At 44.5% G+C, this 72,089-nt stretch overlaps 2 protein-coding genes across 2 annotated transcripts; both read right to left on the reverse strand.

Moving 5' to 3' along the window:
- Nucleotides 1–17,244: 17,244 nt before the first annotated feature.
- Nucleotides 17,245–53,914, reverse strand: LOC120850755 (4-coumarate--CoA ligase 1-like). Its single transcript, XM_042287675.1, has 9 exons — nt 53,801–53,914; nt 41,561–41,762; nt 41,362–41,465; nt 34,068–34,270; nt 30,042–30,210; nt 29,167–29,439; nt 25,015–25,159; nt 23,255–23,515; nt 17,245–17,369 (listed from the first exon to the last, which is right to left on the reverse strand). Exons 1-9 carry the CDS (start codon nt 53,912–53,914, stop codon nt 17,245–17,247), a joined length of 1,596 nt encoding a protein of 531 aa, XP_042143609.1.
- A 14,216-nt stretch (nt 53,915–68,130) lies between these two features.
- Nucleotides 68,131–69,000, reverse strand: LOC115322476 (omega-amidase NIT2-like). Its single transcript, XM_040223386.3, has one exon. The coding sequence runs from the start codon at nt 68,998–69,000 to the stop codon at nt 68,131–68,133; it is 870 nt and encodes a 289-aa protein (XP_040079320.1).
- Between the last annotated feature and the right edge of the window lie 3,089 nt (nt 69,001–72,089).

Raw genomic sequence — 72,089 nt, forward strand, 5'->3', positions numbered from 1 at the left:
AGGGGGGATGTGAGCGAACATAATACCATATTTTGAACACAAAAAGAAAAAAGTAAAACAAAAGTAGAAACAACAGTAATAAAAACAACATACAGTGGCATACTGGTAGGACAGGGGGGGGGGGGGGGTGTAGCAGAAATGTTAAGTGACTGGCTGGAGGAAAATGTATGGTTCTGAAATACGTACTATTTCCAAGGGATAGTTATACCCTGTGGAAAAAAATGAGGTATCAAAGGCTAGTGTTTTCACTGTTATATACATTTGATACAGACACTGTGGTTGAGGCGAGGGGAAAGAAGTGTGTCATATATCGACGTGATTTGTTGTGAAATGTATGTATGAGACACACTCGAGACGTTACTTGGCGGTCAGATAATAATGAAAGTTCTAGGGTTTGTTTAAGTTGTGTGATACTGACGTCGTAGGACTATGTTGATCTAATAAATAGAGGTGCAAGGTTTTGGATTGCATCAAGATTATCGGCGAGGAAGGTTTCTGAAGTATAGCAGATGGACGATGTAACTTCGAGTTTCGGGCTGACATACGTTATGTACGGAAGTTTTTTCAGGTGAGAAGGTGCTGATTTCAGGTGGCGTTTTAAGTATCTGAGGGTGCATGGTGCTTTGGTGGTCATATTGTCGATATGCTGAACCCATGAAAGCGAAAGAACCAAATGAACACCAATGTACTTATATAATGATGTAGTGCCAAATACAACGTCGCTCGAAGAGTTTGGATAAAGCATAGCAGATTTTTTCGTGTGAATGATATAAGTTTGCTTTTGTCACGCTGAAGAGTCATAAGCCATTTATCGCACCAAGCGCCGATTCGTGTTCGGTCATTTTGTAGAGTAAGATGATCAGAGAGGTTTGAGATCGGGTAGAAAATGACGCAGTCGTCCGAGAACAGTCTGAATATTTAATTGATGCCACACGCAAGGTCGTTTATGTGTCCAAAAAATAAAAGCGGGGAAAGTCCTGCGCCTTGGGGAACACCAGAAGTTACGTTTATCAAGGGTAATTTATGATTATTAGCTATTGTGAACTTTACTCAGGAAGTAAGAAAATCATGAATCCAAGAGACGATGGCTGCGTCAAGGCCAAGTACCGAAAGCTTAGAGAAAAGACGATTATGAGGCACTCGATCGAAAGCATTGGAAAATCCAGGAATATGGCATCTGTTTGGTAGAATTGTCTTTCATGTTAACAAGCAGGTCATCAGTAAATTCGGCAAGTTGGGTTTCGCAAGAAATATATTTAAGAAAGCCAAGTTGATGAGGGTAAGCAAATTAATCGCGTTAAGGTGATTGATTATGCTGGAGCGGAGTGTATTGTCACCGAGGATAAACGGCAAGGCAGGGGTGAAATAAAGAAACTAAAGGTTTAAAGGGGCGAACTTGTTGTAAACAAAATATGACATACCTAGGCGTCGCGGGCGTCGATGTCGGCATAGGAGGAGGATCGAGCGCTGGCGAAAGACTGACTCCGGCTCGCCACGCGAGCCGGAGTCAGTCGGCGTCGAAGATTCGGCGCGTATAACATTCGAACATCAAAGAAGCAAGAGGTGTTTTTTTCTTTTTTTTTAATTTACCGGAACGCGACATTTTCAGAAATACCAAAAAGGTGCATCCGCTCCCAGGTTTCGAACCTCGGCCCTCTGCGTGGAAGACAAGATTGATAGCCATCCGGCCATGGGCGCGCTTGCTTGGAGACGCGCGTGGCACTACTCCCCCCTGTAAAAAGCGCATAGTCTCGATCAGACTTGTACGTAATCCGTTAAAAGTAACGAAATTACTTGTAATCCCTTAGGCCCGCTTCAGACAGAGCAATTTCGCACAGCAACTTGACGTCGCAACACCAGCAACATGGGCTGCCCGCGTTTACACGCAGCAACCGAATTGTCCCGACTTGCCATCATCATCATTAAATTAGATTTTTCTTTCACTATCTAGACGCCCAGCTACGCGCTAAAAACGCGTTCTTATATCTTTGAACGGCGTTGAGAATACTAATTCATTTTTTTGAAACTGTTTATTTCCGAAAACTATCCATTTCAAACCAGAACTAAGTCTTTAGCTGTCATCAACACAACCACAGGAGTGTCACGTGAAAATATCGCGTCCCTGATTGGCTGCAGCCGTTTCAAACGTCTTCGAATTGCTCCGAGTTGCTCGCTCGTTCGAGCCGGACCCGTTCTCAGCAATTCGTGCAGATCTAGGGAAAGCTAGGGAACAACCCACCAGCAACCTCGAAATTGCTGTAAAAGTTGCCCCGTCTGAAACGGGCCTTACATTTATCGGTAATTTAATAACGGATTAATTACATCTTTTCTAGAGTAAGTTTAAAGTAATTCCTTTACATTTTTTACGTAACGAATTCCTTGTAATCCGTTACATTTTTTTTCAGGACCAGCCCCCCCCCCCCTCCCCCTTCTAAAGAAAAGGTCGTTTTTATTTTGGTGAAGTTGAGCGCAGTGGACACTGTCACGCGCATTGGCCAGCGCAAAGGGAGGCTGGCACTCTTCAGTTCTGTAAAGCCTTTTTTTTTTTTGCAACACCAAGCCCCTGAACCTATTTTCTTTTTACACCCTAACAACAATGTCAAAAAATCCAAATAAACATTTCTACAAAAAAAAAGGGGGTGGGGGCAAGTTATATCCGCTTTTTTAGTCTTTTTTTTTTTGCGATCGAAGGCGGGGAGAGGAGGACACCAAGTGATTGTATGCCTCTTCCAGAAGCTTGAGGCGGTAAGTGCACAGACAAGAATTAACAATGTCCTTCTTGGTTACAGTGACTACGACCATTTTCATAATGTCACAACACGAGACAACGCTCCATCTGCCATAAAATCCACTAAAAGGGATGTAACAATATGTGAAGGCGTCATTGCCACAAGCATCCTCGTTGGTTGCTGCACACTTATCATCTTCTCTTGGAAGACAGGATGTATCTTTTTCTGCTTCTTTCACATTATTTGAACCTGTTTTGAAAGCTACTTACTTTTTTGTGGTTCAATTTCTAGGGCTGGCCAACTTTATTTGTCAATTTCAGCCAGGTTATCCGCATCTCAGTCACTTTTTTGTGAGTCAGCTTTTTGCGATCACTCTGAAATCAATAATTGTCTTCCTTTTTTTTTTTTCGCTGTTTGTATCCCAGCACGACGCATCTTACCTCAAGCAGAGATCTTTAAAAATAAAACATAATGGTGACTGACGTAGTCTTGAGATTCTGGGCTTGAGGAGAGAGTGAAACTCATGAGTGGGACCATAGTGAGGCTCAGTTCTCTGCCCTTCGCTGCCCGTGGCAGCAGCGGAAGTCTATCTGTAGATAACCGGAGTAAACTGCAATCGGTCCGTGCTCCGTGCTTTTTTGAACGGCATCAAGAAACGTACACACGAGGTACACTCGGCAAACGCGCGTTTACATTTCCTTGTTTTAACCGACGTTCTGATTATTTTTTTCTATTACTTATATTTATATCCTAAAAACGTTTTCTTATTCTCCAATGCGCACCAACCGAGGCTTGACCTGCTCAGAACCAAAGAAAGAAGGATATCGAGACAAACCTTTTTTTATTATTTAATTATCGCCTTACTGTTACCAACTCTACTAAGACTCGAATATCAGGCAACGGCTGCAACGATAAAGCTTTGCCCTATCTTCGAGCTAAATAGTACTTACATTTCTTGGCTGAAAAAGCTCAATATTAAATATTCGTTAGGCACAATACAGCAATCCCATCCAGTGCCTAAGTTCAAATGGTGCTCAGCGTAGCAGTTGACATCTTCAGTAAGAAATAACGCAATATATGTCTGACGAGACTTTCGAGAGCCAGCTGTTGCCCAAAATACTGAAGGTCAATAAATGGGACAGGCGGCAACAGTAAGAACTTGAATAACCTTCTTCCTTTTTGTTTCTTAATTGAGGAAAATAGTGTTGAAAGTAACGCCACGAAAGTAACGGATTACTTTTGGGAGTAACGGTCACTTACTTTCATGAGAGAGTAATTATAATTGTAAAAAATCACAATTTAGCCTTGAGTAATTGTAAATGTAATTCCTTACAGTTTTGCAGTAACGTGTACAGGTCTGGTCTCGATGGAAAAAAAAAAGAAGTGGGGAGACAAGAAAAAAGCAAGATTTACAACTACATTCGACGGAAGCGCCGAATACACAAGGACGAAGAAGTAGACAAAGACGTGGAGCACTCACAACTGAAAGTTTATTGAAAAAAGCATAGTTTTAATTCCGCCTAACTGGCTCCTCGCACAGAAAAAAAAGCTCTTTACCAGTCAGGTGCAGTGACGGAGCAGTGTCACATGTGCTCTCTCCTTGCTAATACGAAATGCCTCGTAAATTTATCAAGCCGTTTTGTCTGCGTAATTCCCGAGAATTGTTATTCTTTCCAATGCCGGGTACCTATCGCAGTGCTCTGTCAGATAGCCCAACGGGGACTGTCTTAATGACCATGCATGTTCTCTTGCCCTTTCGTTAGTACATCTACCCGTCTGTATCGATGTTTATTATTGCGACATCATTACCAGTTCGATGTTATGTCCCACAGTGTCCAGCGTGTGTCCATTCAGCCCAAAAGCTCCGAACGATGTCCCGGGCGCTCGCGTTGGTAGAGCGAGCACTTCATCGCTTCGTCACGTGGCTATCTTGTATAGCGCAATACGATACATCCCCCCCTGTTTTTTTCTTTTTTTTTTCTTTTTTTTTATAAAAATGTCTTGCGATCACGTTAGTTAAAAAAAAAATAAAAAAAAGAGAGAACACATTAAGGCACTTGATTAAAGTTAGTCATAGTGTAGTCGCATAGGAGGCCTTGTTTGCCGCTGGTGGCCTGTGATGCCACGGACGGTAAGTCTGTATGAGTTTCCTCGTCCGGGGTGTCATCTTGCAGTGTGTTCGGTCCAAAAGGCTCGCTTGTCGGTAGCAGATGTTGCCTGTTCCTCCGAATAACCCTGCCGTCCTCGGTTAAAACTTGGTACGACCTCGGGCGTGTCTTGGCGACGACTTTTGCCTTCTTAAACCACCATCTCTTTCGGACTCTGACGACCTGGCCCTTTTCCGATTGCGGAAGTGGACCTCTGGAATACTCGGTCTGGACGTGCATCTGCACCTTCAAACCTGGCTGGTCACCGAATTCGTTAGTACATCTACCCGTCTATACCACATATGATTTTCCACAACTCACGGGAATGTTTTACTCCACCAATAAGGCACAGTCCACGAACTGATTTGCGTGCTTCTTGTGGCATACGTTTGCATCTTCCGTTTCTTGATTTATTCTAGAGTGCGGCTCTTAGGCGCCCGTTTTCTTTTTCCTGATTTTTTTAAATACGCTTTATTTTAATTCTTTTTTTTTTTTGGGGGGGGGGGGGGAGGGGAGACGTAAATGCAGAAAGTGCTTTTTTTTTTTTGTCGATATCCAGGGAGATAAAAAAAAAGATGCCCGAAAAGCCAAAAAGGACTGCCCTGCAGAAAGAATAACACAAACTCGAGACAAAGGACGGCGAACATTTCTTCTGAAAGAAATGTTTGTCGTCCTTCGTCCCGAGTTTGCTTTATTCTTTCTGTGGTCAGTCAATTTTACCAACACGCTCTTCAGTTCATGTGAACCAAAAAAGGAATTGCGGATTTATTTACTATTAACGCCACCAGGGTAATCCATTACATTACTAAATTAACTGCATCAAAAGGTAATGGGATACATTAGAAATTACTCTCAAAAACGTACACTACTGAGAGTTTCCGACTGCTGGATCGGGGTCATGCGGTATTATGGGCAGCGTTTGCAATACGGACTGCGAAGAGGTGACGAACGTGTTGGTCGTCTGCGAGCTTCTGAGCCTTTCCGCCTGCTTTCCTCCGTGTGTAGCACGATTGTTCCGAGTGCAGAATCCCTGTCGCAAAAGCCCCGCGTCATTAGCCCCACGTTTCGAAAACCCCGCGTTCATTTACCCCGTCCTCGCTTTCCCCGTTCCACCCTCTTCGCGCTTCGACCAGCAATGTTCAAGGTTAACCTAATGTGTTGAGGGCCCACAAATGGTGTTTTCAGTAAAAGGAATAACAAAATAAGGTTAACTTCAGCCGCAAAAAAACTTACATGTCTGCTGGCAGCCCGCCACCACATATGAAATAACAAAACAGAAATAAATGTACAGAATATACACACTACAGAAAGTACGTAAAAAGGAAAGAAAAGAAAGGAGAAAACATGTACAGTGCAGTCCACTTATAACGATATTGAGAAAACCGCAAAATCCAATCGTTATAGCCGATTATCGTTATATCTGGACCGACAAAAAAAAAACACAAAGAGAAGTTACTTACGGGCGATGAGTGAATCAGGTCGTACAACGCGAGCCGAGGCAAAGAAAACCGAAGGCTTTATTAAAAGCCTTCGGTTTTCTTACGTCCAGCGAGGCAGCCTCCCCGACGACGTTTTTATAAACGATGCCGTGGCGATCCTTGAACCGCTGAATCCATCCTCCGCCGGGTTCGAAGTTTTCCCGTCCCAGAAGGGAAGCAAATTTCTTCGCCTTTGCGGCAAGAATAGGTCCAGTTATGGGCACGTTCCGGTTGCGAGTGGTCAAGAACCACTGGTACAGGGAGTCTTCAACGTCGCCGTACAAAGGATCCCTAACCCGCTTTCGCTGGTCGTCGTGACCGCTGGTGCCAGCCTTCTTCAAGACATCTCCAGCCTTGATGATTGTAGAAATCGTTGATTGAGACAGCTCGTATCTTTTTGCGAGGCTACCAACCTTGAATCCTTGTCGGAAATCCCGGTGAATTCGCTGCTTCACCTCCAGAGATATCGCTTTGCGCTTAGTCGGCGCCATTTTTACCTCACGAACGTACGAACGTGCGGAAACGGGGGAAAACTAGGAAGCGTTGCGCGGCGGCGGCCAAGCAAGCTCTTTCTCTCCTCCCTTCAGCGATTGCGATGACGATAGCACTTAGTTCCGAAGGATGAGGCTGAACTTTTTAAATCGGGCGGCGCCTCGCGTCACCTAGCGGATCTTTCCACGCCGACCGGTTTTTGATATTTTTACTAGTTTTCATGTCGTTCGCTTCAAGTATTTTAATTTTTCTCAAATTTCCAGGCAAATTTTTCGTGATAAGCACCTTCCGGGCGGCCAGAATTCTATCGTTGTATCCGATATGTCGCCGATAATTCTATCGTTATATATGGTTTATTTTTACATAGGGGCGATGGGAGAATTGACAAATCTAAAAAATTTGATCGCTATAAGCGATATATCGTTATATCTGGTATCGTTATAAGTGGATTACACTGTATCACATTATGACGAGGATGCACGCAGCATCCCATACATTCTGGCAACCTCTCGTGACTGTGCCCCGTTTGACGGCAGTGGGCTGCGCACACTGATCGTAATTGTCAGTTGTCAGTCAATGTTTCAACTACCTCGTTGGATCTATGGAAAGGTAAAATGAAAATCACACTATCCAGAATGCACCGTATCCTTTGTCGCTTGCGCAGTGGACTCCGTAAATTACAGGTCGATCTTCTGTTCTTGAGGCAGAACATACTAAAGAGAACCACACTCGCAAAAGCTCACACACGCAAAGTTACCATGTCGCCTACTCCACACCTCGCCGTAACCGCTGGTTGTACTAAACTGCGCGATGGTAACCGCGCGACTGCGCGGCGTTCATTCGTGATCCATGGCAAATGTCTGCGCACGCGTTCGTGCGCGTGCGCAGACATTTGCCCAATTTTTGCCGAATCTTTGCCAAACTTTCTTTCAAAATTTCGGCATGTGCGGAACTTTGCCAAATCTGAAGCTCGGATGATTCGGTCCATCACAAACTTTTACGGCGTGTGTGTGTTTGTGTAGGCGTTGTAAAAGAGGGGGGGGGGAGGGAGAGGGCCAATTGTGTATGTGCACCGGGCGCTTTGGTGACTGGCGCCTTTTACGGCACAGGCGATAGACTCCCTAGCAAAGACGCTTACGCCGTATTGGCTGCTCGCAACGCGTGGGAACTTAAATTTCGGATTCGGACGGCGCGTGTATCACTCGAAGCGCGTTAACCCGCGCGTTAACCCAACCCCGCGCCTGCGTTCTCGCCGCTTCGCGGCGACAGTCCGCGGCTGCTAATTACAAAACGATTAACCCATACGATTTAGTTCAGCAATGTTTCGTCAACAACATTGTTTTTTGTTGTTGTTGTTGTTTTGTTTTTTTTCAGTGTTAATCGTAAAAAAGAAATGTCGTAAATATCGCCAAATGCCTCGATAAAACAAAATGCTCGAGGAAAAAACATAAAAGAAGTAAGCCCACACTATGGATAGAACCCGGGTCTGATACGTATGAGGCAGGCATCGTACCACTAAGTTATGCTTCCGCTTCGGAAACTGGCATTGTGACCGCTGCCTATGTTGACGGCGGCAGCGCCAATCTCCACGAACCAGCCAATCCGGCATGAGCACCGTTGCTAGGGTTTGTATCGCCTGCGAGTTAAAAATATGCCCCCGCGGGTCGGGGGGCGGTGTCCTTGGTATTCCTTGGGCGCCACCGGCCAGTGTTTGCCCGGCCCAGCGGCGGCTGTTTCCAGGGGGGGGCAAAACAATGGTGACTGTGGACTGCCGAGGCACTGAGAAGAATGGTGCGGCAAACACACCGGATGGCTAGCTACGCCTAAAACCCCTTGATGAGTTTGTGCTAGTTTCGTAAGTGGCATCAAAGCGCCTGAGCAGGAAGCACGTGCAGCACTTGGAAGCAAATGGCAGTGTAGCCCTGAAATGAGAGGCACTTGGAGGTGAGTGGCAGCCACGGTGGTGGCTGCACAGCCACTCACCCCCAAGTGCCTCCAAGTGCCACGAGAGACACGTGCATCTCGTGGCACGTGTCTCTCGCCTTCAGACAAATAAGGCGCTGGACCGCATGTAAGCGATTTAGTGAGCAACGAGACGAGCATCTGCGACAGCGACGGAGATTTCTCACTGTCGCCTGTAACGCTGCTCGGTTCTTGAATTACTAGAAAACGTCGCTCATCGCATTGATCGGTTCCTCCTGTCGCTTTCATGCAGTGTGCCTCGTCGTGCGGCTGAGCAATAGCAAAAAGGGTCGCCATCGCTTTCCTCTTCGCCCCCTTCATGGTTCTCGGCGCTTGCAAAAATGTGAAGTGTGAATTTTATGTAGGGCTTTGTCCATGCCGGCTCTCAGACTGCTGGCAGAATTTTCAGTGAAATACGACCACATGATTTCTCACTTTGCTTATGTATATACTGAGGAGAAAGTAGTTGAAAAATCCGTTCATGATCTCTTCAAGAAAGTTGTTCGAAACACCTCGTTTTTTGTTGTTTTTTGGCTGTCTACAGTGCCGTCCGACGGCACTCCACCGCGCCTACAAGTGCCGTCCGAAAGAAAGTCGAACAGCACGTGTATCCCTGGGGAGCTCGTTAACCAACCCCCCATCTGCATTCATGCCGCCTCGCGGCGACAGTATGCGGCTGCTAACTATAAAACTATTAACTTGCTTGGCCCCGTTGCACATGCCGCTTCGCAGCGTCCAGCCCCTCTGTCCCATACCAAGCCCCGCTGTCCCCCATGTACCTCCGCAAACGGATGCCCATACCATTTTGTTAAGCAAAGTTTCGTTGACAACATCCTTTTTTTCCCAATGTTAATGGTAAAAAAGAAATGTCGTAAATATCGCCAAATGCCTCGACAAAACAAAATGTTTGAGAAAAATATTAAAAAAGTAGGCCCACTCTGTGGATCGAACCCGGGTCCACTGCCTATAAGGTGAGCTACGCTACAATTTCCACTAAGCTACGCTACAACTTCGAAAAACTCGTTTTGACAATTCGCTTTACAGAAGACATTCGGACAGCACCTGAAGGCGTGAGTGGAGTGCCATTGCATGGCACGTGAACGTTCTGCAAGAGTGCCGTTGGACGGTACTCAACATTACATTATATATATATACTTTTTTTTGTAACTAGTCAATGCGCATTTTTTTCCACAACCTTCACAATAAACTGCAGCCAGAGAGCTAGCAAATAAGTGCAACATATACAGCACTTTGTATAAAAAGTCCGTGCCCTAGTCAAAATAGAACTCTTTATACTCTTCGCAAGCAACATCATCAAAACAGAGATTCGAACACGAATTCGAACACCCGCAGTGAAAGCAAACGGGGCGCAAATACGAGCGCCAGCACGTAATGGGTACCTTTAGCAGTCACGGGTTCCGCGAAACACACCGCCTAGTTAGGTGGTACAAAGCCGCCACCCGATTTGTAGAACTCGTCTTGTCCACCGATCCACGAGATAAAGCTCCCCGATACACTTACGAAGTCCCGTCCACCCCTCCGACTTCGGTGGGACCTCCGCCTCTGTGTGCGTTCCCGCAATCTGACGGCTCGCTCAGTGACAGGTCAGATTCGGGTTTTCCTTGGGAAAAGCTCGAAGGTCATCCAATGCGCAAAGCACGTGTGCGACAAGGAGCCGCACACGTTCGCCTTCACGCTTCCTGCACACACGCACAAGGACAAGTCACAAACGCTCCGAAAAGAAAGCACGTAAAAAGTAAAACGAAAGGGCGAGTACTCACGGAGTAGACTCAAACCCACAGCTGGTTCCATGGGCACGCCGGCACCTGGGACACTTTTTGTTTTTCGAAGAACGTTCTTTGATGTTTTTTATGAAAGCCTAAAGGCCTGAAACCGCACGAAAGTTTGCAGCTTGCTTTGTTTTTTACTTTGGTTCAGTGTTGCCAACCTATTTTTCGAAAATACCCCACGGCAGCGTCCAGAAAACCCTCCATTACCCTACGAATGTTTCTTATTACCCTACATTTTACCCTACGAGGCACATTTTTGCTCAAATAATACTGTTGCATGAATTATGATGATACAGGGTAATATTAATACAGTACAAAGCGACAGGGCACGCATGCACGCGCATACCTGCGTTATTCTAGAACACCATGCCTGTATCTTGCATGTGCGCTGTGTAGAGCACAACAGTGATGTAGCGAGCGCAGACATCCCAAACCAACATGTTTAGTCGATTTGTCGTGAAATTAAAAACTGAGCTACGTGGAACCAGCACTCGCGGCGTCAGACAAGGCGGCTCATTACAAAAGGAAGCTAATCCGAACGGTATATTAGCTTCTTTGAGTGTATCGCCTAGGGATTCGTCAAACTAAGGTACTATTTCGACAAACATAGGCTTTTACACCAGGGGAGGATAGGAAACCGGCGGCTCTCCGTATTCGCTAAAATGTCATTCGATGAAACGTCATGGTTTCGGCTTCGTTCGCTAAAACGTTGTACGCTTAAGTGAACGCCTCCAGTCCCCGGGATGCACTCACTTGACCGAATGATGTTTTAGCGAACGCCCACGTTTCATCGAATGACACTTTAGCGAATAGTCGGACGCCGCGAAGCGGCGTTTTCGGGTGGGCCAAATGGGTTCACATTTTTGTAATGAGCCGCCGCAGACTGTCGCCGCGAAACGGCGTAAGCGCAGCGCGGTCCCCGGTATTCGCTACAACGTCGATTCGCTCAAATGTCGCTGTTCGCTAAAACATCATTCGCTCATGCGATATAAACCCGTCCTGGTGGGCTCGGGATGGTTCCGCCCGCGGTGCCACGTGCTTCGCAGGTGTAACAAGGACCGCCGGATGGACCAGTCATCAGAAAAAAATTGGCGGGACCATTTCCCTTTCCCAGATACCTCTTCTGGCTCCAAACTTCCTAAGCGCAACTCCACCTCCTCCCACCTCTCCCACTTGCTCCAGCTCTCCAATACTCTCCAACTTCGGGAGCCTACATACTCCACCTTGGTGTGTGGTGCTCTCTCTGTTAGCACGTCTTGCAACTTGAATTCTTTCGTTTTGCACGATGTTGTGGTGCGGCAGCACACGGGTTGTAAAGCTATGCAAAACTTGCGCAACAGCTTCTTTTTTTTTTTTTTGTAATGCTTGCCGTGTAAGAAGCAACGTCTGAAAATACCCTACTTTTAGTGGGAAAAGGGCCTGACGGCCCTACAGCCGTACAATATACCAAAAATGCCTAAAATACCCTACAAGTAGGGTAATTACCCTACGGTTGGCAACACTGCTTTGGTTACAGTGGCAATGGCGATGCGGCGACGTTCGCTGGTTCCGACGAGAGTGGTTACGACAAAACTCATTTGACGCAAAGTGAATGTTCCTGTTTTATTCGACATACATTAGAACATTTAAACGTAAAAAATTTTGTTTTAACATTTATCTAATTCTTTGTAATGAAGTATGTTGGTTGTGTACTAAAACTGAAGCTTGGCCTGTTTCAGCTTCGTTGTGTACTAAACTGTAGCTTGGCCTGGTTCAGTTTCCTTTTATTTCAACATGGCGGCGACAATCGTTCTCTGTGCGTGCTCTGTGTCGTGCTCAACCTATTTTCTGTGCATTGGTTGTCCTGTTATTCTCCTCCTGCAATCCACATCAGCCGCAAGCATGCTGTCTAAGTATTGTGTGCCCACCAGAAAGAATATCCAGTCTTCTCGGAAGCAAGGCTGCAACTAGGGCTGCTCGGATCGTGGCTTGGACGTCGTCGGCTCCCACGAACCGCGTCCGCGAGCCCCACGTCGTTTGCTTGGTTCCTTTACCTTTCCGGCGATGAATCCCCCAGCCTTGGCCTCATCCCTACAGGACCTAGCTGGTGAAAAACAATCTACAACAACGCGGCGTCTTTGGAATGCGATTACTATGATCAGTGGCTCTTAAAACCTCAGTGGCCCCCCTTCAATCGTGAGCTCTCTCTGTGTGTGTAGGCGTTGTAAAGAGAGCTCTTCGGTGTGAACGCTCTTACCCTCACAGTGTGCAACCTCTTCAAATGGTTATTCAACAGGCGGCGCTGCGAGACGCGAGCCTTCGGCGTTGCTTCAAATCGCAGTGTGGTTCTCAAAGTGGGCACTTACACTCATTTTCATACATAGCGTGCAAAACTGTCAAAGGTACTGAAATGGTGCTCAAGAAAATACAGAGAAAAAAATGTGTTCTTCCGCGCGTTTCGTGGACGGGTGGTACAAGGCGCTGCCCTGGCGATACCGACGTCTCGGCGGCACCGGTTCAAACCCCACTAGACGCGCAAAGTTCTTTGCTTTCCTTTTTTTTAGACATACTTTTTGTGCAAGATTGTGCGCATTGCCCGAACCGTATATTTAAATTCCTCCTTCTTGCTTTTTATTTATAAGCCTCCGAGAGACCACATTTCTACCATCTGCTCTGCCGCTTTGCAAGTGTTATTTGCCTCATGCATCGAGTTATATTTTTCTTTCGTGCAGCATGGAATGAGGAATCGCACTGATAGCAGCCTTGAACCAAAATTTATAATAGGACGTTAATCGACGGTAGTTGTGGCCTGTACAGTTTATTTTGAAATAGCTGTCAAGGGTAGGAATCCTCCTCTCGGGGCACTTGAGATGCACCATCAGGCGAATGGTGTTGTGTGTGAATTCGGCATGCTTGACGGTCCCCGTGCTCGAAACTTCTACATTGCGAGGTCTTCGCTTCGAGGACGCCACCTTGCCAGATAGACACTGCGCCTTGTACTTCGCGACAGTACGGGCGCACACTCCGGTGTCGTTACTGACTGTCTCCAGGACCTCATGACCGACTTCTCCGGGAAACATGTTCTTGTACTCGCGTACACGTTGGCGACCACCTGCTTGCACTCTTTCAAGGTCTTCGCACAACGAATCTTAGAAAATATCCGAGAAGGAGAGGTACTTGAGCTTTCTGCGTAAGACGCAATCTTCTCAAAACCACCCAGTGCCACACAACCCGAAAACCAGGAGTGGCTGCCGCACGGACGAAAACGCAAACAATTAAAATGTTTTTGCAGGGGACGCACTATTTTATGGGGTGAGCATAGACATGGTCGGCGATGCAAACCGGAGCGCTAGAAAAGTCAAGGAATTTGAAATCAGTAATTTGGTAGATACCCTGATGCACTGGTTCTACCGTACGAAACACTTCACAATCAAGTGAGAATTGGGGAAAGCGAAATATAGAAAGGCAGCAATGGACGTCTGCCTCATTTGCCTTCACTATGCTGCATGGACTTTCCATCTATGACACTGTGGGCACTTAACATGTCCTCGACAATTTTACTTTGCTCACCTACAACTTCGTCTGACTCCAAGAACTTATTTCTTATCATTGGCTTTTTTTTTCCCAGGACCCAGTTAAGACTTTCGGGAACCCGGCGTCACTTTTCACTGGAAAGCACCCATGGACATCTGGCAGCATGTGCGTTGTCTGCGAGGACCTATGAATCGACGTCCTGGAATTTTCAGCCAGAATCTCTCGGGTATTAGCCATGTACTGAGCATAGAAAGGTCAGTATGTGGGGGGAAATCGACGAAGCACACTTCTTGTGCTTGAGCACCCTCATGGGTAAAAAAATACAAAGATTTCGGTAAGAGCTGTGAAAGTTGTGACAGCACTTGGAGCACATTCCTAGAACAGGGAAAAATAATTACCAATAACGGTTACTGTTTTAATGTTTTCCATATATATTTGGTGAATATTCCAGCTATAATACAAAGGTTTGTGTGTTCCATTGTGTATCCAAACTTCTGTTAGATTTCTTCTTTTTTTTTTGTGCATCTGTTGATCTGAGGATCCAAACCATAAACGAAGAAACTGCAAAAAGAAAAACAAAGCTTCGAAAAAACAGCAAGTAGGCAAACCAAGCTTTTAGGAAACTTGTCATTTTTTTATTCTAATTTAATCCTCAACGCCAAGCAGGCAAAGCAAGCCTTCACAAAACTTGTCATTGTAATTTATTTTCGTTCTTGGTCTAATAGTTTCCAGTTTTGTGTATTAATATTATTTCTTATGATATTTGTTTGGTTATTGTGATAAAACGCCTATGATAAGCCAAAGCAGGCTTTTGAGCCAATATGTATCACATTAGTTTCTAATAAAGTAATTGTTTTAAATACTTGTGGTTTGTTTTGCAGTACCTGCATAGTACGACTCATGAAGTTGCATTTGCACAAATGGCAGGGATATGAGCTGAGACAAAACAGCTATCTTTATTGTTAAATTTGAAGATTCCTGCAATTTATTGCCACCCATCTGTCCACTCAAAGCAGGCATGAAGCAACAGAACATGCTCGTTCACACCAGCTCTTTCCAATAGTCCAGGCATGTGACAAAAAAGATATACAACCTATTGTAAATGACAAGTATAATCAAACTAATAGAAAGTTAAGCTGCCGATTAAAAAAAACTTTTACTTTTTTTTTGTTGTGTGTAAATTTCAATGTAACAAAAAAATGCTGTCCTGAAAGCTTCTGTTGTGTTTCATGATAAATTTTAGAGCAGCATTCAGTTAAGCATGGTTAAGACCATCATCGTTCATTTTTCCATGTTTCATTACAGAAAATTGTAAGCTATCAGTTCTGCATTTCGACGTTTACACTTGCAGACAAGTGATGGTACCGCTTCTTTTAGGTGGAATCGAAGTTTCCATTTCAACTTTTATACTTTCACACAGTTGATGTTACTACTCTTTTTTTTAGCGAAATTCAGGTTGAACCTCGCAGGCGGCAAGAAGTCTCCTAACGATCACAATGCCTTCCTTTGTTCAACAAACTGATACTTGACTAGGGCTGCTATACTCCAGACAAAGTGAGGGTCAGCACTGGCTATCTTTAGGAGAGTCGCTCGTACACTCCCATGTCTCTTTTGCGATAGGAGTCGGGGGACTCTTCATAAAAGGAGGGTCCTCACAACTCTTGTTACAGAGTCACAGGGATTACCAGGAAGGAGTCGTGTGACTCTTTTTCTCCGTTGGATAAGAGTCGTTAAAGAGTCGCAGTTGACTACGTCACCTGGAGTCGCTCATACACTACCATGCCTCCAGTGTGATGAGAGTCGCAGGAATCTTTTTTAAATAAGAGTCTAGGGACTCTACAAACTGGAGTCGTGGAGGAGTCAAATCTGCGGCGCGCCAATACCCCTCAAGGAGAGTAATAGCAACTCTTTTTTTTAAGAGTGTAGCACAAAATACTATCTACCGCCGTACCCATTCAAGACGGAGCGGCAGGTCTGGTGCAAAGCAATCCAAAGAGGAGGCTGTTCAAGACCACCGGTCGCGCATCGGACGGTAGTTCCAGCTCTGGAGATCTCTAGACAGTCAAGCCACCTACTAAATGCAAGGCACATGAATTGAATTGATATTCTGTTGAGTTCCTGTTTATATGGCACCTTATTTCTCGCAATAATGGGTGCACTTCCTGTTTTGCTTGGTTAAAATTTACGAAACAATGTAATAGTAAAATTCACGCATCATGAACTGAGGTCATTATTGGGTTCGATGGGACCAAGCGTGTTAGAGCACCGGACGTCGGAGCATTTGCAGCGAAAGTTCGGGCTGCAGAACCTAGATATCCTGGGTTTCATTTCCACCCATATTTGATTAGATCTGGATTAGAAGCATGTAGGCCTGCTTTTGTGTGGCAGTACTGTGGGTCAGGGAAACAATTTAAATTTTAGAGCATAAAGTATTGTCACCATACCTCACGGTACACCGTTTTTTATGCTGTCTAAACATTAATGTTTATTTCCTTTGCCTTCGAGATCAGCGTTTTATAGGTGTAGGCTTCTTCCCCATTGTAGGATGCAAGTTTGGAAGCAAGTTTAAAATGTTAAACAGGTATCTTTATTGGCCATTCTTGGTTACATTCATTTGTTGTGTATGAACTGAATTGATCTTTTTTTGTGTGACAATTTTCTGGGAATTACGCATGTCCATTGTACACTCTATTTTGAAGTCACTTGTTAAGGAACCTTCTAAGCACCGCCATGTGTCAGACCGTAATAATGCTGTCAAAATACAGTAAACTATATTATATTTTGTTGTTTTATTACCTATTTTATCATTTTCTGGTATTCTTCATATAACATTTAGAAACGAAAATACCGACGTATCGGGGCCAACACGGTCTCTTTGTCACGACTGACTGTGAAGGAGACGGTGTCTGTACAAATTCCAGCCCGTCGGTTCGTGTGAAAATGAGGCCGCTATTTGAACATAATATGCTTATTATTTAAATAAAAAAAATCTGCATTGTTCTTTCAGAGGTTTCATACCTTGTACGTGAAGTTGACTGGGCTCGAGAGGAAGAATATTTTATTTTCCTTTATTTTCTCTGGGATATTATGTCAAACTTTGATGAACAACGTGCTGGCTTTTCGGTCAATAACACTAGACATTTCCGGACAATATCCTTGACTTCAACTCCTGCCTCATAATTTTCCCGTTTTCTGACTTTGGTAGAGATTTCATAAAAACCACGCCGCCGTATAGATACTTGAAGGTCGATGTTTGTCCTGCAAACAACACAGCAACATTTCTCCAACAAAAATACTGAAACAGCGTTCGGCTGAAAATATGTGCAGCTACCAAACGGGTACAAAGTGTTAATCAATAACTTCCCTTTCCGCATATCGTTTGTCTCACAGTAGTTTACTCGTACGTCTCATGCTATACAAACACAAAATCGACCCCTATAAAAGAGGCTCTTCTCAAAGGAGTCAAATCTTGAGTGAACTTTGCCGCCCTCCTAGGCACCGCTAAAGTAAGGGACGACGTCTAATTCCCGTTGAAACTAGGAATACGAGGCCGATAGCTTACTTATTCTCGTAGTTTATAGATTGGGGATGGGGAGGGAAGGGAACGTTTGGTGGGATTTTAGCGTTAGCGTTCTGGCATATCTTTTATTTATACGGACGTACAAGCGAACCTTTTTTATTATGTTGGCCCGGTGGGGGAGGGGCGGTAAAGCGGTGCTCTCTTACGTGTTAGCTCGTTATGACATTATATTCTGACCTTTACATCCACCACTGCAAATTGAAGATTCTTAAATTAAAAGTCTGCATTTCTCTGCCCGCCCTTTATATATATGGGCGGTTTCATTTGGATTCAGGCAACAAGGTGCAGCCGTTTTTTTTTTCTTCGAATTTTATATTTTTATATTACGTGGGGCATGCTCCATGAAGAACAATTCTTTTTTTTTAATGTCCTGACATGTTTAGTTTCTGAGAAAACAAATCTCAAAGGAGCAGGAAAGAATGACGAGGTTTCGGCCATTGTCGTGTGTGGCGTTTTTGAATCACTCTCAATATTAAATTATTCAAAGGTGAGCTTCTATATTTTTATTGTGATATAAATGCAAGTAGGTAAAAGGAAATTATAACTAATATTCATTATTCGTCGCTCCAATCTTTGTAAAAATCCCCAAACATGCCTCAACGAACAACTGTGCCCTAAACTGCGTTTTTTTTTTCTTTAGTCGACTATGCTTAGTGTCGCTTTTAAAATAATACCACGTGTAGGCTGTCTTTCATTACCTTCCACATTATGCAAAGTTTGTGTCTTCATCATGCATGAGTACTGAGAAATAACTTATGAAATTGAAGGGGTTTTCACCTTTTGGTTTAATTTCAGCACCTGTATAAAACAAAAAGCATTTTTATTTTATTTTTTTTGCGTCACGTTTTATTTACATTTTTTTTTACCCAGCATACATTTCGTTAGAGGTATATGCACTAGTTTTCAGTTTTAAGCCTCTAAATATGCTAAAAAAATAGCAAACGCCGTTGGTGAGTTCATGGGTTATCTTGAGGATTGTCGTGTGTGGCGTTTTTGATCAATCTCAGAGTATTCAAAAGAGAGATTCTAAATTTTTTTCTTGTTGTGATGTATATATGCAAGTAGGTAAAATGAAATTTTAACTATTATTTATAATTCGTCGCTCAAAGTTTTGTAAAAGGCCCAAACCTGCCTCCGCAAACAACTGTGACCTAAATTGTTTTTTTAGTCGACTATGCTTAGTATTGCTTTTAAATTAATTACACGTGTAGAACCTTTCATTGCCGTCTACATTATGCAAAGTTGGTGACTTAATCATGTACCAGTATTGAGAAATACATTATGAAATTGAGGTTTTTACTTTTTGTTAAATTTCAGCACGCTGTATAAAACATAAAAAAAAACATTTTGCGTCGCGCTCTCTTACATTTCTTTTTTTTTTAGCCAGCATACATTCCGTTAGGTGTATATGCACTAGTTTTGAGTTTTAAGCCTCTAATTATGCTAAAGAAGAGCAAATGCCGATGGTGAGTTTATGGGTTAACTGTATATTTTATTTTTTATTATAAGAATCTAAGGGACGTTTCTTAGATAATCATATAAACGACATTGATGTCGTTAGGTGTATAATAAAAAGTTTGCAATTCCAAACGACTGAGCACACTATAAAATTGACACTGCCAAAAGCGGGGTTTCAGACAATTTCCGCCTGTGCCATGATTGGAAAGGCCTCAAGCCTAAACCCTATGTGCTACATAATCTATACTATGTTAGAAATGTCTTTTTATATTGTAAAACATTAGAGTAAAATGCACGTTCTATTCATTCATTCATTCATTCATTTGTTTATTTTTTGTGCTCATGAACAGCTTGAAGCCTTGGTAATGATGCACAGTTTACATACAGCAAAAATAAGTATAATTCTACAAATTGACAATAGAAAACTTGAACGCTACAAAGATGGTTATAGATTTGTAAGAGAAAACTTGAACGCTGCAAAAGATGGGTTAAAAATGTCAATGCAAGAATCATTGAAAGTATTATACAAGGTCTGAATACGTGTCATGGGGCAGGATCGGAAGAAGTCATTAACATAAAATGGAAGAGAAATTCGCAGAAACCTTCAAGAAACATAAATATTTATCGATGAAGTTAGGTCAGGGCAATCAATGACTATGTGAAGGCATTTGAACAAAAATATAAGATCTCTGTCGCGTCGTCTGGCACCCAAAGTAGAACAATTGTATCGCTCTAAAAGTCTTCTATATTCAAAGTAAACAGTCTTGGTGCGTACGCCCAATAGAATTCCACACAACTGAGGAAAACTCTAGCTTAGACCTAAATAACGAAAAGTATAACTGCATAATACAGGCCAACATGGAAAACTCGCGTGTATATCTCAATATGACACCTAACGTACGAAAAGACGTGTTGACAATGTTATTGACATGTGTATTAAATGACAGAGAAAAGTCTATATAAACTCCAAGATCACGAGTGCAATCCACCCTTTGCAATGGGGCATTGCCGAGTTGGTAACAAAAATGAAAAGGCCTTAGCTTCTTAGCAAATGACATAACAACAGTCTTAGTGGGATTATAAGTGTCAGCCTGTTGAGACTACTCCAATTGCTCACTGATTTTACATCATCCATTAGTTTCACACAGTCCTCTACAGATACTATCTGCCTAAATAACTTGATGTCATCGGCGTATTGCAGGATGTCTGAATGCAGAACACATGAGCGAAGGTCGTTTATGAAAATATTAAAAAGAATCGGTCCAAGAATGGACCCCTGGGGAACACCAGACAGGCTGACAAAGGGCCGGGAGAGATGACCGAGGATATATACGTACAAAATTCTATCGGACAAAGAATTGTGAAGCAATGTGCATAATGTAGTCCTCATACCGTACGATTTCAGCTTTTGTAAAAGTAGCGAGTGGTCGACCAAATTAAATGCCTTAGACATGTCAAAATATACAGTGTCAACCTGACCCCGCTGACACACAATAGGCGAAACGAAATTAAGAAAAAACACCAAGTTTGATTCCACTGATCTTCCGCGCACAAAACCGTGTTGTGAGGGCAGGATCTTATGTTTAAAAAAGCTCGAAATATGTCCCGAAAGTACTATTTCGTAAACCTTTGCAAATGGACATAATAATAAAATGGGTCTATCGTTTTTTGGATCATCTGTTCTTCCTTTCTTATGAATCGGCACGGCTATCGCGTTTTTCCAAACCGAAGGAAAATCTAGGCTTCCTATGGGAAGCCTAGATTTTTAAAGGCGACATTTTATATTTTTAGTGCGAAATTCATGTAGATAACAAAAAAAACATTTTTATTTATTTTTGTCACTTTGTTTTTTACGTTTTTATTTCACTCTGCAAACATCTGGTGGTTTGTTTTTAAACATTAAAAATGTTTTTTATCCCGTGAGCTGAAATGGAACAAAAAGTGAAAACCTTCTCTGTTTTACAATCAATTTCTCAATACTCGTATATGACCAAGACATAGACTTTGCATAATCTGGAAGGCAATGACAGGTTCTACTCGTGGTATTATTTTGAAAGCGATATTAAACATAGTCGACTAAAAGAAATCCGCAGTTTAGGTCACAGTTGTTCGCGAAAGCATCTTTGGGTGCTTTCGCGATTGAGGCGACGAATAATATATAGCAGTTGGGATGTCGTTTGACCTACTTGAATATATGCAAAAATAAAAAAAAGCTCTCTTTTGAATATTTTGAGACTGAGAGTGATTCAAAAACGTCACACACGACAATCGTCAATAGAACTCGTGAACCCACCACCGGCATTTGCTCTTTTTTTAGCGTATTTAGAGGCTTAAAACCTCAAAACTTAAGGATATACCTTTAACGGAATGTATTCTGGCTAAAAAAAAGGTTTGAAGAGAACGTGACGAAAGAAAAAAAAAATAACAGTTTTTTTTTATATATATACGCGTGCTGAAATTGAACAAAAAGTGAAAACGTTCTTTGTCTCATAATTTATTTCTCAGTATTCGTATATCATTAAGACACAAACTTTCCATAATGTGGAAGGCAATGAAGGGATCTACACGTGATATTATTTTAAAAGTAATACTAAACACAGTCGAATCAAGAAAAAAAAACAAAATCCGGAGTTTAGGTTACGGTTGTTCGCAAAGATATATTTCGAGGTTTTTTTAAAAAAAAAAAGATTGTAGCGACGAATAATAAATAGTAGTCATAATGTCGTTTTACCTACTTGCATACTTATTACAATAAAACAATATAGAGGCTCTCTTTTGAATACTTTCAAATTGAGAGTGATTCAAATACGCCACACACGACAATCGTCTAAACCTAGTCGTTCTTTCCTGCTTCTTTGAGATTTTTTTTTTTCAGAAACCAAACATGTCAGGACAATAAAATAAAAAGTATTGTTCTTTTTGGAACATGCGACACAAAATATTAAAAAAAAATTGAAGCAAAATAAAAAAAGCTCCGACTGCACCTCGTTGGCTGAATCCAAATGAAACCGCCCATATATATACAGGGAGTTTTAAACTTACAAATTCGTTTTAAAAAACCCGTGAAAGCTGCACTTATACGGTTTGTACAGGTCAGTTATACGGCCAGGCGGACATTATGTGAGTGGCTATTTTTGGTGATAAGTCGGCTATTTAATTAAGATATGTTAATTAACTTTTTAGTTAGTGAAAATAGACGTATGTTTCTAATTAGAAGCTTCCTGAGCGTCATCGGAAACCACTACATCAACTCTTTTTAGAAAGATATAACGCCGGAACAGCATTTTACGGCGTTCTGTAAAAACGCTTCATTTGGACGCGTTTCTAGATTTTGGTTTCTTATCGGAGCGCATCTTTGCGCCCGCAATGCTGCTCCCCGGTGATCTCAGCGCGAAGCCACCCCCTCGCCTCCCTCGTAGAATGGACTTAAGTAGGGCGCACGTGTGTTGCGCGTCTCAGCCACTGGGGAGCAGGACCGTGAGCGCGTAAATGAGCTCCGATAAGAACCCGAAATCTAGAAACACGTTCAAATAAAGCGTTTTTACAGAATGCCACAAAATGCTGCTCCGGCATTATACCCTTTTAAAAAGAGTTGATTTAGTGGTTTTTGATTACGCTCAGTAAGATTCTAATTGAATTCATATCTCTATTTTACTAATTAAAAAGTTAATTAACAAATTTTAATTAATTAGCCGACTTATCGGAAAGATTAGCCACCCACATATCGTCCCCCTGGCCGTATAACCCAACTGCACAAACCGATCAAGTGTAACTTTCACGGCTTTTTTAAAACAAATCTGTAAATCTTGAAGAAGCCATCCTGTATATAGTTTTCGCATATAATTCGAACAGCGCTCTGATTTAAGCGTTTAACTTAAAACTATGTCGTTCTATTTGCAGTCTAGCTTGAAAGCTTTTTTTTTTAGTTTTTACCGAAGATATAACATTTACAATCAATTCGTGTTTATGATAATCTGATCTATTATTTGTCAACCTCCGTGTCCAATTAGCTCAAAATAACGGTTTCTTTCGGATACAAATGCGTATTATTATACACAAATAAGTATTGGGTGGATCGGCTACATGAAGAAAGTCGACAACCTACCTGCTACGAGTTCTTTAAGTTCTTGTTCCAAATTTTCTAAGCCTTCTTCCTGGGATCCCTTGACAACTACACAAGCGACCGGAGCCTCCCCGTACTTCGAACTGGGTATGCCGACCACAGCGGCTTCCAGAACCGCCTCGTGCGAGGTCAAGATTTCTTCCAACTCGGCAGGAGTTACAATGTTCCCCATACATTTTATCATCTGCTTGATCCGATCCACGATGTAGATCTGTCCATTATTGTCATAGTAACCGAGATCCCCTGGAAAGAGGTGCATATGTTGCACCAATTATTTGAAGTACAATGATTGCTTTGGTTCACGCCAGACACATCAGAAACGTAATCACAAGTTTCAATGCAGAGACTTTTTTTCAGATATAACTTTGTTCCTTGCTGCGTCCTACAATGGAATTCATTGCATCGTAGAGGTGGAGGATTTCCTCTTTAAAATTGTTTTTCTAACACTTTTTTATTTTTTGTATTACGTATTACTATTTGTGATTTTAAGAGATATTTTTTGAAATATTGAACATCTGCTTTGTCTACTTGGTATTTCTGTATATATCCTGCTTTGATGTTTTATACTCCTCCACGCATTGACTCAAAAGCAGTCGGCCTGCAGTATTCTTCCAATAACAAAATAAAAAAAGAAATTAAGTTTTTTTTATATTAACAAATTAACAATGTTGAAGAACTTCGCTCGCTTTATTTCAAGTTTATTCTGCAAATTAAAAAAAAAGGATTGATCGGATTATATATTCTACTATTTTTCCCTTTATTGTTTGGCCACTGCGTAAATAATATTGTTGGAAAGATGGCAATGCTTCCTCTCGGGCATGCTATTCAAAATGATCAATCCTCGACCGTTTCTTTACAGGTTATATTGTCAAATAACATTCGAACATTTTACATTTGACCGCAAATTTTTCTGCAATCGGTCTCACACACATCGAGTACGAACGACAAGGTTCCGGGGAGCAAAAATAAAATAATTATGTTGTAACCTCACACTACGATTTTTTTTCTTTATCATTACTTGTCTTGAAATGTTTGGCTCGACGTTTAAAGTTTCAACGCATTCTGTTTCCTGGAATTTGTGAGTTCGTATCGATTTTCATTAACATTTCTCAGACGTCCCTGTTTGTCATCTTCAACCCATATCTCTTCACTTTTTAAATTATCCAACATAACATATTAATTCAATAACGAATTTAATTTCCGAGTATATTTGCCTAACAAACTCCGCGTTCTAGATGGGTTCAATTCTATGTAAGGAAATATATGCTCCTTCCATTTACCCGGCCCTCCTGCCTCCGTGCAGTAAAGTGTAGGGCGGTGTGTTTCCTGTAGTATGTCAATACGCATACCCGAAGTACAATGCCCAAGGCTTTTCTCCAACTGGGCAGGAGGTTCAGGCTAATGGAAAAAGCATTTGATGCAGAACTCCGTTCAAACGGCAGATATGCTGCTGAATTATAAGGCCTCCTTGTAAATTGGTTGAGGGAAAATAGACGATTACTACATTTTGTATGGCTTCCGAGCCTATCAATATAGCACGAACTCTTACAAAAGTTTCAAAAATAGAAACGAATATCTGTAAGCGCACTACTCAAGTAATGTATAATTAATGGAGGAGACTGATCCTACAAATACTAGACCTCGACGCACACACGCAGGTCCCACCTGCGAGTGTGCGTTGAGGTCTAGTATTTGTACTTGAATTTAAAATTGACAATCCCAAAGAGCATCCTCAATCTCACCCGTGCGAAGCCATCCATCACTGCTCAGGACTTCTTGAGTGGCTTCCGGACGACCGTAGTAGCCCTTCATAAGAGTTCTGCTTTGAACCACGATCTCGCCTTTTTCATAGGGGCCGAGAGAATCACCGCTGAAGAGGTCGAGGATCTAGGTAGTGATTTTGATTATACTGATTATTCGTTCAGGCGACACATCATTAAATGTATAAACGAATGAACAACGCAAAAGACTCAATTTTTTTTTAAAATGTAGTTTCTATGCAGTGGATACGGTATGTGTTTCCAGTTGGATGCTTAACAAAGCATTGCAGAAATATGGATGCCTTTTTTTAACACATTATCGAAGAAAAAGATCGTCTTTATCAGATGCGCTGGTGAGGACCAGAAAAGTACGCTGTCATAATCTGCAAGAAATATTGTTTAATACTTCCTGTTAACTGGAATGTTTAGGTAATTCCATAGTGGCTCACGTTTTACGATCGGGAGCCACTTCAAACTCGGATACAAGAAGGGAAATGTCAAAGCCCGCATTTTCATTTTTTTAGTTAGGTGCCAACAGAAGAGTAAAAATAGGAATTTTACATGGAATTATATATTAATGGCTGCATAAAAGAACACCGCTTAGCTTGAAATAAACTCTTATATTATCCTTGCCAAGAAGACGTGTGGCACCATGCGACACCTCTTTGTCAGTGCAGATCGCTGTTCGTCGTGGAAGGTGCAATACCTAACAAGATAAACAATTAACCTAATGGAAGAGGCACAGTCAGTTCCTTTATCTTGTGTCGCTGAGCGTAAAAATTTGTTTTGAATATGCTGAATTGTCGTCGGTCCTCATGGTAAAGGCCTGTTCTTCACTTTACCACCACAGCACATCTGTGCTGTTAGTCAGCGCTGGAAATAGTACTTAACTTGTTGACACAGCGCTGACTGCGTAAAATATTAATGATACATCACTGAGAATGGGCTGCATCAATACTAGTTTAAGTTCAAGTGAAGTCTGCAATGGCAAAATTTCCAATAGTGATAGAGCACTGCGATGTTGCCTGAACCGGCTTTAAGCACTAACCAATCGTTCGCCTTAATGAGAAGGGCCTCCAATAATGACATTTAATAAACTCTTAAATACTAAAACAATAATGTTTTGGAAGTATCTAGATTGAACACGTGTTTCACAAGATTATTTGGCAATAAGAAACTTTGTGGTGCAATATTTATGCCGCGAGACGCAATTTAGTTGAAGGCAGCCGCGCTCTAGGCCCACCCATAATCGAAAGCTGCTATGCTAGCCATTCTTCGCCTCCCCGTAGGTTCGGACGCGGCCGACGCTAGGAGCTGGTGGGACCAATCAGAAAGCCTCTCGGATGCCGCGTGTGCAAAAATGTAGGGCGGCCGAAACATGAGGGTAGGGGAGGGGGAAGGGGGTGCTTTCCCAAACGCCTGGCACGCTGCCCCTTCCCCCTCCACTTTCCTCGTACATGAAATACTTACATCCGTCCCTTATGATCGTCAGTGTTCAGTACAGGTTATAAACGATGAACCAAACATTAAAAAATGGCCTAGTGACTTGCGCTTTTAACGCTGCATTATTGGTTTCGTTACATTGTAGCGTCGGCTACGTCTAGACCCAAGCTGACACGAAGTGTAAGCACCGCTTCTCAGCTCCCATACGCTACGGAGATTATTAGAGAGTTTTAGTAGATAGTTCCCATGACTCCGATAACGATACCCGATACTCCGCCACCGCCTCCCTTGCGCATGCATAGTATCGTTATCTGGGCTATCGGAGGTATCGGAACGATCTACTAAAACTCTCTAATGACGTGTGAAAAGTGTAAAATCGTTTCTTCATGCCGTTATAATTTGACATATTTTTATGCCTAAAAACGAACGAGCTAGACAAAGTACTTATTAGTTTCATCTAATATTACGAGATTGTCACGTTCGCTTTAATTTCAAACGATAAAAAAAAATGTCTACCGTCGTTTGCAGCAGGTCTGTTCCATACAGCGGATAGCTTAAGGATCTCTCATCTTTGTTTTACTGCGAGTCGTATCGCCTTCACCGAAACGTTTGCAGGAAGTTCTCGACTAAAGTGCATTGTAGGAAGCGACCATCGCAAACACAAGCCTTCGGAAGCGTTTCGCGCGTGCTTGTTTTTATAGTGGCACTAGCGTGAGCCTAGCGTGCTACGGGGAGCTCCCTTTAGCGGTGCTTGTAACGCATTGGGCCATCTTCCGATAGGCGGAACAAGCATATAACGCTCGCTCTTGTCGTCTGCTCGCTGCGCTATCGGGAAATGGCGCTACGCGTTACTTGTGTCGTTTGGACACGCTACGTTTGAAAGAGGGAGGAGCGCAAACCATGGAGAACGTTTGCAATATAATGGCGCAGGCCTTCTGCGCAGATGGATTGTAAGTGATTACGCGTTAATGGTCTTCGTTTCAGAATAACGCTACTTAAGCCATCTTGTTACTAAAATCATTGTTGCCAGTTATCTGAAGTTTTCGTTGAAAGAGCGGGTAACGCTTTTGCTCGACCCAAGTTAAAACGGTCCGCGAAAGAGTAAAACAAAACCGCTGAAAATTCCTAATTCTTATCTCAAGATCAGCTGGTGTGATCTTGGAATCGTTACAATTGGCAATGATCAAAATAAAAAAAGAGCAGCACCCTTAGATATTAGGCTACTCTGGGGCCGTGTTCCAAAATTTACTCGAGCTTACTCCAGGGTAAGGGTTTTGTACCTTGGCGTTCCATAGCCTACCCTCGTCCAACGTTTTTCAACCTGTGTTGTCACGTGACACGACCCGTCACAGTCATTTGGATCCATTTGAGTAAGATTTGGAACACTGCCTGGAAGTCGGAGACGGTCAACAAGCAGTTTCGGTTTCGGTTTCGCCGGGTTTCGCATCTGTCGTCTGCTGTTGCCTACGCACCGTCATTTGCGTCGTACACTGCGCCACATATACGCGGGATGCTGTAAGTACCATTTTCTTCTCGTCAGTGCATATCATACAGAGTAAATAACAAAACAATTACGATTTTGATGGCACAAGGAGCGCACAGAAAGACCGCAGCGGCGAAGTCACTTGAACGCAGATCGACGTACGCCGAATGCGTGCATCTGTTTGCAACCTCGAGAACAGCCACTGAGACTAGTACTCCAGCTTTATACCCCCTTGCTTAGCCGATAGCTATTTTCAGGTTTTAATTGAGTTAGTTGGTACATACTGTTGGCAATCAGGTCAGCTGAACACACACACACAAAAAAAAACACGTGAGAACACAGAAAAAATAACTGGACTGAAGAAAAGGCCGAGAAAAAATCGGATATGCGCAAACTTTGTAAAGCAAAAAGTGTTAGGGCTGAGAGATGTATGAATAAAAAATCTGCACATTGAGCGATACGGGGACACCAACGCAGGTATTGTGTTTTGATGATTCGCGTGGCCTATTGTCTCACAGTGACGTTGAAAGAAGGGCAAGCTTCCGCTTGAACACATTCTTGTACAGCGAGGTTCGTCATGTACCACGTTGGCCTGATTAAAAATAGCGATTGGGGAAGCAAGGGTGCTATAAAACTGGAGTACTGGTCTAAGTGGCTGTTCTCAAAGTTGAATACAAATGCACGCGGCGAGCTGATGTCGCGTTTGGCAAACGTCGATCTGCGTTTACATCACGTTTCCGTTGTGGCGTTTTTTCCCTGCCTTCCAATACGTGGGTTCAGTAACGCCTTATGCGGAGATAAACCCTAACCTTTTATTAAATGTTTGAAGAATAAAAAATGTTTTAGCTTTTTAATAGGATAATGTTAACATTTTATTATGACGAATTTGTTATCGATCGTTAACGCCACATTCAGGCGAATGCTCGGCTTTCAGCTGTGGGTAATATTTTTCTTACGATGGGAAAATTACGTGTTTGTTGTGGCAGATGCCCTACATTGTTTTTTGTATTTTGTTATCAATATTGCACGTTTTCTGATTGTATGGTGGCGCATGGTTATAAGGGTGCTCACATTTGTTACTAGAAACTAAGACGATTTACTACTAAAGGCTGTTGGCCTGACTGTTTGCTTAAAAAGGACAAACAAATTGCGTGATAAGAAATGCTTAGGGTATAGAAGTTCGAGATAGTTGTTTTTATCAGACATACTTTGACTTTGGTGCCAGCACAAGGAACGCCGACGTTGTCCGTGCAGATTTTTCCGGGTTGAGTGCCGCTTACAAGAGGAAATGTTTCAGTCAATCCGTAGCAATTTACCAACGAGTTCGCACCAAAGAACTCGCATAGCTCTGTTCCTAAAGATTCGGTGATCATCGTCCCTCCAACTACGATCTTCTTCAGACACACCGATGGATGGTTGTTCGTTCTCGCTTCGTTGACGATCTCCCGTAGCCTTTCAGAAGTGGAGATAATCGTGGATATCTGTGGGATAAGACGGGTATTTAACTATCAATTTATTTTGTAGGGATGCCGCGTATATATATGGGTGTTTGTTTTCTTGCTTGTGAACGCTGCCGGACATTTTAGAATGACCTAGCGCAGATACGTCGCCCTGACACAAACAAGGACCAAACGTTTTCTCCAGCAGGATGTTTCAATAAAATTTGAAAGATACATGAAGATATAAGTAGAGAGAATGTTATGTAATCAAGATGTTCTTGCAAAAGCCAATAAGAATATTAGTTTTACTATTGAAAGAGATAAATTTATATGCGTTATCGTTGCGAACATTTGTGGGGCTAGAAGTGCTGCACTGGAAGACCCGTGGCAATCAAGTTTCGCGGAGAAAAAAATGTATGTCATAATTTCTTTTTTTTTTGGGGGGGGAGGGGGGGGCGGCGAGAGGGGAGGGAATTGGAACTAATTCTGGCAGCATTCGCTCATTAAGGAAATCGCGTTAATATTTGCTAACTTCTTTGCTTCCATCTTCAAAGACGATACCGGTGTGAGTGCCCTTGAATTTCCAGTTACCGTTTCTTCCCCTTCCCAGCTGTGTCAAATGTGCTTGACCTAGGTTGTCTTACTTGATGTGTAGAGAGAGTCTCCAAGAAATCTTTGCACGATAGGGAAGGCTCCGTAATTATCAGCGTTACTCCCAGGCACACGTAGATGGTGTGGACCACAAACCCAGAGGCGTGAGTGAAGGGATTCCAGGCAAGAATGATGTCATCTTCAGCATAAAGGCCTAAAGCCCTGTAACATGGCCCAATGAGAGCAAATCAAATTCTTAAAGAGGTACTCAGATTAAATAATCCCTGTTCATTTAATCAAAACATTTACATTTTTATTACGTTGTCAAATAGAAGTGACGGACAGTGCCGATTCCTAAGAAAAAGGCCAATTAAAATATGCGAATCAAGGCAATAGAAAAAAAAATATTATATGCCTGACAATTCTAAATTTTGACACGCATCAGCCAGCCTCACGATGCTATGAACGACTAGGAGTACTCGGTCAATGCAGGCGATTTTTTTATAGAAATAAATAGACGTTTCACACAAAACAGCCTTGGTATTTTGCATGCCTGAATATCTTTCCTCCTTCCGTAAATATAGGGCCCAGTTGTCTCGGTCTGTTATATGACTTCATTTTATGCTCATTCAACGGTCCTGTCTTGCGACGGGATGGCCCAATTTGACGTTTCAGGTTATCAAAAGACGGAGGCACCGTTAGTCGCGGTGTCCCGTCAGCCAACTTCGATGTGCATGTCATTCATAATTTGAACTACTAAAAACTATATTTGAAAGTATCAGAGTTCAACATACTTTTTATAATAACATTCGTACGACTAATATTCCGATTGTGTATTGATATATGAGTGAACTGATGTGCAAGTGGCGAGTTAGAAAGGCTGAATTTTTAAAAGTTGCGTGCATCGTTATTTGCTCTACAGTTTAATGAACGATTCGAGTGAAACGTCGAATGTATCTTTCACAACCAACTGAAAATAACACTTCAGCCATGGTGTGTTATGGGACCCTCTCAACGCGTTAAACCATTCAGCCCATCGAACCCCTGAGCCGTACAATCCCCTTCAAACTGTCAGACCTTCAAAACCCATTCGGCACGTCAGAACATTCAGCCTTTCAGACCCCCGCAGCACTTCAACACTTTTGACGGCAAAATAACTCTGAAGCACTCACGAAACACACAGGTTAAACGTTATTGGAAAGAGTGATGCAATACGCAGGAAGTCGTGCTCCTCGACTAGAAATGGCTATACGCGCGACGGGGAGGGATTATGCCATCTGGGTCATTAGTTTTGGAGGCGCTGTGAGGGCGGCGCGTGTTAAACACCCCCCCCCCCCTATTTACACCGCTTGGCGCCAAGTCTGCGGATGGCTCAATAAAATAAATATTTACCCCACCTGGCCCACTCGTACACGCCGCTCCGCGGCGCTCCGTGGCGCCCCGCTGTCCGCCGGATCCACACTCTCCTCTATTGCACCTCCGGAAAGGAAGTCCCATACTGGCTAGTTTAGGGACGTTTCGTTGACATCTGTTCTTTATTGAGATAATTATTAAAAATAACGTTAATATCACCAATTGTTTGACAAAAACATTATGCCCGTTGTCTCCCGATTTCGATCCTGGGTCCGCCGAGTGTAAAGTGGCCTCCTTACCACAATCTTAGGATACACCTTTAGCAATCCGCTTTGACAATTCGTTTTATACGACACAAAAAATTTCGCGTCGTGCGTATTGCCATTTCCGATTGACGTGCACGACCTCGTGCGTACAGACTTACTCTATTGGAACTTTATTTCATACATTCAGTTTTACATGCACGTTTTAACTCAAACAGGAGATAAGTACCAATGTTTGCTCAAACCCGGGCGCAAGCAGCTGTAGACGAAAGCGATCAGACCAAATGGAGACTACCGAGTTATTTTTCGTAAAAATATCTTTCAAGGTAGTCACAATGCTGCTGGCTAAATTCCTGAGATGTACGGTAGTTCAACTTATAAAACCGAGCAGGAGCGCCACATGGACACATAAACAATCTAAGTAACACCTTTAGCGAAAACCATGGTGGAGCAAACAACATCCGCCGCAGTCTATACCCCGTTTCACCTAATGTCCATACGCAGCGGATGCTACGAGCCATCTTAGCCAATCTCGTTCTGTGGACGCGGCCCGTGATACACTTTCCGCGCGTCGCTGTGCCCCCTCTCTAATGTCACGTGACACTCACACGGCCTCCGATTGGCTCTGATAGCTCGTAACATCCGCTGCGCTTAAACGTAGGATGAAACAGGGTAGAGAAATGCTGAGCGCAGTCACGGTTTCGTCTCCGGCGTCTCTTTCGCTCGCTGGATGCTTCAGAAGCCAGACAGACGAAGAGGGGAAAAAACAAGCCACTGAGTTGCCTTCTTGATTCTAACACCCAGCTGCTCTTGAAGATAGGTTTCGCGCATGGGACGGGAAGTTGTTCGTCCTTTTGTTGTTGTGCGTTTAGTTGCGCTCGTTCACGGAGAAAAAACAGGGCGGCCAACTTCTGAGAGATGTTGTATTTCGACTGACCGAGCAAGTGCTCGGTCAGTCGCAAAACGCCCGCTCCTATTTTCCTCACGCACCATCTTTCTCTTGTGAGTGACAACTTGGCGAAAACAACAGTGAAAGGGGCGGAAACCAGGAAAGCTGAAGTGGAGATGAGCGACCTGCTTTCCACAACGGCTTTTATCGTGCGCGCACTTTGCCTACACTCTGGTGCCGCGCTAGGGCCAGGATGGGAAAAAACGGCGGAAAGTCTCCTAAATTTCAAAAACTCGTCGCGGCCGCCCGAAGCCCTACAGCTTCTCGTATGCGGGCGGCGGACCAGAAAAGCTCTTGCCCGCATTGTCATCGGTGACTGCGAACTCCCTTTAATAGGTCCATCGCATGGTTGCGGTTGTGATCGTTCGACAGCGTTTGGCATGTTGCATTGTGAAACGACCATCAGCCGCCGGTCATCACTGCTTTGTATGAGGCGTGGCATCCAGTTTAAGAAGCAGTTTGGTGCGCGTCATGCGAGGCTAGGATGTATGTCCTGGTTGCTTGCGAACGCAGCGCGATCGGGCGCTCTCGAGCGCGGCTGTGTGTAGCGGCTTTTACCCTCTCCTTGCCGCTGCGGACGCCCTAGAGCAACAGCAGCCATGCAGGGCAATAAATAAATACGACTTCTCAACTTAGCTTAATAAATTACCAAGCGGCTTCCCCGACACCTATATCCTGAAAGGTCACGTGATATTCCCGACAGACCCATTTAACGATTTTGATTGGTGCTGTGGTAGGGGTTGGGACAGGTCCAGCAAGCGTCTAAGAAATTCCCATTGCGGGACTCTCACACCTTTCAGGAATTCTTAAGGGGTGCGTCAGACTGCGTAGAAAACTTTGAGGGGCATACAAAGCCTCTCAATGTTTTTAATGGGTATACGTCAAAGCATCTCAGAAACCCTGGTGGGCCAAATCCACTGATTTTCAATAGCAAAATGGCAATGCGACAGCACAAACCATTTACCATTTTTTGATATTATAAAATAAATATTGGGGGACGATCATGGGGCGTGATGTGTTTAGGAAGCTCCAGCTGTGCTACTTATTTGACGATATGGCATGACGATCGCCATATCGTCGCGGGATGTTTCCTCTAAATTTAACTGGAAATTGAATTGTGGATAGGTCACATGACGTAAACTTTTCTACTACATTTAGCGGGGAACTTGAATTCGTCTGTCCCGTGATGTCAAGACAAATGACATCATTTGTTCCACTAAATTTAGCATAGAAGATTAATGTCTCTGTAGGTCCCGTTGCGTCAGGTCACGTGCAATCAATTCTCCCGCGAAATTTAGCGGGGAAACTGAATAGGTGCATAGTTGACGTGACGTCAATTATTCCGCTAGATTTAGCGGGAAAAGCTGAATTGTTGCGTACATCACGTGACGAAAATATTTCCGCTAATTTTATCGTGAAAACTGTATTCGGTTACCCTCATTCCGCGCCAACACCGGGGTGAAGAGCCCTTAACAGCTATCACTATAAAAACACTTGTTCAACAAACAACGTACTTTAAAACATAATAGGAGGAGACGAAAGCTTTGTGGGAGATTTGTACAGCTTTCGGGAGGCCCGTGGTTCCGGACGTGTACAGCATCACGACGACCTCCTCCGCTGTGTCAGCAGGCACGTGGGGCTTCAGACTAACCTCCGAGTAGTCTTGGAACTCGAGGACGTCAATGAAACCGGGAACGCTTCCAACACAAAACAGCTCCTGCGAAGGAGGGATCGGTGGCAGACTGGGCTAGAGCACACAATCTCGGAGCACGTGGAGTGAAAGCTCGTGCTGCAGAACCCAGGATCATGGGCTCAATCCCCACCCCTGCCCGTTTCGATCTGGATAAGCATCGTAGCGGCATACGCCCATGTATCACTGCTGCGTGATGCACGCTAAAGACGCCAGGCTAGCGGTTGCACTGCACTGGCTAGAGTTCTCGTCTACAGCTGGAAGACCCGTCGCACGTTGAGGCAGACTTAGTTCTAGGCTGTGTAAACATACACACAATCTGCCCAGCTCCTGAGAAGTTAAAAAGAGACCACTCGGTTGCCGGTTGGGTTCATGAGTTCAGACTTTGCGATTATGAGCCAATGTTATAGAGATCCCTTCAGACAAACCAGCGGGTGGCAAATTGATAATTTTTTTTTTTTTTTACGGCGAAGTATATTTTGCAATTTTTGCTAACATCCGGTTCCTAAAATTAGTATTCGACTATATATGAAGCCTGAAACGTTTTGTACTCATTCACTTAAGTACTTGTTTGTACATCACACAGAAAAGAAAAGTAAACCTTGCGGTTGACAAAAAAAACTGAACGAACGATGTCTGTCATGCCCCACAAAAGACTCGGGACCTTTGCAAGTGCAAGGATTTTTGAGTTGCATAGAAATAATCACGAATATATTTTTCCGTGTATGAACGAGAATAAACGCTTCTCTCTTTATCTAGAAGCTTTGTTTTTATTTTAAATCGAGCGTGAGATATAAGGAGGCCAGAAGGATCTTGCCTAGTCAGTCTCTACCTATAGCTAACTCCCGATCAAAACTTTATTTTCAGTTGAATATTCATCGCTCTGTCTCCTTCATCCGTCACAATATAAACAGCTTTATTTTTTATCAACGGGAGTTAAAAAAATACTCTACTGGTACGCGTGTAGGAATTACTTGGATATCCAGTTTAAATGACGTCACGACGCGCAGTGCGCACGTGAGTAATAAAAGGATGCTCGAAAGCAATGACCATCTTTTTTATTTAGTCTCTATTGTTTGAAGTTGTAAAAAAGTATCGCTGAATTCCTGTTCAGCTAGAGTAATGATACTAAGCGCATTTTTGTTATGCGTACTCTATGGCGCTGTGCATATTCCTAAATATTGAGGTAAAATCAGTTTAAAAAATTGCATGCATTTTACAAAGATCGTCAGAAACAAGGGGTGCAAAGGAACATTACAGCTTCGCGCATGTTCCAGCATTTTACATAAATAAACATAAATTGACAAATTCTTGATACGGTACTTTAGCATTCTCACTCTACATTGTCTTATTCAGCGCCTAGGGCTATTGGAAGGGGGTGAAGACTTGCGAAGAGAGAGCACCGATCTTCTCCATGTGCTGGCGAAAAGAGCCGTGATCATTTTATTACCAGTGCGTCTCGTTGGTCCGACAGCAAGTGAAAAGCAATCTGATAATAATAAAAGAAAGATTCTCATTCGTACTTGATCTATCGCTGACCCTGGTGAATATCTTCGTGCAGCCACTTTCGCGCAGTCGAGACTAATTGCTTTGTAAAAACGTATTACAGCCCAGATGAATGCATAAACGTGGCAGTGTGTTGCCGTCGTTTCTGCTTACAACTCCAAGGTAACCGATCGAACCCGAGCTCGGAGGAACTGTGGCGGGTCGAATGATATGAGAACATATTTACTTATTTATTTTTTTATTTCACTATCCTCGAAGCCACTAAATATCGCAAAGAGGAAGCGTGAAATACAGTACGAAATTCAGTAAAAACAAAACCACGTACACACGATGTAAAACAAGAGCCTTCAAGTTTAGTATCAACAAATATGATTGCTTATCGCAGTTTTGAACAAATCAGGTTATGATATGGATATTTAAGATGCGGTAAGGTGGTTCCACTCGGAAGACGTTCTGGGTTTGAAGGAGTCAATGTAGGTGTTGGTACAACACTGATGATATCCTACTTTCCATAGATGGTCAAGGCGAGCAGAGATATGTGGGGGAGGAAGAAGAATCTTTTATTGTAGAGTAGAGTTAGGCTAATAAACTTCGCGAAAAAGAGAGACAATAAACTTTGCGGCACAGAGACACATGAGGCAAAGGCAAGTTCGTTTCCATAGACGAGGCACTTGCGGTACGGTCCTAACTACAAAATGTAAAACGTGCGCCGCGATTTCGTACGGCCACTTTGTTAGATACGAGTGTTGAGTGACCGAGACCACAGATTGTCAAAACGATTTCTAATTTTAAACGTACCAGTGTTTCAAATTAAAGTAACTTTAATGACACGTTGGATAATGTAAAATTTCGTTTTAATTACACAGAGCGTAGAGTTGGCGTTAAAATGTCATGGAATGTGGACATTCCATGACATTTTATGAGTAATATGAAGACCAATATATATGTAGGAGTTTGAGTGTTGCAAGGGAAATGTGTCAAGGTAGAGTGTCAGTGGTGAGGAGTTACGTCGAGTTGTACGGATAGGTTTACATATGGTTATGTTTAGAGTCATAGACCATGTGTTACACCACTCAGACGCTTCGTCTAAATCTGCTTGAAGTAGAAGAGCATCAGATTCATTCGTAATTTCGCAATAGATTACACAGTCAAAATCAAACAACCTAGTAGAAGATGAAAAATTCCGAGCAAGTCGTTTATATAAATTAGAAGCAAAAAGTCCCTTGTGGGACACCAAAAAAGTCTCTTGTGGGACACCGGATGTTGCTACACCGGGGTGACAACTAGCTTGATTAGTTGAGACAAACTGAGTCCGATTTGTACGAAAACGATTAATCCAGAAAAAAAAAACACACACAAAGGGGTCAAGGTTAAGTTTATTAAGTTTGAGAAGTAAACGCCTATGAGAAACCTTATCGAATCTTTTGAAATGAAGAAACACGCAATCGACCTGGGACCCTCGATCGAGAATAGAAAATAGTTCATTAGCGAAAGACAGAAGTTGGGTCCCACAGGAAAGAAATTTACGAAAACTCCGCTGAAAGGGGGTAAAAAATGAGTTAGCGTCTAGGAAATTAACAAAGTGCGAATAAACGATTTGCTCTATAACTTTAAAGGGTGTACTAAATAGTGAGATTGGACGGGAGTTAATAGGCATTTGCTTGTTACCTGATTTATGGAGCGCAACCATCTTATCTGTTTTCCAATTTTTAGGAAGTGTAGTGAAGTTGAGTGACAATTCAAAAAGTTTAGAGAGAAAGTTTAGAGAGAAAAAAGATTTTGTTATTTTTCAGAAACGTAGACTTTTATTTTCTATCCCAGAGGAAGAAGAGTTTTTTTTTTTTATTAGCCTAGCTATATCATCAAATCTAAACACCAAAGGGTTTATAGGCAGAAATCTGTGGTAATGGTAAATAGGAAGAGACAAATCAAACTCCCATGGGAAGGTGCTTACGAAAAAAATCGTTTAAAACATTGGCACACTGACTATTCGGTAGGACATCACCATTGAAATCTGTAAACGATATTAACAATTTTTTGAGTCCGTTCACGATATTACAGAAATGTTTCGTGCTTCGTAACAACACTGAATGTAATTTATGACTGAAGAAAGATGTTTTGATTTCCACGATAGCTGTCTTATTGGTGTCGGGTGCACAGCGATAAGATTCACAATGTTCGTCACGGTTATAATTTTTTGCCGATCGACATAGACGTTTATTTCAATCGGATAATCTTTTAAGGACGACATTATACCAGGGGAACGCGGAGTTTGAAGTGACAAATCTAAGCGGAATGAAGGAGGAGATGAGTGAGTTCAATTTACTTCTAACATATTCCAGTTATCATCAACGGAGTGCAGATAGAAGCTAAGCAAAAATTCATTAATATCTAGAGTTAACCCATTGTTGATTATGCCAAAAATTAGCCTTGCTATATTAAAAAAACTTGACTCTATTATGGGATTACACAGAGTTGTAAGCAGGTTGAAATGTAACGTCGACTGATAACTGATGCCTGGTAAATAAGTAATAGGAAAGATCAGATTTAAAGTAGTAGTAAGAATAAGGTCTAATACATCGGACGTTGAATCTGTAATTCGGGTAGGTTCAGTGACAAGCTGAGATAAGCTCAGATAAGAACGAAAGTATAAGAAGTCTCAATAGGGCGAAGAGTCGAGAGTAGCAGAGGAAAACACTCCGACCAATCGACGTGAAAAAGGCTAAAATCGTCCAAGAGAAACAGATGCGTCAGTGAAAGTCGAGAACAAATGGCAGTCAAAACACCAAGTAAATCTCCCAAAAACACTTGCAGGGCTGTCGGCGATCGATAACATACGCACAGGATCACACTTTTATATGCACACTGTAGTCGCACACAAACAAATTCGAGTGAGGTAGCAACATTTCCATGAAAAGATTCAAGAGATTCGCTCACTGCTATTAAAACCTCGCCCCCTCTTCTTCATGTTATGTTTCAACGATAAAAGTAAAAGCTCTTATCTCATTTCCAGATTTCATTGTCGCGAACTGTACTAAAAGCAAAGTTTCGGGAAAACCACAATATCTCTATAGATGACCAATCGATTACCGACGCTAAATAATCACGGTTAAAAAATACACTTCGGGTAATAGTAAATAGAACTGGAATTTCACTAGAAAAAGAAGCGAGGCCATCAAGCTGATTGTTTTGTTTTAATCACGGCGACGATGCCGTGGAAATATTAGTAGCTTCAACGTCGGGAATGTTGTTACTCGGACTGTATTCGGGTCGCAGTTCACAAACGCAGTTACCGTTGGGACAGTAGAAATAGCACCTATTGTTTACATATAACTTAATCTACCGTAATTTAAAAGGTTCCTTACTCGCCTTACCAAACTCAGTCAGTATTCTTCTGACACTGCGTGTTTCGACGGAGAAGTCCTCGGAAATGGAAATGCTAGTACCTCGAAGTTGCTGTTTAGAAACCAACACTTTTTTTTAGTCTTAAAAGAGGAAAAATTTACAATCAGAGGACGGCACTTGTGGGCGCTAAAAACACAACCAAGCCTATGGGCACGGACAACACTTTCAGAGGAAAAGTCAAGGTGAATATTGTTTTTCATTATTTTGAATACTTTAACTTCTGGCATCGGCAACGTATAAGACTGCGAATCGGGGATTACATAAAAGATTAAGTTATCTATGCGGGAACGGTCTTCTCATTAAGATAAGCCAGCGCGTAGACTGGCGTTTTCTTTAAGAGAGCCGACGGCTTGCCTTATGGCCTTTAGCTCCTGCTTAGCGGTTTCGACGCAAGATATATTTCGATCTGCTGTAGTGAGCCTGCTATGGATGTCGGTTACCTTATTTTCAATTGTCTGCTGATTGTTTTCGATGGCACCCACAGTGTTAAGCAGCAGGGATTGCCCTTCCGCGAGTCTAACTGAAAGGGAATTAAGGTCCTGAAGTAATATAATCGTATCGGCCATTTGTTTTTCTTTCACATCCTTAGGAAAACCGGTATTTAGCTCGATATCACCGGACAAAACTAACCTCAGGCACGATACAGGGAGACAAACACACACTTTAAAAGATGCCAAAAGCACTTGTGGGTATGGAGGTACCAGGGGACACGGCTTGTCAGACTTTTCACAGTGCAAGGAGGGAAATGAAGCGACCCGCGTAAAGAAGGCAAAAGGATTAGACGACTGCATTGCTGGTACGTTCACATTCCCACTAAAGGGTAAAGAAGGCTGCCAGATGCTTTTAACTTGCGCTGGAGAGATGTCGATGTTGATGCAGATGACGTGGTGTATGGCTGATGCACACCCCACTAAGCCGCAAGAAAGCCACTTGCTGAGTAGGCGATGCCAAAGTCAGATAGTAGCGCAAGGCTCGAAGAAACCGAACGTTATCGCCTGCACGTTCCGAGAGTGACGCAGAAACGCCCGCGCAAAGGGGCACAAAGAACTGAATTAAAAGGGGCTGTGCAACAATTTTCAGACTTTGGCCAATTAACTGCGGAAATTAAACTGCGTCACCTATGGAACGTAAAGCAGAAAACCGGATTTTCTTGCGAGCGCTAGTTCTTATTTAAAAAAAAAAAAAGATGAAACAAATCGAAGGTCAAAGTTTCTCTCCACTCTCCACGTCGACTTTCGAGTGACGTACTCTGGGGGTTCACCTAGTTTCCCCTTGGGTTCTCTCTTCAGAGACCAGCCGCTACCTCCGCGATTGTTGACTTTTCAAGGATTAGCCCCGTCGAAGGTCGCGGCACCCGATGGACAAAAAGCACGGTTCGCCACGGGGCTGGCGGCAGGTGTAGCAGCGGAGGGGGACAGGTTTTGTTGACTTCCGCGTACCCCAGAGACGGTGTCATTTTAGTTCCCGTAACCCCGACAGGCGGCTGCAGATCGGCAAATAATTCGTGCTTTGCTTTGCGATTACGCTACAGAATAGCAGTTTCTCGCGGAAAGGAGACACGTTTTGGGTCACTTGGGCTTGCATGAACAATATAAAAAATGTGAACTGCCAATTATTTTAACATTAAAATCATAGCACTGCTACATTAAGAAGCGAAAAGGATTAGACGACTGCATTGCTGGTCCGCTCAAATGCTCACGGAGTAACGGTAGACATGAATACTTTTACGAATGTCAATGTGCCAAACTTCTACTCCGGAACGTGATCGAGAAACACCGTCAAGTGTAGGCGCAGCCACGGCCAAGACATGCTGGCATTAAAAAAAATTGGAGTGGGCAGCGCTTCACTATGCTAAGTAATACGGACTTTGTCTTTTGTGGCGCTGCCAAGCAGTTGCCAACATAGCTCTATACTTGGCTCTGGCTGCCAAAGAGGAGCGGCGCGTCCCCTTTTGAAGTCGCACGCTCCCAACTGAGTCTTGAATATTATATAATGAGACGGCCTCGTTAGATTTAATGTCACCCGGTTACTACTAAAATTCGTAGTGCGAGGGTTGAAGCTCGACTGAAGGGGTCCTAAAACGAATGAAAAGATACTTTCGTCCCGAAATTCACCGCACTTCACAGCATCGCGTTAATGTGAACAACTTTACCGTGCCCATCAGCATGAGTGCAATGATAAATCTGTCATTTGTCGACCGCACTCACCTTGATGGTTGAAGGCATGGTCATTTTGAGAAGATTTGGAGCTGTACCCTTGTCTGTAAGGATATAATTACACTCGCTGTCTTCAACTATGTATATTACTTCCCCTGAAAAAAAAAAAAACCATTTTGGCTAGCATTAGCCCTTTTGCTTGCAATTACGATCGCCATTCATATCGTTCTGGTGACTAATTGACGCTCACTTGCAACGTAGGAGGTCTTCGCCATAACAAGCGTCCCTCCAGCGAATACAACCGCCAGTCCTGCGGCTATATTATCGATGGTGTTCCGGAGTTGGGTGCACACCCTCGAGCCAGGCTTCAGGCCATGTTGTTGAAACCCAACAGCGTACCTTCGTATCTTCTTCAAGAGATCATTGGCGGTAAGACTCTGCTGAGAATCCACCTGGAAAGAAGAATTCGGCATATGCTGGCCTTCGTGAAATAAAAATTCTGCGGCATATGTTTGGCCTTGAACCGTTCATGTCTATGTCGGTCGACTTAGTGCATCAAGTCATATTGGCACATTACACAAAGCACGCACAACTACCATTCGCTTCGCGGCGATTCTGCTTTCGAGCTTGATGTTCTTGGCCTGACTCGCTTTACCACCGAGTGAATTCCTAATTTATGTTGCGCTTTTTTTTTTAGAGCGCAGCTCTTAGGGGCCCGTTTCCGGCTTGAGCGGCGTCGGCGTCGCCGTCGGCGTAACCGCGAGGTCACGTGACCCCCCGGGGTCACGTGACCCACCCAGGTCACGTGACCCCCAGAAGTCACGTGACCCCCTGAAGTCACGTGACCCCCTGAGGTCACGTGAACCCCAGAAGTCACGTGACCCCCTGAGGTCACGTGACCCCCAGAAGTCACATGACCCCCTGAGGTCACGTGACCTCCTGAAGTCACGTGACTTCTGGAGGTCATGTGACCTCAGGGGGTCACGTGACCCACCCAGGTCACGTGACACCCCTAGGTCACGTGACCTCCCGAGGTCATGTGACCCCTGAGGTCACGTGAGCCCCTGAGGTCACGTGACCCCTTAGGTCACGCGACTTCAGGGGGTCACGTGACCTGAGGGGTCACGTAACCTAAGGGGTCACGCCACCTTATGGGGTCACGTGACCCCCTGAAGTCACGTGACCCCCTTGAGGTCACGTGACCTCAAGGAGTCACCTATCCCTCAGTACGCTTCCATCTTCCTCCTCAAGAGCTGCGCTCTAACCGGCGTTACAGGGAATTGTAAACGGCTTTCATTTTTTTTTTAGAGCGCAGCTCTTAGGGGCCGTTTCCGGCTTGAGCGGCGTCGCCGCCGGCGTCGGCGTAACCGCGAGGTCACGTGACCCCCCGAGGTCACGTGACCCACCCAGGTCACGTGACCCCCCCCCCCCCCCCCCGAGGTCACGTGACCCCCAGGTCACGTGACTTCAGGGGGTCACGTGACCCCCTGAGGTCACGTGACCTTAAAGGGGTCACGTGACCCACCCAGGTCATGTGACACCCCGAGGTCACGTGACCCTCTGAGGTCACGTGACCCCCTGAAGTCACGTGACCTTTCATTTTATCATTGACATACACTATTTCTCTCTTGTACACAACCATGGTTTTGAAACATGGAGGTATGAAGCTTCTGGGAGCGACATAACGCTATAGTCGGTTATAGCCTCGTCCCACTAGAGCGACAAACACCGGTTTTTGTCCGAAGACACCACAAAGTTCCGTGTCGCCGATGCTGTCCCACTGCAACGACCGACACCCGCGACAATCGCCGACAAGCGCCGACAAACGATCGACGACGGACGAGTTCTTGTCTGTCGTTGGACTTGAAGAACAGCATGCACTCCCACTGAGGAACATCTCTCGGAGACAAACTTATCCTCCTCGCCCGTTTATGCCTTCTGTGGCCTCCCTCCCACCCTTCTACCCTTCTTCCCGGAACGAGAAGCCCTTGGTGCCCTTGGCGGCCACTCCTCGTTCCCGGCCCCGCAGTTCCGGTCCCTGGATTGCACGTAGTGGTCGCGGGCGCGGCGGCGCGGCTTGCTGGCTTGCGTCGGGCGGTCGTGTTGCGAAAGGGAATTTGCTGTGGCTGGTTTTGCTCGCGAAAACTTGGTGCGCGAGGTAGTGCTTCAAGACGCCGAAGTCTACGCCCCTGCATCAGGATGGATACACCCATGTGCCAGGACTGACCAAAGTAAGACCGCTCACCACGAAGTAGGACACGACGTTCCGCGGCAAGCCATTCCGGCACACGAGAGACTTGTCATCACGTTCTGTGATAATCGGGATGCCGTATTGTCCACGAAAGAGCGCCTGCCCTCGATCATTCGAATATGAAGTTATAAACATCCTCAAAATCAGCGTTAAACTCCGTGGCGCTCACCTAGAATGGCTCGAACGGCCCAAAAAAGGAACGATTCGGGAATTTCTAGTTCGGAAAAAGTTTGGTGTCGATTGTCACGACTGTTTACGGAAGGTCGCCAACGGCAAATGAAGAGAAGCGGAAGCTTTAATCAAGAAATAAAGTAATCATCTCCACTTTCACCGTGTTTGTCGGCGCGTTTTATGCCTAAAGAGCAAAACACGAAAACCGCGTCGCCAGACTCTGTTTGTCTGTGTATTTGAAGTGTTTTGTTGACAACTCCAGTCCCACTAGGAAACAAGTTTTCTTGTCCCCGTGTTCTGCGTCGTGTCCGCCAGGTGGACGGCGGACTCCGACAAACAGGCTGTCTGTCGGTGTCGTCTGTCGCTCTAGTGGGACGCGGCTATTACAAGTCAAGAAGCTAGGAGAAGCTCCTCCCACAAGTGTGATGCGCCCGTTTCAAATCTCTCCGCAGTCGAAAGAAGAGTTCACTGGAAACGCTCCTTGTTCCGCTTCAATGGATTCCCACATGTCTCCGATCCCACTTTTAAGAAAGCGACCTTTGTATTCATCGTAGAGGGAACCGAGCCCCTGAAAGCAGCCTTTGTATCCATCGGGGGGGGGGGGGGGGGGGGGGGGGGGGGGGGGGGGGGGAAGCTATTTCCCGAAAGTCGCATTTGTTTCCGTCGGTGGGGGAGAACTCTAATCTCCCTCTCGTGGCTTCCACAGTGCTAAGTCAGATTCGAAAAATAAAGCAAATATGTACAGAAAGGCAAGACCCTCCTCGCGCGTTGGCCGCAACGTTACGGAAACGGTGGAACGCTATTGGATGCGGAGGTGGCGGAGGGATATGTGATTCCCTTTGAGGGGCATTTGCCGCTACCTTCTTGACCTGTAACTGACTATACCAGATGTGTAGGCGGGCAGACTTTCCGTCTGTAGGGACAAGTCCCCAACAATTCCAAGAACTAACAAAACCATAAGACGCTATTCGACGAAAAGGACACCCTTGAGTGTGTTCTTTCCGTCCACCGCCTTTACATTCTGTTTCAGATGACATTCTCTATTCTGGCTGGCTTGAGCCGTTATGTCGCCTCCTCTTCTTTCTACCTCCATGTTTCCAGACGGCTTTTGCCCGTTGAGATAACGGTACGAACTGTCAGCGTAAACTGAAGGGACGGTATCCAACTTTTGTCACATGCAAGGTGAATATGATTGAATCATGATTATTAGCGGAGTTTTATTGCATTCAATAGTTTTTTATTTCTTTATTTTCATACCTTTAGGGCCCGGAGCGGATTACAAAAAAATGTGGGTAAAAACAACAAGATAAACACGAAGAGAAACAATAAAAGACCAAGTGGCATAAATGTACTTCTGGTGGAAAGAAAAAATATAGTTGAACCAAATATGTCGTAAAATGAGAAAAGAATTGATACAACTTTAAATAAATCATGTTTACTCAAGATACGAGATTTTGGTTTCAATCAGAGTACGTTCTAGGAATGAAGGAGTCAGTGTACGCTGAGATTCTTCGAAGAGGTAGGCATTTTTTTAATTGAGGATCGTCGCTCTGCAAAATAAACGATGGGCTGAGAAAATTTGAGTAATTCTCAGCAGCGATTGAATGATAACTTTTTAAAAAGAGGCATACGCGTTATATTTTTCTCCTAAGTAAAATAAGAGATAGTGAGAGCGTGGTTTCTATTGAAGACAAACTATACTTTCTTTCACCTTAAGGCCAGACGCAGCCGACGCTACGAGCTGAATGGACCAATCAGACAGCCTCAGAAACACGCCATCATGTTGTTCGTCAAGCGTTTGCATATGTAGCTCATCGTTGATCCAATCATAAACAGAACAGGCCTTGTGATTTGCGTTTTTGACTCTGCTTGGTTGGTCTAATTACATCGTAGCGTCGGCTGCGTCTTGATTTATTCTGAAACGACGTAGATGCATGCGATGATAAAACAGAGTTGGGAAGGTGACAAATAAAAGCGGTCACCAGCGCGTACACAAAGGACGGCATCGCATTAACTCTGGTCACAACTAACAAAACCCACACTTCAGTACTTGATCATTTCCGCCCCTTTGCCTAAAAGTAGAGCGCACGTTACATTTTGTTCTCATTGATCTAGGCAACGCTCATGTCTCTTATTCACAATTGTAACCACACCCAGTTCACGGTAATACTTCAATGTATTTGGAAACGAGACAAATCTTTAGAATTTCTTTTTTTAACTAACCCAATGGTCGCGGTGATTGGAGTTCTTCGAAGAATTCTCGAATCATTCTCAATTCGAGACACTTACAATTTGTTCCTAGTTTTATGTTCAAGAAAAAAGCGTCCGTTACATACTTACAGCAATCATCTTGGTTGACCATTTCATCAAGCATTCCTCGAGCATTTGGGAGGCATGACAGTCTCCGACGTCGAAGTCAGGAAATGGGGAGTGGATAACTCGTTCTCGAATGCAGGCTGCCATCGTACGTTTGGCCTTTGTGGGCGTAAAAGACAGTATCCGGTATCTCTCGTCAAGGCGGTTCCCTCTAATCGAGACCGCTTTAACCACTTTACTGCGACCTGTCTCTGGGCACAAATTTTTAACACCGATGGAGCGGAACAATTGTGTCAAAAAACAACAACAAAAAAAACTTGAGTTGAGACAACCATATGCCGGCGAGAACGCTAGATTTTCTAACGAAGATGGTGACACGCGATGCACAGCGCAAAACACAGCTGCGATGGCTGTGGTTCTTTTTGACTCATAAACCCTGACTGATCTAAGCCCACCTGTGGCTTTTGTGATCGCTTCGAAAAGGCTTTTTTTTTCCTCCGAACTCGTATCTAAAGTGTACTATTGTGCTCGATTGTTAATAATGACTCGTATTGTGGTGCTTCGCGCTGAAACGATATACGGGTACTTGGGTGCACATGTACATGGGAACAAATCGAAAACAAAAGAGCGCTTCGTGGAGCGCAAAAGTTTATGCAGAGCCGTTTATGTAGAGAGTTCAGCCATTCACTGGGAAGTATAGGAGATAAATGAGGAGGCGCCATTTCTCGAAAGCGTGCTGGGCGTGTTCCAGGGCGTCTTCACAAATTCGAATGTGGCCTACCAGAAGCCGGAAATAATACCCTGGCGGTGGTCGCGAGAAACAAACGCAATGAGAGCGTCGGATTAACTCTCTCAAATCACGGTCACCAAACATCTTGGTTGGAAGAGTGCGACTAGCGGAACGATAACCATAATCCGTACGCAAGGCGCCGAGGGCCGGGAATCTGCCGTCCGAGCGGTTACACCCTTTCCGAGCAATACAGAGTTCAAGCGGCACGTTGATTTCTTACATCTTTCCACGTGATAATTATTGAAACATCACGTGCACCCTATTTTCAACCATGAGGGGTTACTACATTCAACTCTTACACGCTTATTAAAACGATTAAATTTGTTTCTCGCTATTACCACCCGAGATTTTTTTCGGCTTCTGGTTGGCCAAGAGAGCATGTCAAGCCCCCTATCCGCATCTGGTGCACGTCCTGGCTCTGCCCGCGCCTCCCATTGGCCAAACTCTCTGTATACACGGCCCTGGGTTTATGGATTTCCCCGAGTTTTATTGATCCACTAAGCAACTGGGACAGGATTAGCTTTATTATTTAGGCTGGAATACTTCCCTATCGTATTTACACCCACGGACGATGTCTTATACTTAAAGGAGAGGATGAAGACGAGAGCCGTAAGTTTAATTGTAGCTTGGATTTTCAAATTTCTATTAGGTCCAACTCAAGGACAACGGAAAAGTAGGTGGCTGACAAAAAATTATGTATGATAATACATTGCAATTGTAGCACAATAAAGGCCTTCAGTTTCGCAACTTGTCCCCTCAACCCTTGTTGTTGTTTTTTTCGACAAAGCGACACAAGATCGCCCATATACACATGACATGTTGCTACTCTAGATATGTTTAATCAGAGCGAACAAAAATATTAGGAAATATATTACTTAAAGGGGCGATGCAACAATTTTTGTACTTTGCGCAAATACCGCTTAGAACGGATCCCTGACGTTAATTAACTATGAAACAAGCGTTCGTTTTTAACCCCGCGCATTAGAAGTCCCAGAAAAAATTAAAGAAAAACGAGCAGCGTTCACCCCCTCAACTCGCAGCCAGAACAAGCGGCCACGCGATCTGGAGCCGGTTATATGCCGCCAGTGTTGATCATAGCCACGAGCTGGGGTTGGCAAAGCGCAGGACACGCGCTGAGTTCCAGACATTGTTATGGCTCGGCTATTGTCGTCGTTGCAGCGATTGGACACGGGCCACTACCCGAATGCTTCTTGAGCTATAGTAATTATCACGAGCCCAAATCGAGTGCCAACGCAATGCTCGGGTCCAATCTATGAACCGCACTCAAATATCGTCACATGGGTGTACTGCGATCCCCACTTTACGTCATCAGATTTTGCAAAGGAGAGATTGATTGAAAATGAGCGCTTTTGTCCTTGAAATTTCACCGCAACAGAGGAGTTTCTTGGCCAGTGGCGTAGCGTGCGAGTATCCTTGAGTCCGACGAGTGCCAGTAAGCTCGTGTAAAGTGAAAAACATTCCTATTGAAGATCGTTGCACCGCTCCTTTAAATTTATGCTTGAGTTCCGCTAGACCAATAAACAGGGCCTGTTTGCTCGAAGCCGGTTAACTTTAACCGCGGGGTCAAAAGTTAACTGCCCTTCCTTCTCGGTACCTACAAGTACCTAGCCACGTTTACGAGGGCTGGATGGGCGATAGCTTCGTGTTTTATTAGGGGGTGGTAGCTGCTGTCACCTACTGGTTGTAGCAAATATAAGTGCCCTTCATGGAAAATTTCCTCAAAAAGGGGGGACCCAAGAACATAAATAGTGGCTTTTCGCAACGAAACGCGGCAAAAGAAACAATCTTTGTTGCTCCTGGTATAGATATTGGCTAAGGTAAAAATAATTTAACCCTTTTTAGGAAAATGTCGAAATGTTTGACTGTGTGAAGTGAAAACAAGCATCGTTGAAATGGCCTTGCACGCTCGAAGGAGAACGACGAAGCTCAGTTCTAAAAACGACGAGGAAGAAGTGAGTAGTCGGAGGTGGGCGATACACTGACAGCATGTTTGACCATCACGTAAGAACACCATCATAAATTAAAAACCGTGTAATTCGGCTCGAGTGAAAATAAACCTATGACTAAATTACCCAAGCACCGATGAGAGCGCTTAAATTGTTTTTCTACGCCTCCGCGCGCGCTTTCCTTCCCCGTATAAACTATTAAACTTAAATAATAAAAAAAAAGACTTTGGCGAACGCGCGTGCAATACAATATTTGTTTCAGGCGTTTCCTTTAGGGCAGTTACTACTGCAGACGCCAGCACGTGCAGCGCATGTAACCACACTCGTAGCATGCACCTCGGTGCGTGGAAAATTGAGCAAAAGGTCTATTGCGACGCTGTCTGCTTCTGCGTGCTATCAATACCCGGTCGATTGAGTTAATGCAATCCACTACAGTATTCCAACGACATTGACATGCCGACAATTTCCGCGTTCATTTAGGCTTAGGAGTGGCCAAAATCGAAAGAATAGATAAATAATGCGGCAAGGTCATTCCTCATGCTTTGCAATTTAAGTGAGGTAGGGCAAAGCGAAAGCTTTCTGCACCATTCTTTCCTGACCGACGCGCCCGATATTGCGGCTACTACGACATATGAGTTCCGCCACGAGCGACGTTCGCTCGAATGGGGCACCGCCAAGTTCCCACGCCGTCCTTGCTCCGAAGGTCACGTAATCTAAAATACCCACTCGTAAAAAGACACGGTTAACTTTTCCCTTCGGTTAAAGTTAATCAACTTCGAGCAGACGGAATCAGAAACAGCCGACACCGAGAAGCCCCTGCCACGTGCAGTAACCACGCAAAGCTGCATTTGGCCAGTATTGCTTTGGCAGGCATTCAATCTCTCAGTACCATTTCGTGAATAATGTACTTGCTTGAGGTTTGTCCGTGTCGGTTGTTTCTTTCTGCCGCTCTTGCGGGACTCGAGCATTAAATTTAATATCCCTCCAAAAAAAAAAAAAAAAACGTTGGTCTTCAGGAGCCGTTCTCATTGCACCTTTTGAAGGCAAAAATAAAAGCACGACGCCTCTCCGGTGTCGAGATAAGTGAATTCCGTAAATCGTATAAAAGTTTCAGCCTATTCATATGGACGAGGACCATATCGGAAATATTGGTCTTTCTTACGCAAGCGTGCTCGTGCTCGCGAATAGTACGATACCCACACGCCTCGAAGGTTAATGGGCAGGGGAATTTGGTGATGGCGCCTAATACAAGACCGCTAGTACGCCACCTCGAGCTGACTTTGAATGAAAAACCAGTTTAAAGGAAACATTAAATTATTTTCGGCTGGTACAAACTGAGATTTTGATAATCGCATATCGTTTAGTGCGCCAAAATAAAACTACTGCACGAGCGTAGAAAGCCTAAAGCCTGCTTTTCAGTACGAAAATTCGAAAATGTATCGGACTATCCGCGGTGCCCAAGCTCGTCACCCAAACCCAGCTCACGCATTCGACCCCTTCACTATGATACTCGGACGTATGCGCTCGTCAACAATCAATCCATCGATGGATATTTGAATTCGCGTGCGTGGCCAGTGAGTGCCACGACGGCACTTATCGTTACCTGAAAATGACAAAGTCCATGGTTTTCTTAAAAAGCATGATGGAAGCTTGCAGTCTGAATAGCGCTCAGGCGATGATCACGCATCAGTCGTGAAATATATTATTTTTAGCACCGCGACAGTCTTGTTCTATTATACCGAAACCCCCTGGCATCAAATCAAGTCAGCGGTGACGTCTTATCACGTCACATGTCTCATTCATCTTTCCCCTTTAAAGTGGAGACGACGTTCACAAGTTCATGCCACCTGATGAAAGCTTTCGTCGTAGCCCAATCTTCTCGAGGGGCGACCCGGCCTAGCTGGTCTGCGGAGTTGTTGTCCATGCTGTGGTGTGGCAGAGCTTGAGGCGGTAGATGGTTGGTTGGCGGTGACAACAGTGTTAACGGTGGGGCAGTAAGTTCTGCGGGATTGGCATGTGGAGCCTCGTTGTCTTCCTGATCGTCAACGCCACAGTGTACAAAAAAGACACTCGTGTTTGCTTGATGTGCTGCCTGTTTCTGTGAAGTTTTCGGTTATATTGCGACCGAACGACATAGGATCTTGGTGCAGCTTTACGGAATACCTTCATTTTAATAATCCAACCAGTCGGGGATGCAACTCTGACGGTATCACCTGGCCGATGATCCTGCAGACAACGTTCCCATTCTTGTTTTTTGTTTTCTCACTTATTGGCTCCTGGCGCCTGTGCGAAGTCTGGCACGCGGGATCGCAGTCCTTGGTTCATAAGAAGAGCACCCGGATTACAGCAGTCTTCCAGTGGAGTGATCCGATGACTAAGAACACCCAGCCAGAAGTCCTCTCCAATTTCGGTTGTTTTCTTGAGAATGCGCTTGGCTATTTCAACGCTTTTTTGGCAAGTTCGTTAGAACTGGACGTGGTGTGCTGGACGTCGTAAAGAACAAAAAACGTTTTCAACTCTCTTCATGAAAATTCGGGTCCTTTATCCTAGCAAACGTTGATGGGGAGATCACGTGTTTCAAATGTGAGACTTAATTTTTCAATTATAGTTCGTGCTGTTGCGAACTCAAGTGGCTCGATCTCGAGAAAGTTTGACTGTGAGTCATAAATAATCAAATATGGATCGCTTGCGTACGCAAAGAGGGCTACCCCAAAACGCTTCCATGAATGGAAAGTGGTTTTGCGCATTAGTGGTGGCGCACTCGGTTGAGATCAAGCAGGTCTGAAGCAGATGCTCCATTTTCCGACCATGAATTCTATTTACTAATTTATGCCGGGTCAAAAAACAAGGCTATTAGCTTTAGCTTTACATTTAGAAATGCCTTGGTGCCCGTCATGTATGCGCGTTAAAATTGGTGACTGCATTTATTGGATGATAACTACTCGGGCACCTTGTAAACACAGCGCCTTTGAGAACAGATAAATCTGACGATATATCTCGAAAAACGCCGTTGTCAAGCATTTTCTTGTTAGTAATTCTGGTAAATACTTTTCGCAGTAAGGGAACTTGTGTAGTGGCTTGAAGCATCTTGGCAGTTGTTACAGACACCCCGTCGAAAAGTACATTGGTGACGTGAATCTCGAGTTCATCCGCAGCATCCTCGATGCCTGTTGCTGTTGGGGCTCGAACAGCTTATAGGCTAAGACTAGTTTTTTTTCTGTAACAAAATGGAGGGTGAAGTCATATTTTAGCAGGTGGAAAATTAAACGTTGAAGTCTGAGTAACACGGCCCCCAACGCACTGCTGGTACTTTGGATGAGCGCATTGTGGTCAGTTTCGGCTGTGAACTTGATGCCATAAAGAAAGGCTTGAAATTTCTCGCAGCAAAAGGTTGGAGCGAGGGTTACTCTTCAATTCGTGAGTATCGGGACTCAGCATCCGTTAGTACTCGTAGAGGGTAAGCAGTTGGTCGCTACCCCTCGTCGTGAAGCTGGAGCCACACCGAGCTTAGCCGAAATCTATTCGCATCCGAAGCCACCTTGGTTGGCTTCGTTGGGCCGAAAATTGCCAAGTGTGGTTGTTGCGACAATTGCTCTTTAGGTATTCGAACTGTTTTTGGTTAAATGAAAGCCATTCAAATAAAACATCTTGTCTTATCAACTCTCAAGGTACATGTGTATTTTCCGCTAGCTGAGGCAAGGAATTTAAGAAATACTTGATTATGCGTAGGAGATGCTGGACTGCTCTATTGTCTTCAGGCGCGGGCAGGTTTAACTAATTGCCGATTAACACATGGCTGGGCTCGATGCCGCCTGAGCTAATAACGTCGCCCAAACAAGGGGTCTTTTGAAGAAAGTTGAGATTTTTTGGCATTGAACGTTAACTCGGCGTGCTGAGTGGCTTGCACGGTTGCCCTTAATCTAATGGCATGTTTCTGTTGAGTGCAACACTAAATCAAAATATCATGTATACACAAGAACTCCTGCGAGTCACTCGGAAATTTCGCCCATTGTCTTTTGAAATACATCATTAAAAGGAAGGCGGAAGTAGCGGTATTGGCCAAATGACGTAGCAAACGTGAATATTTTCGATGTTTCTTTATGTAAAGAAGTCTGATGAAAACCAGATTTGGTATCTAATGCTCTAAAAACTTCGCTTGTGCTAGTTCCGCCTCTATATCTTTGATACGTGGCAGTTGACAGCACTGGCGCTGGTGATTTGATTAACCCTCCTTCCGTCCATGCATACCCCCAGGCATCCGTCTTTCTTTTTAACCACTTGAGCAGGCTCACTCATTCATAAGACTGTGATGGCGGAGGCAAGCTGGTGTAGATATACCATTTTCTTAAACCACCTGAGTCTGGGTGTGACGCCTTCTGTCTTCCTGTTCCTGTCCCTTCCACTTTAGTTCTTCTAGTTCTTTACCCAGTCTCTGGTGGTTCAAGAAAATGGTCATCCAGTAGGTCCGTTCGTCTACTCGTTGGGTGATCCCTGCCTTTTCCATCCGCCCGTGTTTAGTGCGCAAAAGCTCCAGTAGCGCCAAATGTACTAGTTGAACAGGCTGTACAAATTGCTTGCTGTCTTCCCGAAGAACCATAAGGTAGTGCCAGTTTACACATCCGGTTATTTCAAAAGTTTCGAGAAGCTCGTCTGAAATAGACGATTTTGTAAGGACGGTATGCACACGTTACACCAGCCTAAACATCTCGCTCGGCCTCAATCCTAGAAGCGGCTGGCCACCATTCTTCACAAAACAAAAGTCGACGTAAGCTTCTATTTCTTTGATGTTCAGCTAGTGTCTCGTCGCGGTGAAGTGCTTTATCAGTCCGCCGTCCTAAGCTCAATGTGCAGCTTGACTGGGCTTCAAATCTTGTGATTTGCACTGTTTAATGTGCAGTGCATAAGACAGAAGATTTGCTTGAGAGCCAGTGTACACTTTCAGCTTGATTTTTCTTCCTCGGGATATTGAAGCGCTCACCATCCAGTCTCTTTTACCTTCAGCTTTTTGAGGCCAACATTTAGGATGTCAAAGTCACCATCATCACAAAGCTGTTGGCTACATCCCGCGTTAGTCTCCTTGCTCATGCAGCATTTCTGCATGCACGCCATTTGACGAAACGCGAGACAGCACGCTGCAAAATGGTTATTTTCCACACAGATGTGGAAGTTTTTTGCTAAAGCTTGTACAGCGTTGAGGGCCATGAACTAGTGTACAACGGCTGCAACCAATACTCTGCTTGACGCGCTTCTGGCCCATACTTGCTATTTTGACTCTATCAGCCTGCATCGCATTTGGTTCCCACGCTTGATTCTGCTTTTCTGAAATTTCGGCAGCTTGCCAGATATGTACCATTTTATCGAGCGTGAGGTCAGTTTCCCGCATAAACTTCGTTTACAGTTTTTTTTTTCTTTTTTTGTAAAAAATATTAAACACGGTTAGGTTTTGAAACATCGAATCTCTAACGCTTACGAAATCGCATGAATGGATCTTGGTTCTTAAGCATCGAAGAAACTTTTCCAAAGGCTCATCCTCTTGCTGCTGCATCACTTTGAACATATACCGCTAGTATCTCTCATTCTTGCGGTAAATGCAGTAGGCTTCAAACTTCTGCGCATAGGTCGTGTGCGATTCATTGTCCTCACCCTTAACAAAGACAAAGTTGTTGCAGACCACGACTGCATATTCTCCGGTGATATAAAGCAGCAAGGTCGCATTTTTTTCTTGCTTCTTCTTTTTCAATCCAGTGGCCTTTCGACACCAGTGAACGTTACTAGAACAACTCGGGTGGAACCAGCTGAACATAGAAAGAAGAGAGACAGGAGAAAGAAATGGTGAACCGACCGCTTGACTACCAGCGTATCATAAAAAAAAAATTGGGTAGTATGTATGTTTCTCCAGCCTAAAACTTGATCTGCCACAACGGGAGACGGGTCTCCCAGGTGAAGAAGAGAAATTTATCAATGCATCATATTGAAAAGCCGGAGTGCCTTCGACGGAAAGGAAATACGAAATAGTACGCTACATTTTCAAATGTTCATACTGAAATCTGGCTTTTGACATTTTACCCTCTTTCTCTTGGAGCACTGAGCGATATGCGATTTGTAAAGTATCAATCTAAAATTCATTTATCCAAATTCAAGATGGATTTCATGGCCACTTTAAAGGTACCATGAAATTTTTTAAACTTCTTCCTGCTGAGGTTCAATCCTTAACACAAAAGCGAAATGCAAAATCATGTGGTTGTGACACGCTTCGGCTCGGGAAATGATAACTCCAGGCTTTCGTGTGCTTTTAAGCACTCCATGGAACTTCTTGTTCTCAAGTGATGATTAGTGCCGTTATGGCGCTCATTAGCCACGAATGCGGGCTAAAATATTTGTCGACGAATTGATTGCTGACGAGCGCATACGTTTGAGTTGATCAGTGCTGCTGCCCAATGCGTGATCTGGGTTTGGCTGACGTGACTGGACACCGCCGATACTTCACAGTGAATGTTTCAGCCTTGCTCTTTAGGTTCGTTCTCTAATTGACACCATCTATGATATCGGGAATAGCGGTGCTAGGAGTTTTCTTGTTTTTGACGTATTTCCAGACCTCTTTAGGATTGCTATTCAGTTTGTCGGGTAGATTGTCTAGATATTTATTTTGCGCGTTGCGCATTTCTTTTGTTATGATTTTTCCTAACTCCTTCATTTCGGAATATAATCCAGGTTCTTGTGACCTGGCCATCTTCTCCTTTTTTCTTGTCTACGGACTATTTTCAGCGTTTCTTCATATGGCTCTTGCTTGGCTGTGTTTTGTGTAGCGGTTGACACTAGCTGATACCTCATTGTATCGAACGTATTGATATTTTATTTCTTGTAATCACTGTCTACATCCCTGCCGCACGTAAACCCACTTTAAAACGACGACATTTTAAATAATTTTGGGTTGCAATATGCCCACATATTTCTTAACATTTCAGTCTCATTCCATCAAAACAAACAGCGATTCAAATGTATTAAAATAGGGAAGGCGAAACTAATTTTTTAAATGCCACAAGCAAAATCAAAGTACGTATGTATGCAAGCCCATAACCAGATGTAACACTGAGCGCCAGTACCACAGCACAGAATCGTGGTGTAATTATTGACAATCCAAAGGAAGTAGTAAAACGTAGAACATACATATATTTCGAGAAAAAAAAATGTAATGTGACTTAACTCAGTTATAAATTAATCATTCTAACTTTAACTAGAAGAAATATTCATTGAGTTCAGAAAATAATTCCGTGAAAGCTGCTTGACCCTACAGATCTAGAATTTCAGTTCCTGAACATGTACATCTCTTTTGGATTCTTAGGATTTAGACGGAATAGGACGGAATATGATTTAGACGGAACAGGAGCAGATGGAATAACTATTATCCTTAGATGATCAGGTGACGTTCAGTTACAACCACACTTATCTGTGACACTGAAAAAAAAACGTTTCTCGTTTACTTTTACGATGCGGTGCGCCACTATTCTTCCAAAATTATCAACCCTATTATCAAAGCTGTTTGCCGTGAAGCATTGCGGTGTTTAATTGAACGTATCTGTGAAAAATTTTCATCTGGAGGCTGAGTATTCGTCTCCATTTTGTATTCCACTGCCGCGTTTTGGGCACCTTCCAGGCCAGCGTGATGGCTTCAAACCCGAACCTGTTGCTGTGCACGATGGGTGGAATGACGAATTTGACAATGCAGGATGCTGGTGCATCAGCCACAATAAATCGTAACTTTGGCATTCTAGCTATAAAGTACAGAAAATTTCAAGGGCTAGTGCCGTGTTTTTTACATTTAATGAGTCCCATCCCGTCAGTTATCTCACCAAAGCAGCTGATAAATAAGTTTCCGGCTCATTTTAAAGGCTTTCTATTCCACGAGGCAAAGTTTATGAGTGTAGCAGATGCTGTGGTCGGTTTGCCTTGCTGAATACCCGACCCGGAGGAATAACATGGAGCCAACGGTTTCAACAACAAGAAACTACATTTAATGGGACATGGACGAGACGATGAACATGGCTACCAGCGGCGCCTGAGTCCAGGCAGCGACCCCCTGTGCGCCGCCTCTGATGCGCCTTATCAAGGCGGCGCACGCGATGTGGGCGTGGCTGGCGTGACGTCGCCGCCACGCAGGAAAAGTTCGGCACCGTTGCCTCGCAGTCGGGCAACTGGGCTGGGAGCCGCCAGGGTGCCCACAATGCTCTTGCCAACTTTGTCGTCTTGATGGCGCATGACACCGGTTCAAAGCGCGGTTAACATTTACTAGAGATTGCACCTTTTTTTTTCTTTAATTGTTTTCCGGATACATTACCGCATGGGGGGAGAGATACAGGCACAAGTGCCTGACGGAGTCTCTGCCCCCCCCCCCCCCCCTCCCCAACACGTCAGCCGTGGCAGTTAACGTAGGAGTGTCAAATACAACAGCACAGTAACAAAGCAGAACTAATATACACACTCTGGAAGCCGCAATTAGAGGATCGCACAAGCCAAGCAAAGCGCACCATTAATGAAAACAAAACAACAAGGCAACAAAGCAGAGTGAAGATTATATTATACACAAGGAATCAGCTGAAATAGTGAAACTACTAGCGTCACACGTCACATTAATAACGCGATTAACGTTGGTCATCAGCACAGTAATGCATGAGGTACACGAAAAAAGTACTTTAAGGTACCTACCTTAAAGTATTTTTTAAGGTAGGTACCTGTTTTCCCCCTACTAGTGGTACTAGTAGGGGGAAAACACCCTACTAGTACCACTAGTAGGGTGTTTTCAGATTAGTTCGGCCACCATGACCGGTGATCATTTTTAAATTTTACAAAAAAAAAACTATTTGTAGGCCCACTGCCTATTAGAATAAAACCGAAACTTCTTTTGCAAAAAGAAAAAAATTGCGGAAATAAAAAATTACAAGCACACACACAGTGTGAACCGCTTTCCGTGAATTGCGCAAAGTTGGCATATCGGGCACCTCTCCCAAAAAATATGTCAGGGCTACTGGTCCAGAAATATTTATTCGCAAACTGTGTATAAGGAGGATTCACTCAAAATATCTATCGTTAAGTATCGGCGTTGCTAATTTCTAGAAAAAATTCGCAAACATGGTACATTCCGGAAAAATACTTAAATGTTATTAATTTGTTTCGCCGCATCTCTTAATACCAAAACTCTCAAACTTTGCCAGCACTTTATTCTGTATCTTGTTAATATTGGTGCTGAATATGGTTGTCCTCGGCAGCGAAATAATTTTTATGTTAAACGCTCAAATGGGGTCATTTTAATAATTACAAATTATTTTGAAACTCATTTAAAAAAAGGCCATCGTCAATTTTTTAGAGCGCAGCTCTTAGGCGCCCGTTCCCGGCTTGAGCGACGTCGCCGTCGCCGTCGGCGTCGGCGTAACCACGAGTAATCCTCGTAACCCTCGTCAGGGTTACGAGGGTTACTCTCACGAGGGTCACCCTCACGTGGATCATGAGGGCTACGAGGGTTAGTTACCCTCAAAAGGGTTACCCTCACGAGGGTCACGAGGGCTACCCTCATGAGGGTCACGAGGGTTATGAGAGTTACCCTCACGATGAGAGGTACCCTCACGAGGGTTACGAGAGTTACCCTCACGAGGGTCATGAGAGTTACCCTCACGAGGGTCACGAGAGTTGCCCTCACAAGGGTTACTAGGGTTACCCTCACGAGGGTCACGATGGTTACCCAGGTCACGTGACCCCCCGCGGTCACGGGACCTGGGAATACCCCCCGAGGTCACGCGACCCCCCCGTTGACGTCAACGCCACTGATGACGTCATCAGTGACGTCACTGATGACGCCACCGGAATCCGCATCGTCATCATCACTGATGACGCCATCAGTGACGTCACTGATGATGTCATCGCTATCCGTATCGTCATCGTCACTGATGAAGTAACCAGTGACGTCACTGATGACGTCATCGGCATCGTCACGTGACCCCCAGGTCACGTGACTCCCACAAGGTCACGTGACACCCCCCGCCACCTGAGGTCACGTGACCCACCCCCCCAGTATCCTTCCCTAGTCCTCCTCAAGAGCTGCGCTCTAATTCGGTGTTACACGGAGTTGTAAACGGCTTTCATTTTTGTTTAACTCTCCCACATTAAAGGGGTTATGACACGCCAAAAATAAAATATTACATAACCATACTGCTAGGACCCATTGTAGGTTCCTGTAATCCTGCTAAATTTGTTTTGAAAAAGGCGCGATAATTACGTGGATAAATCGATTTATATGCGGGCCCCTCGGAGGGGCAGATCCGGGCGGACCTGGAGGCTGATGACGTAGCCAGCCTCCAGCGTGGTGTCTACTTGCACGCACTCACAGACTTGGCTCTCTTGGCGTATCGAGCCTCAGCTTCCTCGTTTACCTTCCACGTTTCCAGCATCCGGTCTGTGACGATTACGTCTACGGCATCGATCGCCTTGTCGAAGTGTTCGACATTGATCGCAGCAGCGATGAGAGTGATTGCTATCAAGAGATCTTGGAAGCTGTTCGTTTTGACTGTGACCCGCTGGCGACCAGCTCCAGCGACGACGAGTTCGCCGTGGTCACCGTCGTCCGGGAATGTCTCGCAGGCGCATGCAGGGTGGAAGGTCAACCGGCCGGGGGGCGAGAGCGAGAATAGCTTTCAGTTTACCGAGCTGTTTGAGCGGTTTTGTTCGTACCGCGACGAGAAGAACTTGGGCGATCATGGGGGCGCCTAAAATGAGAGAGTGTTCATGGTCACGTGGTCTATGGACACCATGGTGTGACTAACTTGAGCAGTGTTGCCTGGTCGCCAGATGAAAATTATAAAAATTCGTAAATTGAATATTGCAATTATCAGAGCTCTAAAAATTGCGTAACTTGGTGTACATACTAAGTAGCCTATGAGCCTTCCATTTCAAGAATAATCTATCCGTTTAATTTTCGTGTCATAACCCCTTTAAGGCCAATGGTAGGCACTAACAGAATCTGCAAAAACGTGTTGCATTATTTTTGTGTATTTGAAGTTATGAAGCTATAGATATGACCTAATTAAGGCTGCCGCAGCATTGTGAATGGGGCTACCCATAGATGACGAATTCATTAATTTTACAAAGGGTAAAAATGCTCGCGAGTGGTTAAAAACGAAATTGACGGCACAAAGGCGGACGATGGTTTTAAAGTTAGGATTCTCCGTGCGTTTTTGTATAACAGTCGCAGAAAATGCGTGCGGTCCGGAGCAATCGAGAGGCACTCTCATGTCGCATGCTTCGCAGGGCATTTTCAGGGGTTTTCAACATCCGGTGTTTTCAACAGGATGTTGAAAACGCAGGGGTTTTCAACATCCGGTGTGTAGGGAAAGTGTGTTGTCGGAAACCGCGCATGTGTACACCACCTGGAGGAAGGTGGCTCCGCTTAACAGATGTTTATCTTAGCCTTTTTTTCTGGCGGTAGCATAATATGGCGTGGCGAAAGCCGGCGCCTTTTTACAGCATTGGAGCCGCCGCCGCGGTGGACTGTGAACCGCGAAGAGAAGACAAACACTGGAGAAAAGCGTACCGGTTGTTTGAAATTGATAGCAGTGATATGGACCCCAAAGATAGCGTTCACTTTCACTTGCCTTTCTCGTGGACTATCCGGCGGACATTTCGTGAGCATCGTCCATGAGTATTGCAGAATTATAGTGCTCCCCGCGTTTTGACCCATACAAAAATGGTCTATGGTGGTCTATGGAAAATTCTTTGGCAGGCCATCAACCCCTATGGCCTTCTATGGTCGGCCATAGAAATCCTTAAATACAGCTACAGCCAGCTATATAACAATCTATGGTCCTGTGTCTAAAGACTGGGAACCAATAAATTTTCTTTACCCGCTGATAGAAAATTTTATGGCCACGAGTCTGAAGACTTGTGATTAATCAATTGTATTTATCCGCTTACAGAAAATTCTATGGCCTTGAGTTTAAAGACAGGGAAGCAATAAATCTTCTTTACCCTCATATACAAAATTTTATGGCCCCGCGTCTGAAGACAAGAAAACCAATCAATTTTAATAACCCGTCCATTGAAAATTTTATGGCAACGAGTCTAAAAATTCCTCTTCCATGCTCGAGGCGGCAGCGGCGGTCTGCTAAACGATCTACTAAAACTTTCAACGCGGGCTTTTGAACTTTCTGACTTGGGCAACTTGATGTTTTCAAGCGGTCGCATTATATCACCGAAGACAGTGTCATTTTAGTCCTCTGCTGTGACATCCAAGTCATGGTCCGTGGGTCTTTATCACTCCCGGCACCTACTTTTTATAGGAAAAACGCTCCAGGTTAGAAAATTGAAGCACTACTAAATTTCTGTGATACCGATGACAAAGCATGACCCAAGTTATGTTCTCTGCTGTTGCAACGAGTCTTGAAAACCAGTAATATTGTTTGCCTGAAAAATCCATTGAAATACTTGTGCAACAATTAAAATTAATTATTACCCTACCAAAACTAAAAATAGATTTCACTGCAATCAAGCAATAGCTTGATTGCAATGTTCACCACCAGTGTACTGCATTTCAACACTTCATTGTCAACACGATTCATCAAACTTATTAAAATATGATAATATATTTTAGTTAATAAGGCTAATGATCTACATTTCCTTTGCTCAGGGTGTTGAATTAAGAGTTGGGGGCTATTCCAAGAGACAATTCAAATAATGTATTAAGTGCGAGTAATATTTGCGCCGCCTCTCCGTGTTTTTGCGACAAATGATGGGTCACCGGCAAAGTCGGATTCAAAAATTAGACTGCCATATATACAGCTAGTGCGAACACAGCATATGTAGTTGCTGTCGTGTGGGGTAGTATTCAGTTTGTGTTCTGTGTATTCTGTGTGTTTAGAGATGTATGTATATCCACCATGTAGCGTTCACAAGTCGGGGGAACTTAAAGTAAGATTTTTTTTTTTTTAGTTTGCTGGTTAAAGAGAGTCATACGATAAGCCATAAGACGTCTTTAGCCAACTATTAGAAAAGCTAAAGGGCGCTATGGCTAGACAGCGATAGGGCCATAGACAAAGCTAAAGAGGCCCATAAAGGCGGTCATAAAAAATGCTAAAGACAGCTATAGAAATTCTTTAGCCAATTGAGCCAAACAGCTAAAGCCGACCATATAAAGAATTTTCTATAGCCGACCACAGGACATTTTTGTGTGGGAACTGCGTGGTAAACCGGGCTTGAGGCGATGGAGCCGTGAATGGACCGTTGTCCCCGTCGTGAATCAAGCAAATTCTACAAAGTTAATCCTAGAAACAAACGTGTTTTTACGGCAATCTGCAACCAGGAACGAAATTTATCATTACCTAGAGGTTTCACAATTATTTTGATGGCTTGCTGCGCTGCGTTGATGCAAGAAAAACGCACTTGATAATATTAAAACTAAAACAGAGGATAGAAGAAAAGCAATGTACATGAATGGCGCAGACTAACAACTGTGTAATTTCTTTTTCATCTTTCTCCCTCCACACCGTATTTTGACAAATTTGTCGTTAGTTGTTTACACCAGTGTGTCGAACCGAAAAAAATACGGGTTCGGTTACGGTTCAGGTTCAGGTAAATTTATTTTGTTCCGGTTCAGTTCCGGTTCGATTAATTCGATCCGCGAACCGGTTCGCGAACCGGTTCGGGGTGCTGAACCGGTTCGCGAACCGGTTCGGAACTTATAAATGACAAATTGCAACATCAAAATAAATTATGAATAAAACATCTGAAATCAGCACATACGAAACGGGATACATCGTAGTGTAAGGCTCAGGGATTTCTACCAGGAATGGTTTCTTTATGTGCACTCAAAGGTTACCTCACCGACGTTTACGCATTCGGACTTCATCTAATTGGGTCCGACGCAGTAGCTGTAAAATCCGCGACCTCCTTACAAACCCAGTTACAAGTAGAACTCGCTAACTATCCCGCCACCTCGGCGTGTAAGCAATTGAAGGAACAGTGGGGAGAAAATACAGCTTTCTTTACTTGAACTAGCCTTCGGTAACTCAAATTAGACCCTTAAAGAAGTTTTCATTAAACAAGATACGGAATATGAAAAACGCTTCACCGAACGCAACGCCAGAAGGACGTAACAGGATAAATATTAAAATAGAAGAGTTCACTGTCTCACAAATATGTTAGCTTCTAAGTGCCTATACTTCTAAGTGTCTAGTATTATCAAACTCCACAGCCTTTTCTTTTCTCATTCCGATGGCAGCAAGCTTCAAGAACTCGCGCGTTCTAGAAACGTGTTATGAAATGAGCACACAGCAGCATTTAGGATTTACGAGATTGTAGGAAAATAAAATCCGGTGACGCGATTTTTTTTTTTTTTTTTTGCACAGCTTTTCAATTTTTTTTTCTTCCGTGCAAGCCGCGACCAGCGCAATACTGGTTCCTATGTCAAGATTCATGGATGCAGCGTTTGTCAAGATTCATGGATGCAGCGTTTATATTCCTAAGACTGAGTGGAGAAGAAAAATATGTAAGCGAGGTGTGTGTCAGTTGACGGCACTTAAAAAACAAATGACATTGATAGCACACCCATTGTCAACAGCGCGTGGCCGAACCGTTTTGACATGAGCCGGTAACCGTTATTTTTTTTTCTGGTTCAGTTCCGGTTCGGGTTCATCGCGATAACAATATAACGGTTCGGGTTCAGTTCCGGAAAAAATACCGGTTCGGTTTCGGTTTTCGGTTCGGTTCGGTTCCGGTTCGACACCCTGGTTTATACAACAGGAGAACATGCAAGAACATGGCGAAACTGTTAAACACTGTAGATAAGCAATTAGCCAGTGTAGTACAATAGCTAGCCTAGGGTCTTTAACGTGCACCACGTAGTAGGGATACCCGACCGCACGCCGGTACGATGCTCATCCAGATCGAAACGGGCAGGGGTGGGGATTGAACCCACAATCCTGGGTTCTGCAGCGCGAGCTTTCACTCCACGTGCACTCTATTTTGAAAAACATATTGTGGCTGTGTGGCGGTGGGGGAGGAGAAAGGTGAGAAAGAAATTACACAGTTGTTAGTCTGCGTCATTCCTGTATGTTGCTTTTCGTCTATTCTTTGCTTTAGTTTAAATCCTTATCAAGTGCGTTTTTTTCTTACTGCTACGCAGCGCAGCAAACCATCACAATGTCTAATCACCTAGCCCATATCCAAAAAATGTTTGTATCATTAGAATCCGTGCTGTTACCGATTCTTATTTGTCATTTACGATTTAAATAAAAAAAGTTGGGTTGTGTGTATGTTGATACAGCCTAAAACTTCGCCTGCCTCAACGGGCGACGATTCTCCCAGCTGTAGATGAGAAATTTAGCCAGTGCAGTCCAACCGCTAGCCTGGGGTCTTTAACCTGCACCACGCAGTTGTGATACACGACCGCACGCCGGTACGATGCTCATCTATAGGGTGTCACAAAAGAAAATTTACACGGTCTTTTTTACCGCAAAAATAAACTAGGCATCGCCGAACGCTCATTCTCCGCCCAAAGGTAGAGCTAGAGGTCACAACCAGATGCCAAAGTTCAGGCCGATCCGATGACTTGATCAAAAGTTATAAGCGATTTTCTGAAAATTTCGATGGGAAAATGGAGGCCGACGGAGTTTTCAAACACATGGGACTCTATGGCACCAGAAACCGAAAACGGGCAAAAATGGGCTCCATTTTCCCATTGAAATTTTTAGAAAATCACTTATAACTTTTGATTAAGTTATCGGATCGGGCTGAAACTTTGGCATATAGTTGTGACCTCTAGCTCTACCTTTGGGCGGAGAATGGGCGTTCGGCGATGCTTAGTTTATTTTTGCGGTAAAAAAGACCGTGTAAATTTTCTTTTGTGACACCCTGTATATCGAAACGGGCAGGGGTGCGGATTGAACCCAGGATCCTGGGTTCTGCAACGGAGCTTTCGCTCGACCTGCTCCGAACTGGTGTGCGCTAGCCCGGCCGGCCACCGATCTCCCGATTTAAATAAAATTAAACCCTTCACTGCGCTCCGATACCCGTCAGACGGGCTAGTTTAGTGTCACTACAAGCGAGTGCACTTCGCCCTTAGTGTCATTTTTGTAGTGTGCCACACGGCTCCTTCCTGAGGAACACACTTCGCTTGGAGTGCGTTTGACGAACTCACTTCGCTCGATTGAGTGCGTGGCATTAATAGGAGTGTTTCAACAGCAAAAACACATAGAAACCAAAAGGGTAACGTAATTTTAATTTTTTTTTTTGTAAAGAAATAGAAATTTGTGAAGGAGAGGACATGTAGAAGAGTGGCATTGCAAAAAAAAAAAAAAAATATTGGGGTGGACTTGGAGTTTAGGTTGATCTGAACCAAGATTAGCGCAGCGTGAATTGATAAAAGAAGACGACAAAGTCAGTCATTCAACAGCTATCTTGGTTAGCAGAGAATGATAGAGCCTACTTTTGTTTCAGCATGTAACTATTCGAGACAACAGAATAATTATGATCTAAATAGGCAGTTTCCGGGCCTCCTCGTAGACTTCCATGGAACGAAGCGGAACGCCAAAGTTGGATATGCTTCGTTCTTTATCTTGGCTTGCGGTTATCGATGAGAATCATCCAATTGGCGTAAAATCGTTCATTAATGTAACGTTGTTTTAGAGCACAGCTCCTAGGAACCCGTTTCTGAGTTGAGCGGCGTCGGCATAACCGCGCGTTGCATTAAGGGCTGTTTCCCAAGATGACGTCACACATGACGTCATGTGTGACGTCACGAGGGTAAAATTTTCCCGCTAAATTTTCCGGTAAAAGTTTTTGCTAAGTTTGGTGGAAAATTTTTCTGCTAAATTTAGAGGGAAAATTTTACCCGTGTGACGTCACGTGAAGTCACATTTAAAATTTCAGGTGACGTGTCACACGTCAATTCATCGGGAAAATTTTCCGGCTTAATTTAGCGGGAGATTTAGCGAAATTTTTACGCTAAGTGGGATGGGAGCAGGAGATTAGGATGGGAGGGTACGGAGGGGGAGCAGCTGCGTACCTTCCCTTTCGTACCCGTCCCCCTCCTCCTCAAGAGCTGCGCTCCAATTCGGCATTACAGAGAATTGTAAACGTCTAATTTTTTAATGCGTCTTTATTAAGGGGTTTCGGTGGCCGAGGGGGCTAGCGCCCACCAGATCGGAGTACGTGGAGAGAAAGCTCGCGCTGGAGAAGCCAGTGATCCTGAGCTCAATCCCCAGCCCTGCCCGAAGAACACACTTCCAATGAAGTGAGTTCGGGGAGCACACTACGCTCGCTCCGGTAGACCGAGTGTGTAATCTCGGTAGCAGTGTTCAAGGAGTAAAAATATTAGAAGAAATTAGCGCTGCGTAAAATTAGTATTATTTTGATAGGAGTAATATTAGAGGCGCACTTGTTTTCTGTTGGCAGGAAAGTAGTGCATTGTAGAAAAACAAGCGGCTAAACTAATTTCCAGCCTTGGCCCCTGCGCGACAGCCGGCGACGACCAGGAGGCACCCGCAAGACATGCAGAAATCTGAAGGTGGCAGGCGAGACACGAACGGCTTGCTTGAAATGGAACTCGCCCAAATGGGGCAAGGTGTCTTTGAACCACCGTTCGTTCCCCTGGAAAGTCCACCGTTCTCGACTGATCACGGGGCGGTTGTCGGCCATGAGAGCGGCTATGGTGAAGGCATTGGCCTGCAGCTGCTGATCGACGTCACTTGAAATTCTTGCCTGTGCGTCGGCATCCAGGTCCAGCTGCCTCTTATCTGAAAGGCGCTGGGCTCTCACGGGGAAAAGTGCCCCAACCACGCGCTTCCACTGTCCAACATCACGGATATCGCCCTCCAGCTCGTCCTCCACACACTCCATGATGTTTCGTTGTGGCGAGTGGCCGAGTGGGCTCGCGCACACTAGCTAAAGAAAAAAGGGTTGCGCACACTAGCTCGGAGCACGCGGAGCGAATGCTCGTGCTGCAGAACCCAGGAATCCTGCGCTCAATCCCTACCTCTGCTCGTTTCGATCTGGATGAACATCGTACCGGCGTGCGGACGTGTATCACTGGCTTGTAATGGCTGATCGTAATTATCAAATCAGATTTAAATTTGGAATAAAGCTCGTGATTTAGCTCTACAATGTGTGGTAACGTGTTTCTAATGCGACGACGAAGCTATTTATGAAAAAAATCCGTATGCACTACAATATATTGCGGGCCCATTACTTACCCATCGTCATTGCCATCATTTTGGAGTGACACTAAGTTTTCCCGTGTAGCACCAACACACTTGGGCCTCTAAACTCGTCAAACACAAAGTTGGGGCCGAAGTTGACGGAGCGCACCGATTGGCCTATCACGACGATGACTTCGCACTTTTTTTCGCCGACGTCCAATCGGGGCTTTCCGCGAACTTTTGGCTCCAACTTTGTGTTCGACGAGTTTAGGGCTCCAGGAGCCCTAAACTCGTCAAACACAAAGTTGGAGCCGAAAGTTCGCGGAGCGCGTGGATTGGACGTCGGCGACAAAAACGCGAAGTCATCGTCGTGGTTGTCCAATCAGTGCGCTCCGTCAACTTTGGCCCGAACTTTGTGTTTGACGATTTTAGGGCCCCTGGAGTGTGTTTCGACTGGCTGAAGTGCACTCGCTTCTAGTGACACTAAACTAGCCCGTCTGACAGGGGTATGAGTCTCTCTGCCTTTTTTAGAGAGCCCACATTAGAGAGAGTCTCCAACTGCTCCATCGTGGTCTTGTGGTGTAGAACCTCGTTTTAAATACGGGCTGCGAGGAGGTGGCGAACGTGTTGGTCGTCTGCAAGAGTGTCCGGCTTCCCGCCTGCTTTCCTCCTTGCCGCGTGAAAGCCCAGCGCATGCGCACTTCCGACAAATCCTCACCGGAAGCGTCCGCCATCAAATTGCAACCCTCTCTATGGTTTGACATGGCTGTTCTCTACAATCTAGCCTCTCTAAGGATGCTGATCGCACCTCGTGCCCCACTTTATCATTGCGCGCATACGGCGCCCGTCACACTTCCCCTTTTATACCGATGTTCCAGCAGCTACGCTTGGTTTAGGGACTCAACATCCACAAAATAGCACTTCTTGGGTAATAGATCTGCGGCATTGCCTCGAAAACCAATACCTAAACTTAACACGTACGTAAAAAACACTTTGTGAATTAAATACATTTTACAGGCCTACAGGCAACGAAAACAAAGTAACACCCGCTAAGAATATTTTTATGCCCACACATATGAAACACCCGACAAACACTCCTCCGGATTTCTACCCGCAGATTAAATGGTAGAGACTACTGCGCCGTCGACATTACACTCCGTCAGAAGGCGCCAAGTTATTTGCCGCGTTCCTGTGGTCGACTACTTCGTACAGGTCGTTCCTCCTCTGTTTGGCGAGGGGCAGCTGGCGCCTCACCGCATCCAGATAGTCTATATCGACATCAGCAAGCAAGATCTCTTCATCGACCCCAGCCGACCGGACCACTTTACCTACGGGATCTACCAGCATGCTGTGTCCCCAGAGGACGTAGTAGGCCGTTTCGTCCCTCGAAGGCGACACGGACGCCACGTAGACCTGGTTGTCGGCCGCCCTACCCCTCGCCGTAAGCTGCCAGTACAGCGGACCGTTGTACATGTTGAACGCTCCCGGATACACCAGCAACTTGCAGCCGAGCCGCGCGTACAGCTCGGTAAAGGTCGCGAACGCGATGTCGTAGCATACGGCGATGCCCACTTTGCAGTACGGTGTGTCGAATGTGGTCACTTTATCGCCCGGTGTTAAGAAGCCCGCCTCGTTGAAGGTGAACTTGCTGGGGACATCGGTCGCATAGAGGTGTACCTTGCGGTGTTTGGCCAGCAGCGAACCGTCCGGTCCGTAGGCCAAGCAAGTGGTGTAGAGCTTGTCGTCCTCCCTCTCCGACAATGTTCCGCCGATGAGGTAGACCTGGTTGTCACTGGCCCAGCGTGACAGCATCTCGCTGGACCTTCCGGGAATCGGCTCAGCGTACTTTGCGATGTACTTCGGCTCGTACGGGAAGCTGAAGCATTCTGGAAGGCAGACCATCTTTGCTCCCGCAGACGCCGCCTCTTTGATTCGCTCACTGGCTCTTTCGAGGTTTTTCGAAATGTTGGGCGTCACCGCCAGTTGTAGCAGTGCAAGACGAAACTTGTTCATCGCCATGATTCGGTAATGTGAGCGAATATTATCTTGGATTTACGACTTGGATTAAGGGCGCGCGATACAACAGAAACGGTGTGCTGCCAGATGCGTATCTTTTGGGTTCTGCGAGTTACAGGTGCGAGCGGGGCCTCTTATATCCCAGGCGCGGTGATTGTTTTTAATTGGCGTTTGAAATCACGCGACACCGACGCGGCCCCACCCAGGAAAGGAGGCCTGCACCTTAGTCGTCCCAGACCCGCCCCCGAGCGGCAAACATGCCGAACCACCCCAGGGCTAGAGTGAACAGGCGCACGGCTTGCGGCACAAAAACGTGGATGACAAAGTTGTCCTCCGAGTTGGCAAACCGCAAGCCTTGCGACTGTTGCACGAGTAGTAACTTTAGCGCGCGTCCACGCTTCACACCTGCTTCAGGTCTCTCGGAAAGTGACTGCATTAGGGGTTCTCCATGACGCTCAGTAGATTTCTACTTGGAGCCGTATGTTTATATGTACTAATTAAAGGATTTCATTACGACTTTTAATGTAATATTTTTACTTATCGTGACGAGTGACTCCCTAGAGTATGTCCCCCGGCCGTGTTACTCACCCGCACAAACTGCATTCGTATACTTTTCCTGTCTTTTTTTATTATATGTCTTTGTTGGAATTAATTTTTTTACATATGAATAGCGGGGCATGTATGAATATTTTTAACTTTTGTAAGGAGGGTATAAATATTGTTTTTAATTCGGTTATGATAAATTGATCTAAACCGGTGCGTTTTGCACTCAAAGAGCTACGCAAGAGAGTCGTGAAATGTTTCCTTGAGCAGTCAAATTGTGGGTCTCGGGTGTGTAGTAATGCGAGTCGGTAATGCAATGTGAAGTTTAGCCAAGAAACTATCGGTCATGTTTTGTTACACCGATAGTCAACTAATAAAGGAAATGGAGCTATTTCTTTCTGTATAGGGCACAACAGCTGCGGATCTGAGTAGTTTGTTAGTGGACACTTCGTCTACGAACGTGCATACAGTCCTCAGGGGAGCCTGGCGGAAATTTATTCTTATCACTCAGCTCTGTGGCACACTGGTTCAGTGAAACATTTTACCTTAGTTAGAGATGTGCTTACCCCTCTTCTGTTTTTACCACTGCTAAAATATGTTCCTCCTCCAGTTTCGGGTTAATGTCGTTATAAACAAAGGCCACCAAATTCTGCGATAATCACCAATTTACGGCTTAAACAACCACTCATATCTTTCTCGAAAAGTCATGATGTCTGCATTTTGTTCGTTCATGTTTTTTTTTAATTATGAATGATAACAATAATCTTGCAAATTAATATTACTGTGTGCCGTTAAAGAAATTTTGTGTTTCAATAATCGTTCATAGCTGGCATTCAATCTAATAGCACAAGTTTTGACTATCAAAAGTCGTTCCTACGATGGTTCGTCCACGCCAGAAGTTTTTTTTTTTCCACTGTTCCATAATGCGCTCGATCGCTTTTTGTGCAGCGAAATATGTTTCCGAGCCCAATTGTTGTTTGCAGATGGACTTTTATCTCGCTAGGCGCGTATTTGTACACAAGGACTCGTTTGTACGACGGCAAATATACGCGCGATTCGCTCACTCCCATACTGCACTGCGGAGGAGATCTACCGCTTCATCGTCTAGTTCGTGTTGGACCGGGTGCCTCTCTGAGAGAAAGGGTTTGTACGTTGCGTTGAAACCGACTTGTCAAACGACTTGAGCCTTCAGCCGTCGGCTCTGACGTAGTTTGACGTCATCTCTTTGAGCGCTCCGGCTTTGTATTCTAGGGGGCGTTGGAAAGAGCCTTGCCGTGTGTGAGGATGGACGGGAAGAAAGAGAGCAGTGTCTCTGCTCTAAAGTGGGGTTTGCGTTCGTACATAAGCATTATTTTGCCAAAGAAAAACACCAACAGCTGTTAAAAAAAAAAAAGCCGAGGGTGGCAGTGAGCAAACGTTTCACTTGAAAAGAACAATACAGAATTTTAGAATCGTCGGGACCAACGTTTTTGGTCAGCCAAGGCATCGCACTGCACCACTTCACATGCGCAGAATTCCTGCGCCTGAGCGGTGGGACAGATCCAAGCTCCTCGGGGGCCCAAAGTGTTTGGGCCCCCTATTCTAAGAAGTAAGAACTGAATAAGCATCAATATCAATTTGTAAAATGTGAAAATTCCTGTGGTCTCCCTTCCCCGATGGCCGAGATCACGGCCACGGATCGGAATGCTGGGATAAGACTCCGCCGTGAGCTTCGACCTGTTTCGTGAAGTGTAGGAGACTCCACTGTCTCGGAGCCTACGAAGCATATATGTTTTTAAGCGCGCGGCCTGATGATACCGTTACCGCGGGGCGCGGGCGATTAAGAGCATGGTCCAAAGGCTCCGTTATAGTGGCGTACGCGGAACGCGGTAACGGATCGCTAAACGTCCCAAAGAAAAAGGCAGCGCCAAAAGTGCTTCGTCGTGGTGCTCTTTCTCTTTCTGGCTTCGTTATCGGCGGCTATAGGCAACCTGCAATGCAGTTTGGCGCTACACGTCGCGCCATCTAGCGACTGCAAAATAAAGAAACCGGGTAGGCCAGGACTACGCGGGTCGCGGGGGCTGCGGTCGGGCGCTTCCAGAAACCACGTGTGAACGTTGCATTTCGGATCGGCGTGAGCTATTTTGGAACCGTTTTTCGTAAAAGTAAGTCCCAACTTCACGTCTTTATAACCGCACTGGGTTCCTGTGACATCTCGCCTACCTCATAGAGTTCCCCCAAAAAATAAAAATTGCTACTGCGCCATGAAAGACGGCCACAGTCGCGAAGGTGGCTCAAGCGTCAAACTTCACCGCTCCCCTTCGAGATCTTTGGAAGCGACACGGCGACAGAAATGGATTACTGCAGTGCGACGCAACAAGTAAGTGAATTTTACAGAAGCTGTTTGAGGGGGTGGAGGGGGGAAGAAAGAGGGGGAAATGGCATGGGCGTACCAACCGGGGGGGGGGGGGTGCGCCCCCCCAGTTCTCAGAGTGGGGGGGCAAGGCATGTGTTTTGCCCCCCCCCCCCAGAAAAAGCCGGCACTGGGCACGGCAAACACTACCCGTCGG

Source organism: Ixodes scapularis, unplaced genomic scaffold (assembly GCF_016920785.2).
Source record: "Ixodes scapularis isolate PalLabHiFi unplaced genomic scaffold, ASM1692078v2 ptg000120l_1___fragment_3__unscaffolded, whole genome shotgun sequence".
NCBI lineage: Eukaryota > Metazoa > Arthropoda > Arachnida > Ixodida > Ixodidae > Ixodes > Ixodes scapularis.

Excerpts from the sequence above, each read along its gene's own strand:
- LOC115322476 (XM_040223386.3), bottom strand. The coding sequence starts at position 69,000 with ATGGCGATGAACAAGTTTCGTCTTGCACTGCTACAACTGGCGGTGACG.
- LOC120850755 (XM_042287675.1), bottom strand. The coding sequence starts at position 53,914 with ATGGCGTGCATGCAGAAATGCTGCATGAGCAAGGAGACTAACGCGGGA. Across the intron at positions 41,763-53,800 it reads TTGGCCTCAAAAAGCTGAAG|GTGGATTCTCAGCAGAGTCT; the intron begins GTAAAAGAGACT and ends TCTTCTTTCCAG. Across the intron at positions 25,160-29,166 it reads GTGCTGGCACCAAAGTCAAA|ATCCTCGACCTCTTCAGCGG; the intron begins GTATGTCTGATA and ends ATCACTACCTAG.